The 72,089-nt window shown below is 33.3% G+C and overlaps 2 protein-coding genes across 3 annotated transcripts in view; one reads left to right on the forward strand and one right to left on the reverse strand.

Annotated features, from left to right (window-relative positions):
* LOC132274635 (probable alkaline/neutral invertase D) overlaps nt 1-1,511 on the forward strand; it is a 6,910-nt gene extending 5,399 nt beyond the window's left edge. Inside the window, exon 5 of the mRNA XM_059775958.1 lies at nt 688-1,511. Within this exon, the coding sequence (XP_059631941.1) occupies nt 688-983 (296 nt within the window). The 3' untranslated portion in view covers nt 984-1,511. The remainder of the gene's footprint in view (nt 1-687) is intronic.
* A 23,240-nt stretch (nt 1,512-24,751) lies between these two features.
* Nucleotides 24,752-30,585, reverse strand: LOC132274636 (uncharacterized). 2 transcript variants are annotated; one of them, XM_059775960.1, is made up of 6 exons: nt 30,176-30,584; nt 29,550-30,103; nt 28,468-28,935; nt 27,807-28,184; nt 27,662-27,729; nt 24,752-25,154 (listed from the first exon to the last, which is right to left on the reverse strand). In XM_059775960.1, exons 1-6 carry the CDS (start codon nt 30,225-30,227, stop codon nt 24,950-24,952), a joined length of 1,725 nt encoding a protein of 574 aa, XP_059631943.1. In that variant the 5' UTR covers nt 30,228-30,584; the 3' UTR covers nt 24,752-24,949. The 2 variants fall into 2 exon arrangements, with proteins under 2 accessions (XP_059631943.1, XP_059631942.1); XM_059775959.1 differs by having other exon boundaries at nt 29,550-30,585.
* Nucleotides 30,586-72,089: the final 41,504 nt, after the last annotated feature.

The following is a 72,089-nucleotide window of genomic DNA, read 5'->3' on the forward strand; positions in this document are numbered from 1 at the left end:
TCTTGGCTGTCAGATACCAATACTACAATTACCTTGTAAAAAAGGAAAGGAGATGCCAAGTATTAGAGGTGATTCTGATTCTCTGCCTCTGTGTGATCTATTTTCTCTGGTGTATCCTTATTATAGAAAATGATAATGCATGATCAACAAATTTTCCCCCCCTTTATATGATCAACAGTATTTACTTTGACAAGTTATAAATTCTAGTGCTGTATGATAACTGAAGCTACGCGAGCATGGAGCTATTGACCAGCTCACTTTCTGAAACCATTAGCTGCAATCAAACTTAAGCATGTAGACAGCCGGAAGCAAGCAGCAAGGAATGAGCTATCGAACTCACTCAAGGGACTCCCTGTCCGCGTATCTGACAATCCCAAAGCATTTTTTTGATTTCATATTCCATTTTCGTTTCCTGCTAATTCTAGAGGGTAGTAGACTAGTAAGATAAATGAAGCCAAGCTTTGATCACATTTTTGAAAATCATTACTTTATTAAACTCAGCTTGAAATGGACTTGATAAGCTAATGACCTTTTAAGACTATAAATAATTTGTCATTTGCTAATTTATCACTTTCTAACAGTGGCTAATTATATGAATGCATAGCACAAACTGTTGGTAAATCACATGAACTGACAACATGACAATCTATTTTCTCCGTTGCAATGATCTTCATATCTTGAATGCAGTGCTCTTGTGGATGCTAACGGGTGCCTGCATCAAAACGGGACGGCCACAAATAGCAAGACGAGCAATCGATCTTGCCGAGAGCCGTCTGCTCAAAGACGGGTGGCCGGAATATTATGACGGGAAACTCGGGAGATACATCGGAAAGCAAGCAAGGAAGTTTCAGACATGGTCAATCGCGGGTTATTTGGTGGCAAAGATGATGTTGGAGGATCCCTCACACTTGGGAATGATCTCCCTGGAGGAGGACAAGCAAATGAAGCATGTAATTAAGAGATCCTCATCCTGGACTTGTTGATCAAGAGCTCAAGCAAGCAAGAGAACATATAGCTGAGTAGATATCAACCAACGTTATTTCTTCGTTACAAAAGCACCATTCTTTGGCGATCTCCGTCCTCTCAGGTTTGATAAAAATTTTGGTTGTGTATAGCAACATCTGCCGAGACTAGTCTCTTTGCTTCTCAAATAAAAGACATTTTGATGATGATGATGCTAAAAGACATTTTGATGATGATGATGATAATGATATTTGTGCTTCAACTCTTCAAAGGTGGTAATTTGGAAATGGAATTCTCTAATTATTTGGGGGAGACACTATGGGTGATGTTTCAAAGTAATTTATATACACAAATGTGACACAGCCTCCTGAAGAAGTGGTTTCAAAGTTACCTCTGTTTCTGTAGCAAAAGGATGTCGGCCTGGTTGGCTAATACTTTTGCATCTTGTTTTTTGCTTTTGCTAGTGTAGAATGCAAAGCACAAAACATGTTTGGTAACGTATGTTGTCATTTGAATAGGATTGAAGCACTTCGAAATTGAGGTCAAAATTGGAAGCACAAAAATGATGCTTTTATTTGCTTCCTCACTATAGCAAAACAGTGTTTAAAAAATAATAATAAAAATTCTTTCTTAAATGAAATTTTTAACTGGGGTAAAGTGCAAAAAACTCCCTTAAACTATTGGCCATGTGCAATTAACCCCCATGAATTATAATTTGCCCCCTTGAACTATTAAATTTGATACAATTAACCCCCCACGTGACATCTCAGGCCAATTAGTTATAATGGAAATAGTAAACGACAATTTTACCCCTATATAAAACCACGTTGTTTCAGAAAATTTTAACCACCACCAATTTTTTGATATTATTTTATCCACAAAAAGTAGAACTAAAAAAAAAAATTCTGAACAAAAAAATTGAATCAAAATATCAAGGGCTGGGCAAACCCAAATCACAATCACTTTCACAGACGGGATTTCTGTCAATCTTTTACACCCCCAGTGATGGAGACGGAGGAACTGCACAGCGGCGGAGGTGGAATGGACTGGCAGTGAAGTGGCGGCAGCAACTGTGGGGAAGAAATGCAGCGGTGAGCTCGGCGGGCTGGGTCGGCGGTGGCTCAACCGTGGATGACTTAGCGGCGCTCAAATGAAGCGACGACTGCGGGGACAAGCTCGGATGGTGGAGAGGACCGGCGAGCAAGGTAGGCTGAACGGCGATGGGCTGGTTGTGGCTGAACGGCGATGGGCTGGTTGCGACTTCGGCTGTGAGATTGCGGATGAAGAGACGGCAGTGGGGACGAGCTTGGATGGTGGGTTTTATTTTTTTCTTGCAACCTAATTTGGAGGATCGTAATCGGAGGGACAGTACAGTGGCGTCTTCATCATCGACGAGTTGTCTGTCAGATCGTGAAATTTCTGATCTGTTTCTTCGTGTCGCGACCTCATTCTTTGTTATCGCCAAAGTTTCCTTGCTGTCGTCGCCCTGTGTTGTGTCCCTAGCTTCATCACCGGTCATCTTCTTGCTTCATACATCAGCGCAGGTGTTTCAGTGACAAAATGTATATATATCTATACATCCCGAAATCAATCAAGGAAGATGGGGATGGGGAAATTTAGGGAAGATAAACATAGAAGGGCATTATGGTCCTTAACTTTTCATAAGGGTTGTATGGTCATTTAATTATATTTGGACTGTCAGGTGACTTGCACGAGCTCAAAATTCACCGGTAGATCGCCGGACAGGGTAAATTGCTACCAAATCCCTAGTTCAAGGGGGTTAATTGTCAAATTATTAAATCAGGGGGGTTTTTTGCTGCATGATCAATACTTCAAGGGGTTTTTTTGCACTTTACCCTTTTTAACTGTCTATTCAAATTTTCAAATTTGTAACACTTTTTATCAAACAAGCTTTCATGTTTTTGCTTTAAAAAATCTTACAACAAAAATATGTTACCAAACAAGTTTCGAAATAATGTTAAACACACTCTAAAGCAGAAACATTTCTTCTACTTCAAGTCAAAGTAAAAACACGAAGCAAAAGAGATTATCAAACGGGCCCATAATGAGTTAGGCAGAAGGATAAGTTTTCTTTTGCTTGAAGATGATGATGGCATAAAAAAGAAATATTTACTTTGAGAAAACTTTGTTATTGTTACTATGGTCGTCGTTTGTTTTTTTCTCCATGCCTATTGAAATTGTTAAAAAAAAGTTACCTTCATTTACACTCCCCTGGGCTATGTCTAGTTTTTAAGGTGACCCCTATATTTGCAAAAATTCGGTCAGACAAAAACAAATAAATGAGTGAAATGACTAAATTGCCCTTTTGTCATTTTCCTATATACACCTAACCAAACAATGTGTTTTACAACTCCCACCAAGGTTAGCTTTATCTGTTGAACCAAACAGGAGAAAACGCCGGAGGTTGTTCGTAGAAATCAGCTTGGTTGTCAAAGTTTCAGTGATGAACTTCAGTTTCAGAAGATGCCAAGATCATTGAGGGTACAAACTGAAGTGAACGGAGCTGCAGCGGTCACCAACGAGTCTTCCCGAATTTTCTCTGAATTCGGACAGCTTGAACATATGGTTGAATTGATGGTTTCATTAAGATAATTTCAGTTCTAGATTGATGAGAATGATGGAATTTCAGCTTGGCCCAGGCCTGGAATACGCAGACCGGATTCTCGCCGTCGTCGACACACTTCTCGCCGCCGAGAGTCGGTTCAACAATCAGGCATCGGAGACGAGCTTGAAGGCTTCGTTTGCGAAGGCGAGCTTGTTCCGGTCTTGCTGCTGTTAATTTTCTTTTCATCTATTTAAAGTTTTACCCATTTTGATAAAATTGATGTTTAGGTCTGATATTTGCTTACAGTAACTAAATCTCTAGCTAAATTTGTTTTTATCGTCTATGTGTCGTCTGTTTGACTTTCATATGAAGTGGGTATGTACTATTTTGGTTGATTTTTCATTATTTATTCGTTGCAACTTGTACTCATACACAAGCAAGTGGTTAGCAATATCACATTGTTGAATTTATATAGAAAATATATTGTATTACCCATATCAAGTTCTACTTTTGAACTTGGCACTTTATTTATTGTTTGGAATAAAGGATTCAGCTTGGAAATTGGTGTATTGTGTAGGATTTTTTTTTATGAAAATGGCAGCGAAGGTATTGAACAACATTTGGATTAGGCGTCAGCATTGTCCATGCACTGTCTAACATTTGGATTAGGCAGTAAAATTAATCTTTGGATTGGATGACAAGCGTACCTGTTACAGCTAGCCTCTTCAGTTCTTCTCTTTGATCCCCCAAAAGCAGATGAATAGCGTCGTCGTCATTCGGTCCGCCGGTAAGTTCATTCCGGCCTCAGCTTGGAGTCACTGCTCGCCGCCGCGGTTCATGCTTAGGTTAAACCAGTAGAAAGAGAAAGTGTTTGTCTTCTCTCTCCTCTCTCTTCTCTCTTCTCATCGGATGCGACTCCAATACAAACACCACCGATGCCGTTCTGTTCTCTCCATTCCGAGCTCTCACCGGCGTTCATGGAGAAAACAAGGTCGGCACCGATGTAGAGTCCGTGACCGCCGATTCATCCCTATCGTTTTGGTCCGACCACCTCTTTCTCTCTAAAACTAGGTTTCTCTCTTTCCAACCACCAAACATTACCCTGGGCAATTTGGGCATTAAAATATTTTTTTTTTTTTTTTTTTTGTTGATGTCAGTGAAAAGTGTTTCCGACTAGTTTTGACCGTTGACATAAGGGGACTGATGTGTCAAAAAAAGTAAAAAATCTAACTGAATTTTCGCAAATGTAGGGAGTCTTCTTGAAGATTAGACAAATCACATGGGGTGTAACTGAAGTTAACCTTATAAAACATTACTTATAAATTTTTTATTTTTATTTATTTATTTATTATTTGTTAAAAATAATGAATCCACGAATGTCATGCATTAAGTCTATTGACTTCAAACAATCCAGAAGAAATTTATGGTGCTTAATATACATATCCGGGTTATTTATAGTAATGTAGTTTTAACATTCCAATTAACGACCAGATAGGATGCAATTCTAAAGCGATTATCTTTTTAATAAACTGAATGTTTGACCAAATATGTGTACTATGCAAATTACAAAATGCCTAACAAGAATTAGGACTCTCTAAAGTATATATGACTTGGCTAATTGATATATTTGGTATTTAATTTACATTTTTCATAGATTTTTCATTCAAATTTACATTAATCTTAGATTTTTCATTCAAATTTACACTATTCTTAGATTTTTCATTCAAATTTTTATTTAGCTAATTGATATATTTGGTATTTAATTTTTTTAGTAACTTCTTTCTTATATCTTCAAATTATATAAAGAAATAAACATATTTAGTATTGCAAAATTATGGACTTAATCAATTTCTTCATTACATTCATTCACAAAGTGTTGATATATTAAGCAATTTCGAGAAAATGTAACATTAATTTCTCATCAAAGTGTATAGCACGTTGATTTTACTAGTGTGTGTATATGTATATAAGACTCAACACGTAATAGTTACTCGAATATATGATGTGAATTTGCATATGTAACCTGAAAGATAATTAATAAGAATTAATTTAACTATGGTTCTCAGACATAAGTAACATTCCTAGGCAACAGGGAAGACTCAATATCCGAAGTAGAGAGAGAGAGAGTTGAGAAGAGCAAGATGGAGAGCATGTTGTTCTGAAGTCTTTTAGTGAGTGTAGAAAATTTTAGAGAGTTGAAAGATGGAAGAATGTAAGGAGTTTATAAATAGTTAGTGTAGAATTTCTTAAAATGGTAGACTATTATAGGGTTATAAAAAATTTAGACTGTTGGAACATTACCGAGTATGTCTATAAATAGGTGAGGAATTTATTTGTCACAACTAGAGGTGTATATCATTTTCCTGGGTCCGCAATGAGTGCAACCGTTGTTCCAGTTACATAGGATTATTAGAAAGCCCCCAAACTTTCTAATAGCACAAATCTGTGAAATGTTAAATGGGAATATACGTGAATAAATGAACCAGATGTTTTGGTCACGTAGATTGCAACATAATTGTTAATTGGTAGGTTCTGTCTATTTTTCAGATTCAATTGATAAAAAATTTAAACTAAAATAAAAAATAAAAATAAAAATACAAAATTCCATGAATAAAAGATTTTTCAAATTGCTTTAAAAGCAAGTTTGCTTGAGCATAATTATAGCATCATGGAATTGGATAAAAGTTAATTCAAATTTTGATTTTTTTAATTTCAATTTTAAATCAAAGACACTAAATTCCACGCTAAAAAAGCATCAATTTCATCTCTGTATTATTGCAGACAAGGGTGGCAGAAAGATTGGAAGTTAAAAGCAGTCTTTGTACAAAATAATAAGGGGTTAAGTGCAGAAAACCCCCCTCATATATAGACTTTGTGCAGAATAAGTCCCTACTTTTTTGTGACGGCCTAAAGTTTTTCAACCCTGTGCGTCAGTGATGAACCGGAAGATGACCCGATAACGGATCCGAATTTGCGGAAGCAAAAGATGAAACGACATCCCTAGGGACACAACATGTCTCTAGAACACCAAAGAGACCCTCAATGAGATCATGGAACCCAAAGAAAACAAATGCGGAAACAAGATCTCAAAAATGGACAAAAGAAACCCAAGGGTAAAATGATCATTTCCATCCTAAAAGTGAGTACTATCAAGCACACCGTTGGAAAGACAACGAAAAATAAATGAATTTAGACTCAAGAATCACTTGATTCGGAGTCCGGACGGCAAAGATATCAAGTTTTGAAGTTGAAGGAAGAAAAACCCTATCACGGTTTGAGCCAAAAACTGACACCCCTCCACTAAAACTTGAATAACTTGAGCTAACAAAGAAATCTGAAACTCTAATTGGTACCATTGGAAAGCTTACTTCGATGCGGTTAGTTTAGACTCAAGAACGGACCAATTTGGAGTTAAAACGAGGAAGATATGACAATTTGAAGTTGGAGGTGCAGTGCTGAACCAAGACACAAAAACACTCTGTGAACAGTACTTCGAGCGCTCGAACAGTACCTGCCCGAGGCCAAAACTTTCTGCCCAAACTTCGAGCGCTCGAACTCCCATTTAGAGCGCTCGAACTCCTGTAGCTGCACCTGAAATGCGACCTTGAAATGCCATTTTGAGGACTTTCTGGGACTTTTTTGGAAAAAAGTTGTGAAGTAACCCCCCTTAAAATCATGTTTTCTGGTCAACCATGTCAAGACCAACATTTAATTTTCAAGTAAAATACCAAAAATGCCCTTGAGGTCTCATTTAGCAAAAATATGTAAATGAATGCTACTCTAAGTATTCATTTCTTCAAGAATGGTGTTGTGTGCCAAAGTGAACATGCACACATATGTAAAATGAGTAATTTCATGTGTTCCAATAGCTTATGGTCACATAACATGTCATATACAAAATACAACCTGTCAAACTTTGAATTCTCATCATTTCATAAGACAACTATGGGATTAAACTAGCATACATGTGATATAAATGTATATGGCACTTGGCCTCATGTTATGCATACAAAATAGACATCTTCAAGTGTTCTTAGATATACATTACACATCAAGGAAGCCATTTTAGCTTTTACAATACCATACATCCATGGTATACAAAATTAACATCCAAAAAGGAAGGCATGCTAAACAAGTGCATGTCAATATACAAAAATGCTTCAAATAACTCAAAATCTTCTAAGGATGATGAGCATCCAAGAACATGGTCTCCTTACCTGAAAAACAACCCAAACCACTAGGGTGAGTAATCAAGTTACTCGTAGGAGAAGCATATGCGTATACCCCAAAGTTTCAATATCATTGCAAGATTAATATAGACGAATACAAGGGAGCATTCCACTTAACGTCTATGTTCAAGGTGTTCTAAGGGATCATCTTAAGCTAACTTAAATGTTTCTTAGCAACACAATATCAAAATGGATGTACTTAGCAACATCAAACCGCATATAACAAAATTTACAAGTTACAAATAGCATTGATTGTCAACTTGGAAATGAATGCGAAATCAAAAAAAGTAGAATCCTTGGACACCTAAGCTCGGAATTCTGCCGAGACCTCAATGGTTATTCCGGGCATTAACCCGCAGGGAAGACCACCCTAAGTACGCACTATCTCGATTGGGGAGAACTCATACCTCCCGCACTAGAGCCAAACTCTGGCCATGTTACTAGTAACCATGTCCCAAGAGAATCCAAAGTATATATATATCAAGTTCAAAACTTATATATAGATAACAAGGCATATAAACCACCTTCCATGCACAAGTACTTTGAAACCATACAAACTATGTCTTAGGGTTCCAAGTCTAGAATGACATGATAGATGACAAGTTCTTAACATGATATTATGCACAAAACAATATCATTAACTTATCAATTTAAGCATGCCTCAACAATAAACCATATATACTAAATATTTGCATTTTAGCAAATAGCTTCTAAAACAACCATGATTATCAATAGTAATACACTAGAATGTAGGATTTCCATCACAATAGCATAGTAACTCAAATCATTAAGAATTCTATACAACTTCAACAATCCTACTCAAGATATATACACAACATACATGCTTGATCAATGAAATTTTAAGTCAATCAATCATAAGGATTTCCTATAGTATGCAATACTACAATTCTAAAAGCATGTATACAATATATATTAAACCCCAAAGGATTTCAAAACACTTAGAAAATAAACATACTACCACCCCTACCTCAATAGAGAATTGTATCTCTATAATCCAAGCAACCAAGCACTAAATGGAAAACAAGCTTAGGGTTAATAAAGAGGAGAATGAGAGGAAACTTTTACTAGTTAAGGTTTTTAGTCTAAGATGAATGGAAGGGCACCAAAATTGAAGAAGAAAGCTATTAACCAAGCTTTTCTCCAATGGTGGCTAGGTTAGAACTTTGAAAAACTAAGGAAAATGAAGATGATAAGTGAAAAATGGTGAGTGGAAGGGCTAGAGATCCTCCACTCACTATGTGCTCTTACACTACCTCACACACACACACAATGCAAGACTAGATCATGGCCTTACACTTGTCACTAATCCAATGCCTCTTCCAAGACTTAATCCTAAGCTTACACTTGTTAACAATCTAATGCCTCTTCCAAGACTTAATCCTAAGCTTACACTTGTTAACAATCCAATGGTTACATGTGCACCAATCTAAGGCCAATACATGGATGAATCTCCACCCACCAAATGTCAAAAGATCATGGTGCCAAATCTCTTCACCTAAATGCCAACAAATGGCTCCATGAGAGTGTGACACTTGTCACACTTTCCAAAAATTGCAAAATGGTCCTTTTTCAAAATATCTTCTAAAATAAATTGCAAAAAGGTCCCCCAAACGAAAAATAATAATTTTGCATAATTACACTAAAATCCCAAAAGTTATGTATAATTACACTAAAGTAAGCATTCATGCCCTTTATGAAAAATAAAAGCAACTAACATGCTTTTCAACAAAAGTGAAAATACCAATGTCATGAAAATCAAGTATCATGAATGCATGCAAAACCGGAATCAAATCCGAACACCCGAAGTGAGGTTAAGCGAGGAAAAACGATAAACGAGTAAAAGACGAAAAAAAAGAAAATCACCAAAAATGAAAAATGAGGAAAAAGTCCGGGTCATTACATTTTTAAAAAAGTGCATGCAAGTTCTCAAAATTCAAAAAAGGTGCATAACAGGTCCCTCTGACAACTTTTTACGAAAAGTAAAACTTAAAACCCCATTTTACCCTTTTCTTTCCCATTTTGCCCCTCACAATTTGTGCATAAAAGACCCTCAGCATTTGTGCATAAAAGGCCCCCATCATACTGTGTTCAGTAGCCAAAATAAATGTATCATCAACATCAAAATAAATGTTTGATATAGAAAAAATATTAACAGAAAAAGAGAACATTAACAAAAATAAATAAATTAAATTTCACGTTATCATTGCTAGTAAAATATACCCTTTTCTTGTTTTTTTTTTTTTCTTTTGTTTTTTTATCAATAGGCAACTTTTATCTATTAATGAAAAAAAAAAATAAAAGACTATGGGTACGTTTGGTTATGGAATTAAATTACAATTCTAGTTCTATTATTTTTTAATTATATTAGAATTCTAATTCTGTTTGATTCAACTTTAGAATTTGTATGGAGTAATATTTATTTATTTTTTTTAACAAAAATATAATATTTATCTTATACTTATTAAATTATTATATATTATAACAAAACAATATTAGCACCAATTTTAATTAAAATGGAAAACATGCATATACACGAATTCTTGTTCCCAATTTTTATTGAACAAATTAAAAAGTCACATTAAACTCGTCAACTTATAAATTTTTTTTTTTTTTTTTCCCTAAATAACTTATAAAAAATTATAAGTATTTGTAGGGGTTATTTATCGTAATGCAATAAAAAACTAGAGATATCAAATTACAAATATGAGAGGCTCAGGGAAGAAATTTGGTTGAAGAGAAGAAAGTAGACATGGATCAAATACGTGTTCAGTGAATGTGAATCTCTGAGTAAGCATCCCTTGAATGCTTAATCTAATGCTACTTTTATAGCCGCACAACGGTGGTAAATACCCAAATAACCCAAGGGCATGCCATTTTAATACGTAACCTTTCTTTTATTTTTGTCCTTTAGTGCCTTGTCAGTTTCTTTGAAAAGTCAAAATGGCATGTACGCTACATATTACCCTCCCCTCTCAACCTAAAAGCCCGACCTTCTCTCTCCCTCGACCCAATATCAGAACCCAACGTCGCAATCGCTGGAAATTAAGTTGTCGCCGACGTCGCTGCATATTGCCCTCCTCCATAATGTCGCCGCCGCAACGACAGATCCTTATCTATGCTGCAGATCGATTCGCCGATGAGGACAATCTGCCTAACCAAATCCAATCATCCGACCTCGCCGTCACGAATTGCCGGCGCAATTGATCCCTTACTCCGCAAACACATGGCAAATTGATGCCAGAATCGATGGATGCCCAATCGCCTGAATTCATGGAGACCCATAGTCGCCGATGAGATAAGTGCGGCGACGGTGACTGCATATTGTCGCCGTTGTCGCTGCATATTGCCCTCCGGCCACCATAACATCGTTGCCGCAAATGGCCGCCACCACGGCAGATTGGTGCAGCTCGATTTGCCGATGAGGACAATCTGTCAAACCAAAGGGCATGTTTGGTTTTAGATTTAATTATATTCAGATTTAGGTTATCCCAATTTTATATCCTTCTGCCAAATAAACCTCATTTTATACAAATTTGGACAAAAGGGTCATTTTACATGACCTGTATTTATAATCATTAATTTATTAAACTGAAGGGAGGGTATTATCGTCATTTTACACCACCAGGCACCCAATCGCACCAAATTGATAGTATAGGGGGGTTTTTTACTACACAGGGATTGATATGCACTATATCGATAGTAGATGAGGGTTTTTTGCACTTAACCCAATAATAAGACTGCATGGAATTGGAACTATGTTATACTTTTAAGTTTAAATTAAACTTTTCACCAATTCTAATCCTAAAGTTCTAATTCTATAGGACCATACATCCCGATCATAATTTAAAGGTTGAACTGTTGTTAGCATTTCCCTCCCCACATCCCGTTTGAGTGGGATTAACACCATGAAATGGCCTTGTCAAAGAGTTTGCTTAATAAAGAAAATGAGTTTGTTTTTATTGGAACTCTCAACACGGACTAGGAGGATCCTCCAAGTTAAAACTTCTCTGTATTATCCTAAGTTGAATTGTTATGGTTTTAACATGTGTCATTTCATCTAAATCTAGGGCTGACAATACCCCACATAATTTAGTGACAAAAAAGACTTGAAACGACAATGTTTTGAGAAAAAAAAAAACTAATTTTTGGGAAACGACATTAAACAACTTTAGGTTTTCAACCACCCACCTCTCTATACCAATATTCTTGGTTTGATTTTTTTTTTTTTTTTGTCTGTTTCATCTCATGCAACTAGATTCTCCTATCTCTTCACCTTTTATTGTCTTTCCTCTATTCTAATTCTTTTTTTATATTTAAACCTGAACTCTGCTCCTCCTAATTTCCTCCCACCTTTTAATTTCCTCCCACTTAATATAAGGCTAGGTCATTCAATCTTTCTTATTTTTTTTTTCTTTATTATCTAAATCAATGAGATAATTGTGTTCTTTTGAATATATGATTTGTTGATTAGAGTAAGTTGGTAACTACATTTGATTCCGGCTAAGTGCAAGTTATTCAATCTAAACTAAAAATTGGGGCTTAAACTCACCGATGATCACCACAAATTTGCAATCTTCACCACCAATTCTGTACCATTCCCAATTTACTTCAATTCTTCCAAAATTTTGAGATTATATACACATACATATATAATAAACACACTGGGAGACAGTTTGTAACAATGAAGAACCCACTAGTTTCAGGCATAAGAGACCAAAAAAAATGGAGAGTTGAATTTTTAGCATTCGTTAAGGTCATTTTTCATTGGTTAAACAACTTTAATTTTTATTTTTATTTTTCAATTTGCTGATGTGGTGCATTTTGAGTCATAGATCTATGATAAAGGCCACATGTCAAAGTTTCTAAAATTCAACTTAGAATAATGCAGTAGAGTTTTAACTTAGAGCATCCTACTCCCTCTCTACACTGCTGACCTTTGAACTTTTGACTAAGCAGGTGAAAAGAGTGTTAAATTGTTAATGCTACTTAAGTCCATTACTGTAAATATTCTTATATATACCAATTCCTTGAATTACCAAAAAATATAATAATAATAATAATAAAAACATCCGACCCCACAATTAAGTAGGATTACCAAAAATTAGTACCCAATCATAATTCACTATTTTCTACAATTAAAAGATTGATAGAATTTTCATTGATCTAAATATTACATAACCAGCATCCTTGTATCAAATATTTTTTCTTTCTCTACTGTATGAAGTCACAAATTATTATTATTATTTTTTTCGGTAAATTCACCAAAAGGTTCCAATGCTTTGAATGTATTAGATTTGATTCATTTGAATGTATTAGACTAGAACTAGAAATTAAAAAAGAGAGTAATAAAGAAGTGAAATAGGCCTGGGTCATACTTGGGTGATGATGAATACATTGACATAAGCCTAACACAGTTTATTAATAATGCCTTGACGATCTTTCCTTTCCTTTGAATTGAGTGTTCGAATCGGTAAAGGCCGCTAGTCCTTTCTTAAACTTTAACTCGAATAAAAAAAATAAAAAATAAAAAATAAAAAAAAAATCCTAAACTACTTATTCAGCCCAATACTAATAACACACAAAAATTCTGTATACATCTACTATATACTAACATATTCTATATCATATTCAGAAACCATAAGTGTCGAACTTTGTGGGTTCCATTCAGCAAAAGCACGAGAATTTTCTGGAGAGAGACAATTAACAGCCACAAAATAGATCTATAGAATTTAAAATGCATTCCATGTTTTTGTTTTTGTATACGGAGAAATTTTTATGTGCTTATGAGACTAATCACAACTCAACCTATAAATAAATGTGTCAATTTTATTTTAATTTTTATTTACATGACAAATTGTGATGGATCATATTATAAAATCCTCTGTCATTTAATAATTCTTAATGATTAGAGTTGAAGGTTCGTTGGGTTTCTTTAAAGTACTTGTGTTGTACTGCTACAATGTGATGTATGAAGTGCCATTGAAATTTTAAATGGCTATTCTTTTTCTTTATTTTTTAAACTAACATTTTGTTTTTCAATTTTACAATATTTTTTTACGACACTTGTTTTCATATTTTTCCTTCAAAAAATTATATAATAAATTTTACATTACCAAACATTCTTTCAATCACTACTGAATGCACACACTCTATAACAAAAATGTTATTTCTGTTTTGGGTAAAAACAAAAATGAAAAAAAAAAAAAACTTGGAGATTTTGTATTTTATTTGATCTAAACCTTTTTAACTTATTAACCAGTCACGATGATTTTCAAAATTTTAGTAATCATCAAATCATTTTATATATATATAAGACCCCATCTGGGGCTGTTGTTGGAATAAAAAATATTACTTTTATCGATAGAACTGTCAAAAAAATTATGGTTAGTAAAAATTATGGTGTTTCATAATTAAATTAATTTTAATTTATTTTGTAACAATTTTTTTCTAAATAATTTTATTACTAACTTTACAATAATATCATTTAAAAAGGATATTATCATATTTGATAATAGTAACTTGATTAAGGAATAAATGATTTTTATAAATAATAAAAAAAATCATAATTAGAATAATAAAAAAGAGTTATTTAAACTATTCAAGCTCTAATCATAATACAATTTTAAAAGTTTCAAATTCTAATTTAATTCAAATGCTGAGCTATATTGAGTAATCATTAAAAGCGTTTTTAACACATTTAAATGTAATTTTTTAAAATAAAAATACTGAAGTAACACTTGTACACGTATAGTTGTAAAAGTTCGGAATTTTTAATAATAAATTGTAGAATAGGACGTGGCAATCGTATTGACCGTGCTGCTGTCTACAAGAAAGCATAATAATGTCACGCCACAACCTGAATGATATACGTGAGGAGTTATGTTGGAGAGGTATGGAATATTGTGGAAAGAGTTCCAAATATATTAAAATGTTTAGAAGTTCTGTGAATGTTAGAGAGTAAAATATTATAAAAAATGGTAAAAGATATCGTGAAGTATGTAGAATGTGGGAAAAGTCTTAGGGCGTAGTGATTATGCCTATTTATAGGGGAGGATTTTATTGGTAACCCAACAAGCTCAAACCCAATGCGGAGGCAATCCTCTTCTCCGCATCAACGTTAATATTTTTGAAATTTGTTTTTAAGTGTTTTGTATATGTTAAAAAAAGACAAAACATAAATTACGGTTTTAGACTGTGCTATTTCTTATTTAATTTGAAATGTTGATTTGAAATATACTTTTTCATTTCATTTGAAATGTATACTTTTTTTTTTTTAATTAAACAATGATATATAAATAAAGGTTGGCTTATTAATAAAATACTTTGTTTTGATAATTAATTATATAGAGTACTTCTTCCAAGTGTGAAGATATATATATATATATATAGGTATCTTTAATAATATGTGTATAAGGAAAAGGGTATGTATTTATATAAAAGGGTATGTATTTATATATTGGAGGCCACACCCTTAAACTTGTACATTCTTTATCCTCTTCGATCGATCGAAATCTTTCTTCGATTGATCGAAATTTGCATCTCATTAATTTAATTTCCTTTGATTTTTCAAAATTCAAAATTCAAATTCAAAAAAAAAAAAAAAAAAATTTAGAGTGGAGACCTAGGTTCGATCGATCGAACTTTGCATATCGTATTTTTAAAATAAAACCGAGTTGGATCGATACACTTGGATCGATCCAACCTCGAAACAAACCCTAACCCTAAGTCTCCCTTTCTCTCAATCTCAAGCTCAATCTGGCCAACCTCCATCCCAATCATCTTCCCCATCTCCGGCGAGCCAATTCCGCCAAGGATAAGCTCCATTTTCATCGCGACTTTGCCCCTTCTCTCTCATCTCATCTCTCTCGGTTTAGAGGTAAACCGAATGCAATTTTCTTGATTCCAAGCTTAAATTGATGCATGTTAGTGATTGTTTATGTTAAATCCTGTTCAATATGTATGAATCATTCATTGTTGAAGCTTCAATTTCATGATTACATACTATACATACACATATGCATTCGGCCAAACCAAAATTGGGGGTTTTTGATTTAATTTGAAGTTGGGGAGTGTTTGGGTGTTGTTGATTGTATGAATGGTGTGTAGATGGGCCCACAAACACGTGTGTGTGGGCCCCGTACTCTAGATCTCACAGATCTGTGACTTTTCAAATTCGGCATTCGCACAGCTCGATCGATCGAACTTGTGCTTCGATCGATCGAAGTAGTGAACTTCATTTCACTACCTTCGATCGATCCAATCTTGTGTCGTCTTCATGCTATCTTTATATGCACAATGCCTATAATATTCCACATTGGATGCATTTCATACCTATATTGCTTAGCGTGACTCACATTTCATCATTATCATAGATTCATGTCATCCATATTTTATCTATCTTATTTGACATACATGTTTCTATTATGCATTTAAATTCTTATATATCTGGCACTGACTTATATATTGAAATTTTCTTGTCTTTTTACAGATCATGCCTCCGCGGTTCAAGACAGTAGTTAGGCGATCTTCGGGGCCACAGCGACCCCGCAGACATATACGGCCCAGGATAGAGATGGTTGCAGAGCCATCTCATGCTCAGGAGGAGCCCGCACAGGCTACTCCCCCTCAGTCCCCATCCCACGAGGCTGAGGAGGGAGCTGACCACGTGCCATCTACATCCCAGACTCCTCCAGCCTTCACACCATCACCTTCTCCTGCGCGCCATCAGGCAGATGCAGCCGCCATGCCATCACCGCAGCCACCTCTACCGGCTCAGCGCCGTGACCAGTTGCTGCCGAGATATGCAGCCATGACCGTGGCTCAGGAGTCGTACTTCGATACTGAGTACTTCTCCGAGTCTATCCTGACCCGGTCTGGCTATCAGGATATCATACAGAGGGGCCTCTCAGCCATCCTTGCCCCAGTCACCGGCCTTATATACCCGCGACTGGTGCGGCTATTCTTTCAGCATCTCCGGTCCTCGCCACGATCTACCGCGGAGATGATCACTACAGTGGACGGCCACGAGATTGTCATCACAGTTGACACTCTGGCCCGTGCTTGCTTGTGCCCACACCAGTGTCCACCTGAGCTTGCAGAGACATACCCGAGGCTGCATAGGCCTTCATTTTCTGACATGGCTGTCTCCTTGACAGGCCATCATGCCGGTGGTCAGACATTCGCCACCAGGACCTTCTTGCCTGACGACCTCTGGTTCATCGACACAGTTCTCTTCCAGAACATTTACATGGCGGGCCACAAAATCCAGAGGCGTCATGACTACTTGACAGCTCTTTACGCTTTTTACACGGGCTGCTGGGTATCTATCCCAGTCCTCATCTGGAGCATGATGAGGTTGCTGCATGATTCTTTCATTTCCAGGGAGGACCCTAAGCGGTCCAAGAGTGCCCCCAGATGAGGAGCCCCTTGCACGGTCCAGCTTCTATGGGAGGAGCGACTGGAAGAAGAGCTACAATGCTCTTATTCGGAGTCTTCAGGAGCCAGCTGTAGAGGCAGCAGCTGAACTAGAGGAGGAGGAGGCAGCCCAGGCACAGCCGGCACCTCCAGCAGCAGCAGATATCGTAGCGGACGACGCACCAGTCGGTCCGGCTGCCGATCGCATGGACATTAACCTGGAGCGACCTGCGGAGGAGTATGCTGATGCTGCAGATGATGCTGATGCCAATGATACCAGTGATCGAGCCGCTGCTCAGGAGCGAGTTCGGGAGTCTTCTTCAGAGGCATCTCTGCCTGAGTCTCCAGTTCCCACTCCCGGATTCGGAGCACGCTTGCAGACACTGGAGGAGGACGTAGCAGCCATGCGAGCCGACATCACTGCCCACCGAGTTGAGTTCACCTCTTTCAGGGCGGATGTCATGGCTTGTTTTGCCGATCTCTCCAGCCGACTCCTTGCACCTGCACCCGCACCTGCACCTCCAGCCACTGCAGATCTTCACGATCAGGCCTCCTGAGACTCCACTTCCAGTTGTTCTATGCTTTCATTTCTTTTATTCTGAATCTGTATTATACTGTCACTGTTACTGTATTATACTTTGCGGCCGGTCTGTCGGCTTTATTATTTTATTGATGTACCTGCACTTTATATTCTCTATATATTGCTTTTTGATTATGGATGTCTCTTAGTATCTCATATTTGTATGTTTGACTCCATCAGGTACACCACAGTGACTTCAGTGAGAGAATGCTGCCTAATTTTTTAGGACCACTCTTACACCTCTCTCTCTATTCTCTATTTATCCCATTTTACACTTGCATGTCCACTGTGCACTGATTATCCTATCCTGTTATCTAATGAGTTTATCCGAGTGCAAACTTTTCAGGACCACAGTTTATCCCAAGTTTGGGGGGGCCATGCCACCCACTTTGGATATTTCTATCCTGATCATTCATGTCTAAAGCACTGGTATACTCTTTCCTTTGTTCTCTTCACACATTGAGGACAATGTGCAGTTTAAGTTTGAGGGTATTGGTGTATGTTTCAGTGTTACTTTAAAATTCAAATTTTGAGCATGTCTTGTGTATTTGAGGGATATTTCTATACTTGGTCCATTTCTAGCTATGATTTTGATCTTTTGAGGACTATATTGCTTAAAATTTAAAATTGCTTGACTTGAGAGTCCAATACTCCTTGTATGCCTTTTGAATGCCATTTAGAAGTAAATTTTTCAAAAAAAAAAAAAAAAAAAAAAAAAAAAATTAATATCATGCTTGCACTTGTGGTCTACATCATCTTGATTCTGTGATTGTTTTGAGATTCATTCTAGGATTCTACACTAGCACCGGTGCACGCTAGCATTCAATTGTGGGGTACATACTTTGTTGATTATTGAATTGGTTATATCCCAATTGGGCTAGTAGTGCATTGAAAGCTTTCATTCTTGATAAAGGTGGATAACAACCCCTTTTCTTTGAGTAGCCGGGATTCTTGCCTCATTAAGCAGTGAACTTCTTGCGCCGAAAGGTGGAGGGCCCAAACTCTAGGTTAATAATTGATTTAAAAAAAAAAAAAAAAAAAGAAGAAGAAGAAGTTGCAAAAAGCAATAAAAGTGAGGATTTATCCCAAAAGGTGAGAAGTAGGAAATGATTAGATGGTTGTTGTCTTGATTTGTAGCCTAGTTGATTTGAGTTTGTAAGTCCATTGGGGTGTCTTAACACCTAATGCCTTAAAGCCATCTGGTTTGGGAGTCATTGACCTAAAGCTCGCTACATGAATCTTCTAGAAAGCTTAAGAGATCAACACATTATACAATATTTCCATCTTTGATCCTCAATAAAATAAAAAATAAAAAAAGAAGAAGAAAATGAGTGAAAAGAATAAGCGCACCTAGAACAATAAAGCTTTAATAAAAGGTCCACTCTCTTATCTTGATGATCGGTACTAGATTTCTGTGCTAGTTTAAGTGTAAGGATGTGATTACTTCTCTAGTTGGCTAAGATAGCAACACACTTGATGCCGGACCTCTCACATGGATTCTAGACTTGTTTCGATTTTCATGATCATTTTCTTGATATGTAGAGGACCATACTTGCTTGCTTGATATTGAAATTTTGGGAGATTGCTTAGAAACGGTTGAAAAATTGCATACTTAAGGTAGTTTTCTCCCAATACTTGTTTGCAATATTGGTGCCTCTTTTGAAAGAATGAGCTTAATGTTTGTGGGTACCATTTCTGGAAACCCTCACGAGACTTTACTCGTCCACTAGGGGTAACCTAGGGGTTTAAAAGGCTTGTTACATATGCTAAATGCAATCGTGTTCCCTACGAAAATGGTGTTATCATTTTACTTGCTTTCCAGTTTATACTTGTATAGTTGTTTATTTCATTCCTTTACTTCTTAGTTCATTGCTAGGGACTAGCAATATTTAAATTTGGGGGTGTGATGAGCACTGAAAAGTGCGCATTTAAACCCGTTAAGCTTAAGCATTCTAGTACCTTTATCTATCTTACTTTGCCGTTTTAGACTTATTACGCGTTATTTATATTTTCAGGCACTAATCCCAAAATTGAGCTAACTCAGCCAAATAAGAGCTTAATTGAAGCAATCTTGAGATAAACCAAAGGAGGGAGCAAAGTGGAGAAAGAAAGGAGCAAAAAGGAATCAAGTTGTGCAGCTGAAAAGTTCGATCGATCCAACTTAGAGTTCGATCGATCGAACATCTATGATCGATCACAGTACTTCTCGATAGATCCAACCTTGGCCTTTACTGAAATTCCAAGTTCGATCGATCGAACATCACCTTCGATCGATCGAACCCTATTTTGTCCTATTCAAATGATTGATCTTATCCACAACTGTACGCCTACCAACCACTTTTGTCTTTTTCCCCATAAATATCTTGAAAATATCCCAGCCTTGTCATTATCCGGAGGAGTCAGACCACTTCGATCGATCCAAGATGCAGTTCGATCGATCGAACCCATTTTCGATCGATCCAAGTTAAGGTTCGATCGATCGAACTTCCTCCAGCGAGAAAAAGTTAAAGTCCAGCTCATTTATTCCGTCCTTCATCCAATGATTGGAGAATATGCCTTGCACGACCATAGCTCATCATGGGGTGTATTTGACCTACCTATATAAGGAATATGATACACTTTTTGGGAGAGTCTCTTGTCACACATTGAAAATTGATCTTAGGAGGCTATTCTTGGAGATGAGGAAGGAGGGAAGCTAGAGCACCATTAGAGGAGATCTTCACCAACAAGGAGCAGCCATGGAGTTAGCCCTTGAGGGTTGGATCATCACTACCATGAGTGGCTAGACATCCTCTTGGGGCTAGAGTTAGCCCCAAGCATGCTTTCTATACTCTAATCTTGTGTATTATTGAGGGATTAGTATTGTATGATACATCTTGATATTCATGTATATATAAATCTTGATTATTTCATGGTTTATATGGTTTAATGCTTCCAATTGACTATTCTATTATATCCATATGTCTATGTATGCTAGAGTAATATATTCATGTGCCTATCCCTAGATTTAGTGTTTTTGATGCATGTCTATGTGTATTGATGCTATAAATCTAGAGATTATCAAGATAATATGCTTAATGAATGCTATTTTGGTTCATTTGATGGTTTATGCCTATTCTTGATGGTTTGTGCCTCTCCCATAGTCTAGATAGCTTTATTTTCATGCTAGTAGTGTAGATTTAGTGTAGTGGTAGTGTAATGTTAGATGGGAGGACAATCTACTCTTGATGTTTGATGTTCCATGCTTGTGAGTCCAAATGGCATATTTCTCTAATATTGTGTTGTATGTGGATTGTAAGCTTAATGAAGGATTAATGACTTGTTTTGATCTATTGTGCTATCCCCATGTTGTCTAGACAATATATGCTCTATTGTTTAGATATATTGTGCTCTTCACATGATGTTTAGACAATACTTGTTTGATTTGTCATCCTTGCCAATTGAATCAACCTAATGCACACACACCCTTATCATATTGCAACACATCCATTACCCTCAATTGATCACTTGTTAGTAGTATAGAAAAGTATTGCTTGGTGGTGATCTCTACACCCCAAGACCTCTCTCTCTCTTGTTTACTTCATATTATTTTATTTAGTTGAATTCAATTTAGCTTAATCAACCAACCAATCAATTGTGTGATCACTCGACCTACTAACCCTAATTACCATAGTTTCACAATTCGATACACCATCAAATCCCTTGGGACGATCCCTACTCGCCCTATCTATATTTTATAAAGAGAAAGGTAGTAGTGGCTTTCTATAAATGTAAAACATGGCCACCTCTTAAATTCACAACTCTTCAAGCTTGACTTGGTGTCGCGACCCTTGTAAAGGACCGGTCAGTTTTTGGCTTTTTTCTATTGTAACGGGTGTGCACTTACCCAAAATCCATTCATTTATCCCCAATCATTTTTTTCATCCGGATTCGATATGGGACAAATGACCCTTGTTACATTCTCTCTCACCCAAACTTGCAACACTCTCATTGCAGTTTAGGCCACCCTACCTACTCGTGGTGGCTTACCCGGATGCCTTTAGAGCCGGGCGCTTGGCGTGGCATCGAATCAAAGACTGAGTCTGACTCTGATATCAACTGTAACGGGTGAGCGCTTGCCCATTTACCCAAAAACTCAAGTTGTTAGGTAGTACTGCATATCCACCCATTTATAACCAATCATTTTTCCATCCTAATCCGATGTGGGACAAATGACCCTTGTTACACCTACCATGTACTCCCCCGTCCGGCAAGAAATTGTCCATCTTTAAGTTATCCCAAAATAATTATTCTAATTCAAAATCTAATGTATTCTATTTTTAAAATATTTCTAATTTACCCTCTCTACTTTGAAGTTATAAAAACATGAATACTTTGAAATTCATTTTCTACTACTATGATAATTTGTCATAATTATAGAGTCTCCCACTAACCATATGACATCAGCCAAAAAAATTATATTTTCAAGTCGAAACCTTTCTTTTTTTTTGAACCGAGGGAATAATAATTTTCCATGCTTAGGGTTGAAGGTCAACAACTAAGAAGCACAGATACTTTTTGAGCCGGTGAGCCGGACCAAGTTGTTGGGTTGGAAGTAAATGGGAATACTTGCAACTATGGCAATAGAGAGAGTTATGATGATACTTAGACCCAGCATCCGGTCTAACTATTGGGCCAGGAACTTCCATTGTCTTCCAAAACTATTGGCTCGTCTTCTTTAATTCTCTTCTTCATGTTCCATCTCTTGTTTCATTAGCCCATTTTTATCATATTCCTTTATTTTCTCTCCACTAAGTACTTAAATGAGGGATGAGCAAAAATAGAAGAAATGGAACAGAGAAGTGAGTGACAAAAGACGGAGAGTGAAATAGTGTTTGGACATCCAACTCCTCTTTCCTCCAAATTAAGAGTCATGCAACATATTGTATCTACTTAAGGGGGTCCTTAAATTGCGTTCATCAAACTCATTAAAGTTATTAAAAAGAAAAATTTATTATATGATTTAGAATTAAATAGTCTCAACCAATCACACGAAGTTACATAAGATATAAAATATGTGAAAAAACTGATACAATTAAGTACATGGCTGCATGTGATTGATCGTAAGAACGGAGCGAGCTTGGGCCCCCGAGGGGGTACGCGTCCCCAGCCCAAGCTAGCCCATCAAATTTATTATATGTATAGGTATAATATTTGCAAAATTTTACTTTGTGCCCCCTAAAATTTATTTTCTTTCAAAAACAGTCTTAAAAATGATTTTTTTTTTTATTTTTTTATTTTATTTTACATATAAGTGTATCATTTATGAAGTATTACTTTGTGCCCTCGACCCTGAATCGGTGAATCTTGACTCCATCCTAATTGATCAGAACCATGTACCCCACGACCATGTCAAAATTCCTCATTAAAAACGAGGGCAGGCCAAGTACTTGAGGAGGCAAATAGAACCAATGTACACATGCTAATTAATGAAGTTATCTTATATTCTTCCCCATAGAAAAGAAAAATCCAGATAAAGTCGTCTTCTTCTTTGTGCACATAATGACATAATCTAAATAGTATTTAATGAATCACGTGTTGGACATTTTTTATTTTTATTTTTTGTTTTGTTTTGGCAATTAAGCTCCACATTCGGTAAACACTAGAACCCCCTACTTTTTATATTTAAAGGAGTGAAAATACAAATGGACAAATGAGCCACAAGTCTTGGTGGTCGAATGTTGAACTTACAAGGTTCTAGGTTATTGTCGATGTAAAACTTTAGTGTACTAAACTATTATTGGTGCTATGTACAAAAGAAATTAAATTATGTATATTTGTATAAAACTATTACTACAACACACATGCCAAATTTTCAAAAAGCTTAGATTTAGAGAATCAAAGTTGGAGTTTGCACATTCATTCTTCTTAGCACACTTCTCTCTGATAATCACATTGTTTGTTGGGTGTGGATAACACTTCACTTGTCTTTTATACACCTTTGCAGGAATATATATATATATATATATACACATGTATATAGTTAGAAAGAAGGGGGGAAAAAGTTTGAAATTTTGAAAATTGTTAGTGGGGCCCACAAGTATATTAAATTTGTGCAAATGGATATGTAAATTGTAAGCGTGTAACTTGTATTAGTAATGGTGACACCAAAATGACATCCATGAAGGAATCAAGTCTAATTGGTGTAGTGATACAATGAGTAATGAACGCCGAAACAAAAGGCGACATGAGTACAAATTGTAATTATACACTACTTTAATCGGTTGGATGTCTATTTATATGTATGTGTGTCCTTTGATAATAGTATAGAAAAGAAAAAAAAACATAACTATGCATCACGCGAGACTTTCACCTCCCACTTTCACCCCTCTATTAAGCACATCATCTTGAAATTAAATAATACCTTATTTTATGTCACTTCTATTTTGTTTCTTTGAGCCATGAATAAGATTAATTGCCATTAGAGACTTAGAGTACACTATCATTAATAAATTTTGTTGTTAAAAAAATTTAAAACTATATTTAAAAAACCTCACCCATTAAAGAATAGTATATCTGATCCTTGGCCTTTGATCTTCTGCCAAGTCATTAAGCATATGAGCTTCCGGTGCACCACATTGTAGCAGATTCTGGTTATACATACAACCCTTGAATCATTTCGATGACTTCAAAACCCTGCATTTCTTCTTCTGGGTAACATTTAGCAAAAACACTAGAATCTTCTGGAGACCAAAAAATAGATCTATATAATTTAAAATGCATTCCATGATTATAGACAAACACTCAATAAAAAATAAAAATAAAAACAGAAATAAATGTGCCAGTCTCATTTAAATTTTTGCTTGTGTGACGGGTTATGATTGGTCAGAACTATATAATAATTTCAAGTAAATAGTGGTACTAGAGGCAGCCCCATATTCTATCAACTCCATTCACAATGAGACAATAATCCCCAAATTCTGATCACATAAACAGCAATAAACCAAAGCCTTTTTCACCTTCAAATAAAACAACTGTTCGGCCCACTAACAGCACACTACCAGTATCCCATTAACAATACAACCTGCTCTACAATTCCGAAAGTCAAAGGGAAGGGCTAAAACATTTTTTACATGCAGAGAAGCTAAACACATTGCCAAGGGTTTCCAGCGTAAGAGCGTATCTCCTGACATGACGCTAGCCGGACACGTATGACATGGTTCGTCTGAAATCTAAAGGAGAATCGGGGAAATGCTTCCCTTTAGGTACCCACAACCCAGCTTCATGAGGCAGCAATAACTGTGGTTGAGGACTTCTTGCTGCTTCTTCAGTGTCTTTTGAAGAAGGAACTTCCTTCTTTTTCTTCACGAATTCAAAGAACTCTGCAACTTGGCGAGCATACCTTCACATTGCGGAAATGGCAAAAAGTAAGTCAATAACGTAAAGAAAACATTTTACCGCACAAAGAAAAAGAATGTTCGACCCAGTCAGTAACGTTATAAGATAAAAGAAATTAGAAAGAAAAATTAAAAAAAAGTGACAGAACTTTGTGACTTAAATGTCCAAGTTGGTGGTCCACATCATCTAAAAACCTAAAACACGTTCGAACTTTTGACAATTCAACATCTTCTCCACTAGGCAGCTTGGGGGATAAATAGATGGGAGATAATATTAAACCCACATTGAATATATTTCGCCATGACAACTCAACGAAGTACTACCTCTAGACTAGTAATCAGAAACAAGGATCCCTTTTCAGTGCAGCTCTATTAGAGCCAATCTCCCATCAAAGATAAGGGCAACAATAGCATTTTGACTGGCCGCCTTCTCGCCTATGTTGCATTTTCATCTTGAATTAACTGATCGTTACTGATTCATCCAATACCTTGCCTCACATAAATCAATCTTGCCCTTGATAGCATGATTAGCTTCTCATGAATACATCATTTCTTGCTTTATTTTGCCTTGTATTGCTACACATCCAATCTCAAAATTTTAACTTCTAAACTCATTTATATTATTTTTTACTAGTTGCTAGCATTATGACATTGAGCATAACTGGCCTCACGGGGGTCCTATAAATTTATCCCTTTTATTTTTTTTATCAGTATTCATAAAATCAGTCAAAAAGACAAACATTTGCCACCTAACCCATCCTGCCGTAGTTCGATGGCAACATTTATCTCAAGAAAAATAAGTTGCCATTCTTGGATAACTATTTCCCTTCAATCCAGTATGGCAATGTCCACTAGGATCTCCCTTCTCAAAAATTTCCAATAAATAAAAAGCTTCCACCCTTATCTCTAGTCGATTGACTCGTGGATACATTCTAACGCTTGACCAACTTTATGAATGAAAAGATAGGGAAAAAACATCGAAGTATTTTATCCAGGTGATATTTTCCACGAGGAAAATAAAGAAAAATGACTAAGCTAACTATTTAGTATGCTAACAATGCAGAACCTATTAAGTTGATAAAGAAGTCAACCCAAACCAAGTTATGACCTAAATTCAATAGATATTAAAAACAAGAAAACTATAAATACTAGTATATTATCAACCTCTAACAATTGAGTAGGACTCAATGATAAACTTGTTCAATATGCAGAAGAAAATATAATAAACATCAAAACATTGAAGTTACAATTACTTATTACATATTTAAAGAAATAACAATTAACCCGGTTGATTTTACAGTGATTGAATGATATGATTCTGAATTAAACCCCAAACATAGTAATATATTATCAAATTTGAAAAACTCATTACTATAATAAACAATTATATGTATTTGGAATTAAACCCCAAGGAAGAAAAAAAAAATTTCCAGAAAATATTCTTTTGGAATTTCTTTTCCATTTGTGAAAATGGATGATAGATGTTTATTGAAAATATACTTTGGGATTTTTATTTTTCGATTTGCTGAAAATATTATTTACTGAAAATGTAGTTTTGGAATTTCTTTTCCATTTCCATTGAAAAATTCGCACAAATAAGGTTTTTTTTTTTTTTTTTTTTTCCATTTCCACTGAATTTGGTATATATGTTTTTTTTTTTTTTTTCCTCTTACCTCTACAATTTCACAAAGGTAAACCACGATGCCCTCATCTTAATTTGGATAGACTTGTACAAGAATCATCACCAATAAAAATTGTTTCTCAGAAGTCTATGAATAAAAGATGTGATTAAAAGATATTCATATAACAGCAAGAATTGTATACTGAACTTCTACTCTAAATGAGGGCTATTGGGCCTGCTAAATCCACCCCAACCAAAGAAAACAAACACACACACACACACAGGTCTTCCTAAAATTATATCAGTATTTTGTTTAAAAATTAGAAGGTAAAATCAATCCATCATGAGGGTCTTCCATGACAACAATATGCTATAAAAAAACTGGTTACTGATGATAAAGCTAAAATATTGAAGTGTTTTTTCAAAGAAAAAGAATATAGTTACTCTACACATATACATGATTTAGTATATGCACAAAGAAAAGATTGGTGAAGTTCATAAGTCACTGTTCAAAATGAGATGCAGAACACACATCACTGGAAAACAAAATGCCAGAGATACAACCCAATCAACACCCACATTACATTTAAAGAATGAAATGAAATAATTTTACCGGTAGGCTTGTTATAACCTGTTGTAGACCAATTAGCAAACACAATGACGGATAATAACTGCATGTACAACATCCATGTAATCCATGTAATGCTTATATTTCATAAAGGATATTGTAAAGACATAATACTTTAGGACTGCAGATTACCAAGCCAATACTTTACCAAAACAGAACAAGGATTAATATGAACATAAAAAATAGACCAACCAAATTAATCAAGAGAATTTAAAATTTATAAACTTAATTTACTAGGAATTAAGAAGGGACATTTAACTTACTGCCGCTTTGCTTCAATATCTTTGCTAAAGTCAATGTTGGGTTCACAGTCAAGAACCAAAGCAGGAACCTGTTCAACACCAAACAGAGCTAAGTAAAAGTTTTATGTCAGACCATAATCCAAGAAGAAAATATAACGATCAATACCCTTTGGATGCTTGCATGCATATGATCGCCATCCAAATAAAACACGCGGTCCCTTATATCGGGGTGTAAAGGGCAGTCCATATCAAATGGTAGCTTATTGACAGACAATACTCCATGGTTTCCACTTTCGAATGGGAAAAGCCAGCTCTCATGCTTCTCATGTAAGTCACGCAAATAATCTAGGCTCACTCCGCCTTCCTCAGCTCTCTTTCGTAGCATCATCCGCCTATGGCAAGTATCAGGACTTGCTCTAAGATATATAAATCCATCAGGAATAAGTCCAGGTAAAGACGACACTACTGGATCAAACCATGAGTCGTAAATGCTTATTTCCATCTCATTCATCCATTTTGCTTCATGAACGGCTCGCACAAAGACCTTTTCAAGAAAGAAAAAGATAAAGTGAATCAGTCTCAATATTATCATTACAAGCATTGTCCTCTCAAATGGGATCAACAACAGGGGAAGAGGAGACAACTACCACATTTCAAGTCAATCAGTTCCAGTCATGGTCAAAATTGGAACACATTTACCAAATCCAAAATCTATATGAAACTACTTTCAATTAAATTTTGCATCAAAAGGTTAATTTCCATGCTTTATGATTAAAGATGAAATTCATAATTAAATTAAAGAAACTAACAAATAGCGGGATGCATACCATCCTATCACTGAAAACACTCCTCTCCATCAATCTGAGGGGCTTGATTCCACCAGCTGACTCTTTCTCCTGCATAAGTCTAGTAACGAACACATAGTTTTGGAAGGTATAGGCATACCTTTGTGGCTCAGCATAAAAAGCATCTAATATATTGAAATGATCTGGTCCAACATCCTGCCACTTGGCAATAGGTTCAGGAACAATTTCAACAAGATCTTGCAACTCAATCGTTTCATTAGCGATTCTCTGCAGGAAAGTTGTCTTTCCAACACTGATATTTCCTTCAACACAAAAAGTTAGGCGTTTCTTTTGGGTTTGTCTCACGTCAGAGTTGGAAACATCCTCCTTTAACTCATCATCAACCCTCTCTTTGATGAAAGTGGTTATACTCTCAGCATGGTTTTTATGAATTATTCCAACTGAGCCCTGTAAATACTCGACCATAGTCTGACTGGACTTCCCAAAAAACTACAGCAAAGCCAAAAAAACATTATCACTGGAATGAAATAATCACAAGTTTCTTTCAGTTCTCAACACAATAGAGTCTGCAATTGGTCTTCAAGTAAAGTACTCGAATCCATGGCTCCAGAATTCATGACTAGCAACCACTAGTTGGCTGAACTTGGATTAGATTACAGTATAAGTTGGTAGGATTAACCCTACTTATCAAAAAAAAAAATTGGTAGGATTAACCCTACTTATCAAAAAAAAAAATTTGGTAGGATTAACCCTAGAAAAGCTTGATTAAAAAAAAAAATTAACGAAGTGAAAAACAATTAAATTTTGGGAAACCAAAAAAAAAAGGGTCAACTGCCAACCATAACTACACAAAAAGTTGGATCTAGGCTGAAAATTGCTCGTAAATATATCATATACCTGTTGTGGTAAACACAAAGAGTTTAGCAAACTTAACTACATTTCAGCTTTCCTCATTTTCCAATACTAGGTAAGAAATAATTAAAACAGCATAGTACTTTGACATATATTCGCCTCAATAACAAAACCAAAACTCATCTAAAGTCTATTTCAAGCCAAAATTAGCAAAATGCATCAGTACCAAAAGAGAATGAGAGGATGAATACCTTATCCTTATAGAGTTGTTTGAGCTCTGCCACACCAGAGATACCCTTCTCCACCAGCTTCCTCAAATTCCTCGGCCCCACACCCGGAATCGTCAACAAATCAGGATTCCCCGGTAAAGCAGCCGCCGCCGCCGCACCACCACCACAAGAAGAGCCCCTTTGCCTCCTATTTACCCTCATCGGCTTCTCCTCCGAACCCGTCGACAACCCATTTTCGTTCTTTCCATCATTTTCAACACCGCCCTCCAAATTCTCCGAATCCTCCGCCACCGCAGCCGCCGGCGCAGACAAACCCTTATCCGCAGCCGTAATTGTCCACGTCGACCGAATCCCTGTCCGACTCTCCTTCAGCACGGCCCAGGCTCTAGGAGGGACAGTGTTGTCGATAGAGCACCGACAGATACGGCAACTATTACTGGTAGAAAAATGAGATACGGCGGTGGTTTTTCTGGCGAGAGCGGCGCCGGTAGCCGGCCGGAGATGGAAAGTGGTGGCGGCAGTCATCGTGGGTTGCGAGGGTAAGTAAGGAGAGAGGAATCTCTTGTTCTTGAACCCTAGAGAGAGAAAGTTGTGGTTCTTATTCTTGTGATAAAACCCTAGAGAGAGAGACGGAGTTGGAGAGTTACCCGAAGTACAGAGAATGGGGGTTGAAGGGCTTCGACGCAACAGCTTCTGCATCGCTTCCAAGCATTTCACGGTCCCACTTGTCTTGTCTTTATGTCTGTGACCATTGCCCACAGAAACATAGAGAGAGAAAGTAGTGTAGAGAGAGACGGAGCGCGGGAAGTTCAGGGGTCTTGCTCTGTTCTGGTATTTTTCCTTTGGTGGGGTTTGAAATGCGAAAAAGGGTTTTTAGGGTTAGGGATAGAGAGAACAAAGGAGTATGTATATAATGCTATTTTATTTACTAATACAATCAAAACAGAGTAAATACTATACTATATGTGTGTATTTGTCTGTCGAATTGTAAGCGAGGATTTAGGGTTTTTGGTCGGTCTGTCACAGTCCATCACGGATTTACACAAGAGTGGTCACTAGCGAACCATTTATGAGTTTTTGCCCTTTCCCCTTCTCTTTTACATATGCACTCCTTTTTAAAAAAATAGGCCCAACCCTCAAGTGAAATTACTCCGTAGTTTTTTTTTTTTTTGGGAAGAACTATTTAAAAAAAAAAAGAAATTATAAGTAATAAAAATATATATATTTGATGCGATATTACAATTAAAATATTTTTTAGTTTATTTAGTATCAATATTTAATTTTATAATAATCTCTTTCAATAGAATGAAAAATGATAAATCTAGTATTATTTTTTAATTCAAAAGTTCTACAAAAGCTCAAATAAGTAACTACCATTAACCAAACATTTATAAACATAATTTTTTTTTAAATGAAAACGTTTTGAAACAGATGAAAAGTAATTTCAATTAGTTCATTTTAAGAAGGAAACAAAAAGTGAAGTACCATTATTAAAAATTGGAGTGCCTATATCCCTTCTTTGTTTATATGTGTATGCTTATTTTTAATAACAAAATAGGAATATAATATGTTGGAAACGGAGGCAATAAAAACATAAACTTTGGATGAGATTTGAAATAGATTCCGCTAATAATTTTTTACGGATTTCTAGACAAGCGCGTTTCTCTCCGCAAGGAGATGAACGTGGTATATTTACTTTCTGAAATCCGTTTCCGGATGAATGAGAAATTAGCTCCAAAGTGTGGTATTTTGATAAGCCTAAATGGGTATGCAAAATATGGGAAGTGTTTGTCCCACATGGAAAAAATGTTAAAACAAATTGAAATTTAAATAAGTTGAGTTTAGGATTTGGGCTTGGGCTTAAGCCTAATTATAAAGTCCAGATTTTTCTTTCTTGGAATTTTGGATTGGGCCTAATTTTGGGCTGGGCTTATTTAAATGAGTTTCACAAATGAGTGAGTTTTTTGGGTGGTTGGTTTTTTGAATTAAAAAAACTACTTTTTAGTTTTTCTAAAAGGTTACACCTTTTAAATTAAAAAACCATATTTTAGTTTTTCTAAAGAGTTACACCTTTTAAATTAAAAAACCACTTTTTAGTTTTTTCAAAGGGTTACACCTTTTTCCGAACCATCATGACCAATGGTTGCACCCACTCGAAAAGGCACATTGCAATCTATTGGAATGGATGTGTCTAATGGTGAACAGACACCATGTGAACCATTGCAACCTATTGGAATAGATGTGTCTAGTGGTGAACAGACACCATGTGAACCATTGCAACCTATTGCAATGGTTGTATCCAATAATGAAGAGATACACCCTATCCGAAAAGACATTTATGTTTCTATAAATACCCCCCTTTGGATCATTTGCAAATTGTTCATTTTCATTTTCTTCTATCTCCCTCTCTAGACTTGAACCCAACCCAAGTGGGTTCAAACCATAGGTTAAGTAGTCCGAACCACTTAGACCCTAATCCAATTTCATCGAGCCATATTAAGATTGGTTCGAACTATTTGATTCGAATTGCACCCAATTCAGCATTTATATAGCATAGATGCATTTTTGAGTCAGAGAGAGTATTACACGGAGAAGGTTCGCCGTATCCACGAGTTTGTAGTGCTGCTATCGGTGGATGTAGACCGTTGTATTCTGGGAGATAGAAGCCACTGAGTCCGTTAGCACCACAGCGGGGCGAATCTGTCTTAAGGACATAGTATCCAATACTAGCCTTGGTCCAGGTTCATTCCTTGCATATTATTATTATTTTATTGCTTTATTTTGCATATTTAATTAAATATAGAGTTGCATATTTAATTAATGATTTATTAGCATATTGTTAATTATCTCATGATATATTAGTATAAGGGTTATTATATCTTAAAAGTCACATTAAACATATATTTTTCCAACAATCTTAAGACAGATTCCTTCCTTGCGTAGATTTTATTATATGTTTCTATTTAAGATATAAACAAGTAGATATTATACTAATAGTTGAGATATGATAAAATAATGTTATATACATTTTTATATGATAATATGTTAAATATTAATGCATTCAATATTATGTGAAATTGAAGCATGTTATATAAGTAGATTATTGAATTATTCAATATTGGTTGAATTATTTAATTTTGTAATATGATATTATGAAGTATATGACATTACCTTAAACATGTACCAACTAAAGGTGGAAAAAAGTACTTCGTTACTTTTATCATTGGTTGCACAAGATACCGTTATGTGTATTTGCCACGAAGCAAAGATGAAACCTTAGAAATGTGACATCATATGAATTATGGAAAGGTTGAAAATCTTTTTATAAATTCTTAAAAGTGTGGGGGTGTCTATTTAAGGTTGCAGATCCTACTCTTATGAAAGGTTAAAGTGGTCCTAAAATGTGACAACCTTGTAGGTGAGTCTGTCGTGAACGGGTGCAAGAGGCACTAACAGGCTACCACACTAGGCGAGCTACAAGTGCACAGTCCCCACACATAAAACCTTTGATAGATTATGCTCATAACAGTATTGCATATCATTTCCTTGTGCATAAATCATACGATGAAAATAAAGATGAGCTTAGAGGTAGTAAGAAGGTTAGAACGTCTAAATCTTTTATTCCTGATTTTCTAGCATGTTTATTGGAGAATAAGCCACAAAGCTTTAAGGAAGCAAATTCTTCTCTTGATTATTATTATTTCTTATATTAATTATGTGATATAATTAATCATGTGATATAATATGAAACTATATTGTTGTGCAAGTTTAATATTATTTTTATAAATGTTTACTTTCATTTGATACTATAATATTGAACTATGTAGTTGAATTACTTAACGTGTATTGTAATTCAAATTTACAACATAATTTATTTAATATGTGATATTATTGAATTTTGTATGAATGGACTAGTCCAACTATGTCAACTCTTCTGATAGTCAAAGGAAAACGATCTATACTAGTGTTTAAGACACGTATAGCTGTAAATGGGCTGAATCAGATAAAATTTTCCAATAACTCGAAAGAATTTAATGGAAAATGTTATGGATACACTAAACAAGTACACCAAGACAAGCTAAATCAAGCTAGTTAACTCTAATATACAATTTAGCTAAAAACTAAAATGTTATTGAGTTACAAACTAGTTAGCTTAAATATAAGCTAAAATGATTAATGAGGTGCACAAAACCTAAGAGGAAGATGAAAAACTGTCAGTTGGTTCTAGCTCTTAACTTGATAGTAAAAAAACATGAGGGTGATGAGTAGCCATTTTAGCCATAAGCTATTTGAGCTATACATCATATCTGCTCATGTAGGAGGGAATAATACTACTTGTAAAGTAGTAGCTTTTGAAGAATATTCTTCAAAACAAATTACTCTACTACCAAGATAGACCACTTAGATAAGTGTGTACTAAAGTTATGAGTTACTAGAATTGTTAGCTAAACAAACTTAACTTCAAGCTAACGGTAATAACTGAAAAGTGGGTGCTCATCATAACTTAGTAGTGAGATATGAGAAGAGTGTGTAATAATACTTGAGAAGTGAGTGCTCACTCTGTGGTGATTGTATCCAAAACTTAAATAATAAGATAATTATTTGCTTAAATGATTGAGTTATGTGATGTGTGACACATGAAAGGTTATGACATGTTAATATGACTAACTTAACATGAATAACTCAATTCATAAATACAAGAGATGTGGAAGCAAATATTAATTAAAGCCCATATCTCTAGCATTAATTCACAGTCACGTCAGTAACATATTATAAAAACAAGTTAGAAATAAAGTGAATACATATGCACTAGAGACTGTTAGACATGCTTGTTGAAAAACGAATATAGAACCTTGGAAAGGTAGATGGGGTGAAATATTTAATATATGGTATTTCAAGAGTTAGAAAACCATAAGAAATATATCATATATAAAATTTCAGGATTATCTCAAAGTTGTGGAGGGATATTGTCCATAGATAAAATTTGCTATGAGTTACCTCACCAAATAAGAAATACTTATAAATGTAGGGTTCTTAATCCTAAGAAATTTTGGATAGAACCAAAAATCATTTATAGTATTATAACAATAGTGCATGTTGTTTCTTATGAGGAAAATATTATGGAACAACTAGAAAAGTTCTTTTTCCAACGGAAGAGCTGAGTTATTTGTTCTAGTTGAAGAGTAAAGTGTGCAAGCTTATAAGTCCTTGAGTGAATTAAAGCTAGTACCAAGACAATGACATAAATGTGATGTATAAGTCATTGTATGCCTTAAAAAAAAATTAATGATATACTAATTAGTATATTTGATATGAAAGATTTAACATCTAATAACATAGTATATTCTCAATAGAGTGAGATTGAGATAATACTAGTTATGATAACAAAAGGCTAGCTAACTTTTGTAGATGTAAATCTCAAATATAAATACTAGCCAAAGTATATCATTAGTTGAGATTGCAAGACATCTTAATAACTGTGTTTAATTGCACATTTTCAATCCAGGATCGGATCACTGAAAAAACAATAAATTGGATAGTTGAGATACACCCTAAATCCAATATTGCATAGATCGAGGTATATAACTAAATTGGAGGTGTAACAGTGATGCAATCTGGATATGGGATATTAAAGACTTCAAATCCAATAGTGGATATGTCTTTTATATTAAAGGTGTAGTTCTATGTTCTTAATATAACTCAAAGTTAGAAACTTTGAATAAATCAAATAGGGAAGTCAATAGACTTCACCTAGAGGAAAATTCAAAGTAAGTCTACACCTGTGCCACTAAAGAAAATGATATTGCTAACAATAAGTAATTTTAGGACACAAAGTATACAGTTGCTCTCACCTGGAGAAATATCTGCAGAGTGTAATATTTCTAAACACAACATTGTGGCCACATATAAAATTGAAGGTTGTACTAGAGAGCAATTGTACAGTTCATCGAGGGGAATAGGGTTTAAAGCCGAAAGCTAACGAGTCACCTTAATGGAAACCCAACCTAGCTGACTGGAGATCCCAAGATCTAGGTTCAAAGGGACAACAGAAATTCTGAGTGACTCACCAGAAGCACTGGGAAGATATAAATCTTCTACCCATTTTTATGATGAGACAGTGCTACCTACAGCGATGATCAGGTTAAGCTACGCTTTTAATGACTCTTATACCTTGAAAATTCAAGTGGGGTTTGGTAGGATATTCTTAATAAGAAGTCACCTATATGAGTGTGAAGTGGGGCCGTTTCTATGAGAACTATAAAGGCTAAGTTTTCTAGAGCACTCATTGAATACCAGGACTTGTTCAGGGCCAAAATGAACACAACAATGAGAACCAACTTTGTGAGGAAAGCTACTGTGTGTTTGTTATTGTCTTGGTTTACACAAATGGTTGAACAGTTCAAGACATCGCGTTCACTGGTTAGCCAGTAAATCCGATAGCAATACACTAGGGAAGGTTCAAAGCCAAAAGCCACCTATCCTGATGCAGTAACTTTTCGACTATACTCTCTCTAGTGTCTGCATGATCATCTTTTGCATTTTACGCAAATTTCCATTCATGTGGGAGATTGTTGGAAACGGGGGCATTAAAAACATAAACTTTGGATGAGATTTGAAATAGATTCCGCTAATAATTTTTTACGGATTTCTAAACAAGCGCGTTTCTCTTCGCAAGGAGATGAACGTGGTATATTTACTTTCTGAAATCCGTTTCCGGATGAATGAGAAATTAGCTCCAAAGTGTGGTGTTTTGATAAGCCTAAATGGGTATGCAAAATGTGGGAAGTGTTTGTCCCACATGGAAAAAAATGTTGAAACAAATTAAAATTTAAATAAGCTGAGTTTAGGATTTGGGCTTGGGCTTAAGCCTAATTGTAAAGTCCAGATTATTCTTTTTTGGAATTTTGGATTGGGCCTAATTTTGGGCTGGGCTTATTTAAATGGGTTTCACAAATGAGTGAGTTTTTTGAATTAAAAAAACTACTTTTTAGTTTTTCTAAAAGATTACACCTTTTAAATTAGAAAACTATATTTTAGTTTTTCTAAAGGGTTACACATTTTAAATTAAAAAACCACTTTTTAGTTTTTTCAAAGGGTTACACCTTTTTCTGAACCATCATGACCCATGGTTGCACCCACTCGAAAAGGCACATTGTAACCTATTGGAATGGATGTGTCTATTGGTGAACAGACACCATGTGAACCATTGCAACCTATTGGAATAGATGTGTCTAGTGGTGAACAGACACCATGTGAACCATTGCAACCTATTGCAATGGTTGTGTCCAATAATGAAGAGATACACCCTATCCGAAAAGACATTTATGTTTCTATAAATACCCCCCTTTGGATCATTTGCAAATTGTTCATTTTCATTTTCTTTTATCTCCCTCTCTAGACTTGAACCCAACCCAAGTGGGTTCAAACCATAAGTTAAGTGGTCCGAACCACTTAGACCCTAATCCAATTTCATCGAGCCATATTAAGATTGGTCTGAACCATTTGATTCGAATTGCACCCAATTCAGCATTTATATAGCATAGATGCATTTTTGAGTCAGAGAGAGTATTACACGGAGAAGGTTCGCCGTATCCACGAGTTTGTAGTGCTGCTACTGGTGGATGTAAACCGTTGTATCCTGGGAGATAGACGCCACTGAGTCCGTTAGCACCATAGCGGGACGAATCTGTCTTAAGGACATAGTATCCAATACTAGCCTCGGTCCAGGTTCATTCCTTGCGTATTATTATTATTTTATTGCTTTATTTTGCATATTTAATTAAATATAGAGTTGCATATTTAATTAATGATTTATTAGCATATTGTTAATTATCTCATGACATATTAGTATAAGGGTTATTATATCTTAAAAGTCACATTAAACATATATTTTTCTAACATAATATTCACCGGAAAAAAGAAGAAGACAATATATAATTTATTCACATTTTGAAAAAATAATAAATTAAATTATAATAGATTTGTTTGGTAATATGACTTGATGATCTTACTATATTTTCTAAAGTTTGTTTTCTTCCTAATATTTCCATTGCTTTAAAATCTTATACAACAAAGTAACTAAAGATGTTACTTTTATTCCCCTAAAAAAAAAAAAATTAATATACTATTTTTTAAAAAACAGATAAAAGAATTACTTTAAGGCTTGTTTGTTTGCATTTAAAATATTTTTTATTTTCTAGTGTTTGATTGTTGTAAAATATTTATGAAGGAAATATATATTAAAATTTTACAAAAATAATGTATCCATCAATTTTTGGTAAGTAATTTTATACGTTCGGTCCAAAAAATTCAACCTAGACCTTTGCCAAATACCTAAAAATAAAAATAAAAAAAAATATTTTACTTAAAAAATAAAAAAATATTTTACTTCGAAACAAACGGGGCCTAATTTTAGTATTTTCTTCAATTAGAAAAGAGATACATAGAATTAGAATGTCTATACGTGGAGTTGTGAGAATGAAAAAGTCAAATACGGAGTAATAGAATATTAACTAGAGTTTAAGTTAGGGAAAAAAAAAAAAAAAAATTGCTTCTTCCTTTTATTCATTTTGTTTTTCATTCTTTTTGTTTTTCTGATAAGGGCAAAAAGACAATAATTGAATCTTTCTCATGTTTTTTCAAGAATATCCAAAAAGCATGTATTATTTATCTGCACGTGTTCCATATTAGTTCCAATAAGATCGGATTCGGCACCAGTCCACGTCAACCAGCCCACCAAGCCAAACTTGGACGTATAGTTTTGGGTTTGGGCCCAATGCTTTCTTACGTTACTTTTCTATTTTTTTTTTTTTAATCAAATCTTTGTTGGCTCAAGTCCCATTCGAGTCACGATTTACGGCGTGAACAAATAAAATGAGAGGGAGGTAACAATTGGTTTTCGGAAACCACAAACCCTAAACTGCCACAGCGAACAAACCACAGTCAAAGGTCCAACCAATGGCATTAAATTTTTTTTATTTTTTTATATGAATATATAGATATATGTATAAAAAAATTATATGGACACGTAATATATGTATAAGACAAATTTAAATCAAGATTGTACTAATATACCGAGTATAAAATTACACAAAACGCTAAATCATTTAAAAATAGAATATTATAATAAAAAAATTGTGAGAAAAAGATAAGGAATAATAGAAAAGTGCCGCTCAAAATCTTAAATCTCTAATTGGGAAGTGAATTTATTCTCAACTTACAATGTAGTCAGGTAAATTTTATATTAAACAACATTTATTTATATTTTGTATATATATATTAATGCATTGATACTACTACAATGAGATAACCGTTTAAAACTGGGGCATTAAAAACATAAACTTTTGATGACATTTGGAATAGATTTCGCTAATAATTTTTTGCGGATCTCTAAACGAGCGCATTTCTCTTCATAAGAAGATGAACGTGGTATATTTACTTTCTCAAATCCGTTTCCGGGTGAATGAGAAATTAGCTTCAAAGTGTGGTGTTTTGATAAGCTTAAATTGGTATGCAAAATGTGGGAAGTGTTTATCCCACATGAAAAAAAATGTTGAAACAAATTGAAATTTAAATAAGCTGAATTTAGGATTTGGGCTTGGGCTTGGGCCTAATTGTAAAATCCAGATTATTCTTTTTTGGAATTTTGGATTGTGCCTAATTTTAGAATGGGGTTATTTAAATGGGTTTCACAAATGGGTGGGTTTTTTGGGTGGTTGGTTTTTTGAATTAAAAAAACTACTTTTTAGTTTTTCTAAAAGGTTACACCTTTTAAATTAAAAAAACCATATTTTAGTTTTTCTAAAGGATTACACCTTTTAAATTAAAAAAATCACTTTTTAGTTTTTTCAAAAGGTTACACCTTTTTCTGAACCATCATAACCCATGGTTGCACCCACTCGAAAAGGCACATTGCAACTTATTGGAATGGATGTGTCTATTGGTGAACAAACATCATGTGAACCATTGCAACCTATTGGAATAGATGTGTCTAGTGGTGAACAAACACCATGTGAACCATTGCAACCTATTGCAATGGTTGTGTCCAATAATGAAGAAATACACCCAATCCGAAAAGGCATTTCTGTTTCTATAAATATCCCCCTTTGGATCATTTGCAAGTTGTTCATTTTCATTTTCTTCTATCTCTCTCTCTAAACTTGAACCCAACCCAAGTGGGTTCAAACCATAAGTTAAGTGGTCCGAACCACTTAGACCCTAATCCAATTTCATCGAGTCATATTAAGATTGGTCCGAAACATTTGATTCGAATTACGCCCAATTCAGCATTTATATAGCATAGATGCATTTTTGAGTCAGAGAGAGTATTACACGGAGAAGGTTTGCCGTATCCACGAGTTTGTAGTGCTGCTACTGGTGGATGTAGACCGTTGTATCCTGGGAGATAGACGCCACTGAGTCCATTAGCACCATAGCGGGGCGAATCTGTCTTAAGGATATAGTATCCAATACTAGCCTCGGTTCAGGTTCTTTATTTATAATTATTATTTCATTACTTTATTTTGCATATTTAATTAAATATAAAGTTGCATATTTAATTAATGATTTCTTAACATATTGTTAATTATCTCATGACATATTAGTATAAGGTTTGTTATATCTTAAATGTCACATGAAACATATATTTTCATTAACGGTAACTTAATAAGCAGTCCCCTGTACCCCATGTCCACCCATAATATGTGAATTTTATTTATTTTTAATAGTAATTCCACTTTGTATCACTCATAGCTTTTATATCACATATTATTTTTTTGACATTTTTCATATTTTTATATATGTAGCCAAAAGGAAAATGCATGGAATTTTTAGATATATTTATCAAAGAAATGAAATCAAATAAACAAATATCCAAAACTATTCAAAACATTCATATTTTGGATAATCAGTCACTTTTGGTCTTACTATTTGACTTTTTTCAAAAAAATTATTTTCTTTTGTTCGACAAAATAGTTAAAATTAAAATTTGATGATCACCTTTGTCCAATTCTATCATATCACTTTTATATGATAAGTTTTATTCGATTAATAAGATTGAATGGTCACACTCGGAAATATGCTTTTGGAATTATCATCGCCTGAATAGTACATAGTATGAATATATATATATATATATATATATATATTGTGCATATGTATATATATTGTATATTGGCTCCCAAATATTAAGTAATTTTTTTTTTCTTTTTTTGTAGAAATTAACTAATTAAGTAACTTAATTGGTGAATGAATGATGGGAGCATTTTTTTTCCTTTTCTATTATTTAGAGTGAAAAAAAATGTTACTCTATAAAATGTTTTTCAAATTTAAAGTACATTTTCTGGAGTGTTTGAAAAAAATGCTACCCTATTAAATATTTTTTAAAATTAACATTATCTATTATTGAGTGTGAGAAAAATCAAATCAAATGCTCCCAAAAACATTTGCTATTTTATTCAGCATAAAAAAATAAATAAATAAATAAAAACGAGGTAAAAAAATTCAGCCAGAAAAAAATGAAAAGAAAAAAAAAGCCTGAAGAGGACCACACCCACATTACCTTTCTCTCAGTACAGTTATGCAGTATTCATCTCTATTCTTACCATTTTTTTATGTCAAATAAACCTATATATATACATATATATTTGTACACCAACGAAACACTATTAAATGTTATAGTCGAATTTTTCATTTGCCAGATTAAAATATCACAAGAGTATTGGGGTAAAGTGAGCATGGGAGACAGAAAGGTGTTTGTTGGGTTCGTTTTGGTATTAAAAATCTTTCGTATGATTCAAATTACTGATTTGAGATATTTGGAAATATAAAGTAATTTCAACCCCAAATTAATTTGTAATATCCAGTCCCAGTTACATTGTCAATTTTTTGAAGACATATTATTTATTTGTTTATTTATTAATTATTATTATAATTATTATTTTCTCTGTTATTTTTAGACTTTTAGTAAAACAAACATTCAAATAAGTTAACAATTATGGGAAGAATTGTATTATTGTGTATTTTGGAGTTGTAGAGTATTTTGGAAGAATTGTGCGTCCATTATTGTAGAGAGAGAGTTGGAAGGTTCTGTTAGAATGTTGGAGAGTTTTTTTAGATAGATAGAGGGTAGAATGTTGTAGAATTACATAGAAATTTGTGGGGTTGTAACTAGAAAGGATGTCTATAAATAGAGAATGAAGGTGATTTGTTAAAAAAACAAGATGCAAGTAAGAATATTTTGTGCAACACTGTTATTTATTGTTGAGTGCTAACAAAAATACATCCAAAATATTAAAAAAAATATGTGATGAAGAAAAACATTGAAAATATTTACAGATTAATATATTGAAAGCGTATGAAATGTAAAGGAAATAGATTTACAAATTATGACATCGAGTTTAAGATTACTCCGAACGTACAAGATCAAGGAGGATAAAAATGTCACCTTTAGTCTGTAAAAAAAAAAAAAAAAAAAATTACTTTTAATTTACTATTTTCTTTAAACAGATAGGAATTACCTTAATTTTAGTATATATATATTTTTTTTCTGAAAAGGGCAAAAAGATAATAATTGAAATTTTTTTTTTTTTCTGAAAAGGGCAAAAAGATAATAATTGAATCTTTCTCATGTTTTTCTAAAAATATTCAACAAGCCTGTATTATTTGCACGTGTCCAGATTAGTTACCTATTTAATCTGACCCACTGCGGTCAGTCCCCCAACCCAAACTTGGACACGGAGTTTTGGGTTTGGCTCAATGCTTTCTTACGTTTATAATACCACTTTCTTTTACTTTTCTTTATTTTTCCTAATCTTTGTTAGCCCAAATCCCTCACTGATCGAAATCAGTTCTGTCACAGCATACCAACCACAGTCAAAAGCAAACCAACCACAGTCTATGGTCCAAACAATGGCATTAATTAGCAGGACTATAAATGTACCTGAGAAGACTGTAAGTTGCACCATTAAAATGCTTCACCAAATATATATTTTTTTAAGGAAGTGTTACATATAAATGACACAGATCATTTTTTATTATTATTTAATGGAGTCAAAATCTTATAATTTCGATAAAATGAATTTGATCAAAATATTGATGTGAACGTGAAAAAACATTATTTACTTTTATTGAGGTACCACTTTTAGGCACATAGATACCACTTTTTGTGCACGGAGGTACCATTTTTTTTTGCATCAAGTAACACTTTTGTTTTGGTTATATAGAAACCACTTTTTGTGCACATAAGTACAATTTTTTTGTACAAAATAAAAAGCAGTATCTAATGACAAAAAATGGTATTTGGATGCACAAAAATTGGTACCTATGTGTATAAAAATGGTACATCAATGAAGATAAACAGTGTTTTTTCATATCTTTATTTTTTCGAAATTATAAGAATTCGACTCTATTAAATAATAAATATAAGTCATTAACACCATTTATATGTAATAATTTTTATTTTTTATGTGATATAATATATTAGTAATTGATTAATGGCACGGGATCATGTTGTATGACCGATGCAGGAAGCATTTTTCCTTCACCAGCCCAAGAAAATGCATTTAATGTCCAATAATTTGTTTCTTATATCAAATTGATGAAAAATGCAAAAAGACATTTGATCCCTGTGAAAGGGTTCTGTTTGGATTGGCAGAGGTTTCACCTTTTGGAATTCTCATGAATTCAATTAAAATGAATATAAAGATTACATTAAAATGAATTTAAAGATTACTTGTGCTTTCATTGTGGTCATGAAATGATTTTTATGCACCTCTTAAAAAAAAGTTATTAGTGTCATCAACTAATTATATTTTGTTACTTTAGTATGTTCAATCACTGCGTTTAAGTATTTAATCATTTGATAATAGTATGTCATTAATTTGACAAATGCTTACACGGTATATAGTCCCAAGGTTTACCGTAGCCGTGTTTACTTACTCACTTACTATACGTAAATATCTAGCTTGCTTATTACTCACAGAGTTATCCTAACTTGCACAATACTCACCCAACACTCTTAAGCTGAAAAATGTCTTTGCACAAGGATATAATAAGATTGCACACATTTGGTCCTCTTGGACCAGTAATACCAAAAGCTTCTACATCACACTAACCCTTTTAATTTTCAATAAAAAAGTAAGGCTTTCTATGCTGATTATTCTCTTGCCTTCCTATGCTTCTGTCCTATTTGTTGTCATATATCTGCTTGATTGTTCCATTGCAATGCCTTAATTTATTTATTTTTTGTCATATAGACCCACCAAACTCCATCATTCAAACGCATGCTATTGTAGTTTTTAGCCAAACCTGAAAATGACCCACACGTGTTACCTTACACAATTGATTTTAGTTGAATTTTGACAAAAATGAGATTTTGAATATTTCATTCGTTTTCTTTTTATCTAATTTCAGAGTATCATTTATATATATATATATATATGAAGGTCGATAGCAAATTGGTTCTGGCCCCAAGTACAATAATTATTTTTGCTCTTATAAGACATAATTATATTCAGTAAGTTAGTCTGGCTTTAATTTTTTCTTGTGTTTTTTTTTTTTCTTCATAGTTTGGCTTTAGTTACATAAATTCCATTTGGACTAGGTTATTATTTGAATAAAGTACTGGTACAAGTATTATGGGTTTATTGGTTAAGATCTCTATTTTGTAACCAAACCAAATTAAAAATTAATCTAGTTCTGGTCTGACTAGTATTTGCTGGATCATGTGAATTCTAATAACTGGAAATATATATATACATATATAAGTATATATTTGAAAATAAACAGCATATTTAATTAGAGAAAAACATGCAAGCCATTACAGCGTTTACTCACTAAAAGGACTGTTGTACTTTGTAACAAAATTACTGGTGATTTATACCAGTATACAAATTAACAACCCCTTCACTTTCATATTAAAAAAAAAATCACTATTAGGATGAAATTAACCAGTAATTCTCCTGTATTTCTATATATATATATATATATAAGTAAAGATCAGAACATATAAAACCTAGGGCTCCATCCACAGCCACAGCAGCACCATCATTTACTCCCTCCTCTTCTTTTCCAAGGTAGTGTTGGTGCGCGTGTCTGCTGCTGCTGCACACGGTAAGAGACAATTCTATGCACCTTCTCCTCCTTCTTTTTGCCGGTAGCGGTGTCGTATCCTGCCCTCAGTATGTCATACACTGCAGCAACAAGCAAAGTGAACTTCCCCATTTCAATTCAGTTCAAAAGAAAATGTGCTTAAGCAGATGCACAAATGAACTCTCCATCACTACTCGTATAGATATATAGTCATATAGATGAGATCGATGGACGGTGGAGATAGGCCACAGCATGGAAGAAGAAGAAGATAATTAATGATGATGGCTACGATAATGGTAATGGTGAAGCCTTTAGTAGTCGTACCAGTCTGATTCTTCAGTATATAAACAAGGAAATATGAAATAAATGTATTGAGTGATAGATTACTACTCTTATTTAACCATAAATTATTACATGATATTGGACAATTGATCTTGACCAAAAAACTGGTAACAGGTACTTAATGCCGCAACAACAGCTTGCACTGCCCAATGGGTGCTTCTTGAGCTCGGAGTCCGATCAACCCCACCCCCATTGGCAACAGACCCAGGCTGGCCTGGCTATATATATCATGTGTGCCATTAATTCTTAGCTTAGCTAGCTAGCTAGCTATTATATAGGTTAACTAGTTGAATACCCCTTCCACACTCTTATCTCTTCTTTGGTCATAAATTCTAACATATATAAATATGAATGGATAGTTAGAGTATGAACTACTAGACTTCACATATTAACAGTTCAAAAAAAAAAAAAAAAAAAAAATTCAAACAAAAATAAGAAGAGTTCTCAATTATAATTAGGACTTACTATTTAGGGATTATTATAATTTAAATGGAGTTGATCAAAATAGTACCGTGGATATGAAAAAATACTATTTATTAGTTCAAACTATACTTATTATTTCCGGCTACTACTTTTATGTATATAAGTACTACTGTTATGCACATTAGTATCACTTTTTGTGTACAAATGTATATATTTTTTTTATGCAATTTATTTTGATACACAGTGTGCAAAAAAAAATGGTATTTGTGCACAAGAATCGTACCTTTGTGCATAAAAGTTGTAACCTTACATAGAAAAGTGGCACTTGAAAAGAGTAGGTAGTTTCGGAATTTGGATAGTGTTTTTCCATGCCTATGTTTGGTTAACTTCATTTTTTCGAAATATCATGAATTTGACTCAATGAAATGGTAAATAAAGATCTAAAACTCTATATACACGTAATAATCCTTATAATTTAAGTATTCAAAATTTATATATTTTTAAAATTGTTATTTAATTTGCAATTTTATCCAACAACATAAATTTTTTTAAAAAAAAAATCCTTTTCTAATTATTTTTTGACAAGTAAGTGAAGTAGAATACTGAAGCATAAGAGTGTTTAGGTGTAGATGTCTAGTACAAATAAAGGTACACAAATGATGAAGCTATTTTTTTTTTTTTTTTTTTTTAATTTAATCTCAATACTTCTACAAGGATCCTCTAAGTCTTCAGTAACCAAGAGGACCTTGTATGATATATTTCTCATCACATGAGAATACAAATCTTGTTTCAACACAAGTTTACTGTCCAGCATTTTTATACTACCTAAATCAGTTATCAATGACCTAAACTCCATTTATAGATCATTCCTATGGTCTGGTCCTGAAATGAAATCCACTGGAGCCAAAGTAGCATGGAGTAAGGTACGTTTGCCTAAAGAAGCTGGAGGTCTTGGCATCCCTAACCTAGAGCTTGCTAATAAAGCAGGGATTCTAAAAAGAATTTGGGAGCTACAAACAGCAGATTCAGAGAGAACATGGATCAGGTGGTGTAATACTCACTTGATTAAGTCAAGGAACCTACGGACTATCGACATTCCACACCGGAGCTGGAGGACATTTTTGCAACAAAGGCACCCAGCCAGACTTTTTATCAAACACATGATTGGGGATGGCAAAGATACTTCCTTCTGGTGGGATAATTGGTCCTTGTGGGGCCCTCTTTGTTCTAGATTTCAAAACTCAGTGCTGCTTGGTTTGGGTTTAAATGTTGACATCAAAGTACAGCTCTTCATTGTGAACTCCCAGTGGTCCTTTCCACCCCAGTTATTATCTTCAATTCCAGAACTATCATCCTTGCAGCCTCCTTGTCCATCAAGAAGTGATAAAAAACGTATGGACTGCCTCACCTTCGGAACAAGGAGGCTGCAAGGATGATGAAAAAGTATGGAATCCCATGATCACTTGTTCTTCGACCGCTCCTTCATTTCTCCAATTTGGAGCTTCGTCAAAGATAAAGGCAATTTCTGCAACTCCATTTCAAATTGGGGAACCTTAATTTTATGGTGCAGCAACAGATGGAAAGTGAATTCAGCATCCAACCAGCCTCGCAAGGTCTGCCTATCCTCAATGGTTTTTCATACTTGGGAGGAAAGAAATGAGAGAATTTTCAAAGGAAAGAAATCCTCACAGAGGGCAGTTCTTACTCCCGCGTATTTGCAACACAATCACCTCAATTCTGAAATTAGGGTTCCTTCGTGATTGCGCGACTGCTAGAAGAATCCTCAAGGATTGGAATCTTTCCCCCTCCTCTTCCCATCCACCTCCGACACCTCCAGACTGATCTTCGTCGCCGGGATTGTCCCGCCCATGTCTCACTTCTCACCGGAATTGGGTGAAATTAATTAACACAATCTTTCTGTTAATTCAGTTTCTATTTTCCTTGTTGTTGTTGGGCTGAGCCCTTGTCGCCCTTGGGCCTGTTATGTGTCCCCTTTTGGGCTGTTTGAACAATGGCCCTCCTTTGTAATTTTTCTCAATACATACAGTTGCTTAAAATTCAAAAAAAAAAAAAAAAAAAAAAAAAAAGATAATACAAATCTTCATTCTTGATAAAATAAATGCAGTATGAGAGATACAGTAACTAGTATAATTTTAGTGGTTAATAATTTTATTTAGATCATTAGCTGGATCACTAAAATTATTTAGGTTAACTAGCTGAGTACCCCTCCCATTTCTCTCTTCCTTGGTCGTAAGTTCTACAATATATGCATGGGGGTGGGAAGCCGACGGATTGGGTTGGGTCGGATTTGAGCATTATTAAATATGGGTGGGTTGAATCTAGATTGGTAAAAATAATTATTATTTTGAATAATCTCATTTGTTATATACAGTACATATTAATTTAACATGAACAAAAATATCGAAACAAAGAACTTTGAGAGAGAAGATATGATGTAGAGAGATAAAATTTTCTTTATTTTTTTTTACTTTTTCTATATATCTCGGGTACACACCAATACCCTTATATATATATATATATATATAACTATAAGCTAAGCTTGTAAAAGTAAGTTAAGGAAACAACTTGCTCATATGTATTTAATGTGTTCACACCTACAACATTATATATATAATGGAGCTTTACACATAATTCAAACATGCGTACTAAAAGTGGGCCACGCTACTGATTCCATTTCTTTCAAATTTTCATAAATAGTGGACCCCCGACCATATATATATACTATATAACATTATTATAGTTTTTTTATTTTTTATTTTAAATGGATAAAAGCTTGTAAAAATATATATGGATAATTGTAAATCTTCTAATTTATTTTGAAAATTCTTTAAATTTATATTATTTTATTTTGTGACTAGACATACATGAAGGTAAAATATTATATATATATATATATATATATATATATATATATTATATGAAATCATCTGTTAAGTTTTTTATAGAATAAATAATTAAATAAATAAATTAGGTCGTCCTACTTTGAAATACAGATGTAAATATAGGTTTCTTTCGAACTGTAGTAGTATATACACGATGAGTTCATGATGCAGAGAGAATCTTAGAGAGAGAGAATTGAGAGAGAGATAGTGGGCGAGAGAGAATTTGGAATTGTGTGTTAAAATTATTAAAAAAGAAGAGGTGAATTTGAATCAAATAGAGGTTGTGAAACTGTGTTTCTTATATAATGAATTAAATATGGATTAAAATGGGTGATCGATATTCAATTCATTTAACTCTTTATAAAAATGGTTGAATATGGATTACCCATTTTGACTCATATTTTAAAATAGTTTACTCATATCCATTTTAAAGTGAACGGATATGGGTGAGTTGGTGAGTCATAACCCATTTTGTCACTCCTACATATACATAGTTTATAATAAATACGAGTATGTAGTCAAAATATGTACTACTATACTTCACTTATTAACAGTAAAAAAAAAGGAAGGAAAAGAAAATTAAAAAAAAAATGAGGAGAGTTCTCAATTATACTTAGGATTTATAATTTAGAATTATTATGTACAAATGCAACTTTGGACCTTTATTTACCATTTCATGAAGGCAAAGTTAAATACTTTCAAAAAAATAAAGTTAATCAAAATGGTGATGTAAATATGAAATAACACCATTCCTTAGTCCAAATTACATTTATTATTTTCAACTATAAGTGTACGCATGCTCTGCATAAAAGTTGGTACATGCGCTCATAAGAATCGCACCTCTGTATATAAAAGTAGTACTGGTCTAAGTCACACAAAACGGAAGCGACAGCGAGAACAAATTTGAGAGCGAGAGCATGAGAGCGACAAAATTAAATAATAAATAATCAGAATTTGAGGCAGAGCGTGCGCGGAGCGTAAGAGCGGGAACGCGTTTGGAGTATGAGAGCGACACCCATTGAGAAAGATTGTGTGACTTAGGTATTGATATGCACAAAAGTGGTATCTAAAAATAGTAAAGATAGTTTCAAAAAATATATCCACTTCAGCATTTTGGCCAGTTGTATTTTTTTGAATCATCTTGAATTTGACTCCATAAAATAATAAATAAAGGTTTAAATTGTAATATCCCTATAATTTAAGTATTTAAAATTTAATTTAATTTATTTTTTAAGAAATATCCTTATTTAATTTGCAATTTTATCCAACAACATAAAAAAAAAAATCCTTTTTCTAATTATTTTTTGGTAAGCAAGTGAAGTAGAATAGTGTTTAGGTTGGACCAAAAAAACTAAAAAGATAAAAGAAGTAAGAGTTCATTTGGGATTATTTTTTACTTTTTAAAAATAATTTTATTTAAAAAAATTAGGTTTATACATGCTTAGTAACCATTAATAACACTTTTAATATTTACTAAATTTAGATTAGTAGAGATTTCAAAACTGCTTTGACGCGGTGTGAGTAGAAGTTAAATATTTCGAAAGTGCAGTATGAATAAACATGAGAACTTTGGAATTAAGTTGCTTAACCTAAATTTGTATTAAGATGAGTGACCCTCGGAAGTATTTAGTCGGAGGAAACCAAAAAGGGACCAATATGTGTTTGGTAAGATGAAAGTTGTTACACCCATTATTTGGGAACTGAAATTACATATAAGAAATTAATGATAATAAAGTGTAGTAAATATTTGAGTTGATTCGGAGAAGGCTAAACCAAAATTATATTTGAATTGATCCATTCTCCACAATACAAAAGTTTTTGGATTCAACTATCAAATTTAGCCAAACTGTGACATCAATGTATCTGATTAGATTCGAAGACTGTAAATTCAAGCTAAAAAAGTATCAAAATTGTACAGAACTTTTGTGTTGCAATGGAATTGAAGAGGTATAGCAGTTTTGAACAAGTTTGAACTCTTTTTGAAGTCATTGCATGAGAGAATAGAAATTCATTGTCAAGGCACTCGTATATACGCATATATTATATATACACAAATACTGCGCAGTGTGTTGATTTATGCCAATATTACTTAGTTTCTGCTTTGGAATTTTTTATTTATAGAAATACTCAGTTAAATAGAAATTAATTACACATTAATACATTATTAGCAGGGATGGGCCCAGACCATTAAGTGAGGGGGCAATAACGATATATTTTAGTCGTAATTTTGGAGGGGAGAAAAAGGAATAGTAATATTTGATGGGTATACAATTCAAAAATAATTTTGTAGAGAATATTAACCAAAAAAAAAATATATTTTTATCATTATTATTTGAATAAAACAAATTATGCCTTTTTTACTAGGAAAAATTACATATAAATGGAGTCAAAGTTCCATATTTACTTAGAGACTTAGTCAAAATTTCATATTTCTCTAAAATGGATTGCTGAGGTGGCACATGGTTTTTTACTGTTTAGAAAATTGTGGTGCCTAAAATGCCCTTCCCTAATAAAAAAAGTAGTACCTTCAGTTCAAAAAAGTAGTGCCTTCAGTTCAAAAAAGTAGTACATTCGGAGAAAAAGTAGTACCTTCGCGGGTGTTTAAAAAACATGGTACCTGGACGCCAAAAAGTAGTACCTTCAGTTCAAAAAAGTAGTACCTTCGAAGAAAAAGTAGTACCTTCGCGGAAGGGTATTTTAGGCACCACAATTTCTAAACAGTAAAAAACTATGTGCCACCTCAGCAATCCATTTTAGAGAAATATGGAACTTTGACTCAGCCTCTAAGTAAATATGGAACTTTGACTCCATTTATATGTAATTTTCCCTTTTTACTACCCGTTCCAATTAGAGGTTGGTTACCTATGTTACTCTGACCCGTTGCTTTCAACCCACCAACCCAAACTTGTATCTGTGACACAGAGTTTTGGGTTTGGGCCCAATGCTATCTTATGATTATAGTAGTAATAGCGGTCCAGAAACATCACACATGTTCGCGCAGTCCAGCCAATACATGTTATCAGCAGATGATGACATTTTTGGATGCATGTTACTTAACCCCCGTCACGCGTTGTCAATCCTGAAAACCAACCGTGAAATGACCCCTTTTTGTTTTTTTTTTTGAGAGGGTGAATACTTTTGAACCATTCATTAACGCGCATTAATATTAATTGCGGTGTAATAGATTTTGACAAAATTAATAAAATTTAATTGATACAAATTACGTATTGAATTTAAAAAAAAATCACAAATAATACGGCGAACTATCAAATGTATATAAAAATATATAAAATATAAGAAAATCTTAATATATAAGACTATTCACGTGATGCTCTGTATTTAAATTTATATAATTGGAGAATAGTAAAGATATTCAGATTAAAATAAGTAAATAAATGCAAATGTGCTTCATAGCACTCTTTATTAGTTGAATTTTGTGCTCCACTTAAAAGTGAAAAATTATTATATGGTTTCGAGCCAATCACGTGTTGTCATATCAGCATATGCGTCTGCTTTATTTTATGTCAGTTTTATCTCACTTTTTTACAATTTGATATCACTGTTTTTACTTACGCGTCAACGTGTGATTGCAACAGATTGGTTGGATAATGTAATATTTTTCTCTCTAACAATTATTCCTCTTCACCAGCGTATCTAAGAATATAGTTAGAGACACACTCACACACCTGAAATCGAACCTTCGACCTTCTACTTTAGAAAGTGAGAAAAATTGCCTTTAATTTAAGTACAATACTTAACTACTCATTGGTGAGTAGGATGAAACTACTCACCCCTATGTGGTCCAATAACAAAATAACACATTACCTTTAATAATAAAATAATCCACCCCTATGTGGATTATTTTATTATTAAATGTGATGTGCTATTTTGTTATTGGACCACATAGGGGTGAGTAGCTCCACACTACTCACCAGTGAGTAACTAAGTATTATCCTTAATTTAATTTAAAAATAATTTGAAAATGATTCTTTGATACTGTTAGATAAAATTGCCAAGGGCTAAAATCATAAAACCCACCTCTTGTTTCCAAAAACATCATATAACTTCCCTCAATTATCAAACAGCCCCATGAACTAGCAAAAACTATCACGTTCCCCCCTTTCTATGATGAAACTGTTAAGATGTTGTGAAATGACAATAATACCCTTGATAGTATATTAATATTTTATTAAACTGAAATTATAGTATGAGAATGGCAATTTTGTCATTACAAATTACAAGGTTATTTTGGTCAGAAAAGTGATGCAACTGTTGCACGTGATACGATCCCTTTAGTTTTAGACGGGAAACTAACGGGGAGAAGGTGATATGATAGACTTTTTAAAACATTAAGGAGTAATATGATAATTTCTTTAGTTAAGCGGGTTAGTTGATAATTTTTGAAAATAAGAGGGGAGTTTTATGATTTTAATCCAATTGCAAATTACATAATGAGTTTTTTTTTATAAAAAAAAAATAATAATAATAAAACTAATTTTTGAGTACTTAAATTATAAGTCCTATAGTTAAGAACTCTTTTCACTTTTGTTTGAATTTTTTAAATTTTTTTTATATTTTTTTTAGCGTTAATAATTGAAGTCCAATAAAGTAAGGCCATATGCACCAGCCTCTTTGGATTTTGGCTCTCCAAAAATGCCACATCAGCAATTCCAAGAGCCACGTCAGCAGCTTTTGCTCTCTAGAAACATGTATTCCACCAGGCTCTCCAAATTCTCGTTCTCAAAAAAAAAAAAAAAAAAAAAATTTAAGATTAAATATAATAAATTGGAATAAGAAAATAAGGTTTACAAAATCTTATGGGAATAAGAAAATAAGGATTACAAATCCTATGGGAATACGAAAATGAAAATTTAATTTTAATTATTTTTTAAAAAAAAAAGTTTTACAAAATTGAATTTAAAATTTTTTTTTTATAAAAAATTATAACCGTTAAGGCACTGTTTGTGTCAACCAAACAGTGCCTTAATGGCCAAATGCATTGTTTATGGCAGCAATTTAAAATTTAATGCAAAAAAATAAAAAAAATCAAAATTTAAAGGAAAAAAAAAAAAGTCTTTTTAATTTATTTTTCCCGCAAATAATTTTTTTTTTGGACAAACAGTGCCTAAACAATATATTTTTTATTTACTGAATTTTATTTTATTTTATTTTTTAAAAAAATGAGCTCAAAATAACCTATTTTTGGGTTTTTTTTTTTTTTTTTTTAAAAAAAATTTGGTTGCTAAGGGAAAAAAAAGCGCTTCAAGCAAAACGTCGTCGTTTTGCTAAGGGAAAAAGAAAAAAAAAATATTCCACGATCAGCCACGGGCTCGCAATATTCCTCGAGCCGGCCCAAGAGCTGTTGTGGGCCCCGCCCAATTCCGGGAGGCTGCTGGAGTGGCTTTAGTCCGTTGGCTCACGAAAAAGGCCTTCCGCGATCCCACTACGGATGCTCTAATAGTACATTTTTTTTTTTACTAAGAATGACACGCATGACACAACCAGCACAGCCCAGAGGGTCTGGTGGTGCCATTGGTGGAATAAAATCGTCTCCGGCGCCACAGGGAATATGTCCCAGCCAGTGAGTGATATCTGTACAGAATTTTACCACGTCAGTTAGTAATAAAAGACAAAAAAAAGAGTAAATCTGTTTTTACTAAATACGTATTAGTAGTGTATACAGACAAAGTGTCTTATATAGTAGTATAACGTAATTCGTTATTCTCGTATTCCACTATTTGTAGTTCTTCTCCTCTTTCACTTCTATAGCGATACTGAGTGGATGAAAATTCCGATTTTGAAGCGACTGAAGGTGGATGAACTGAAGAAGCCTTCGATCCTAAGGAATTTGTTTTCAATCTTGAAGCTGTATCAAACCCACAAGGTATGATTTGTATCAAAATTTGTCTTGTGAGTGGTGTTGGGGTTTCGTTTACAGAGAGAAAATATCAATCTATTTTATTTTGTTCCCAATCTTGAAGGAATCTTTCTCGAATCAGTTCTCCAATCCCCAATCAGAAACCCTAATTTGAATAGATTTTTCTATCAAACCCAAAATCCAATGTAGATACGGGAAAAATTAGGGAATGATAGGTTACGGGCATACACGTCGATATATAGATACATATATAGTTTTTTTTTTCTTTAGAGAGAGAGAGAATACCTGTTAGAAGAAAGAAGAGGCAAATGTTAATTGTTGATAGTGCTCTTTTATAATGTAGCATAATATCGATTTTTCTCTCTAAAATCTATTTTACGTAGGAGTGTGTGTAGATTGTAATGGAATAATTAAATTGGTTGATGCTACCTAGATTGGATAATTTTTGTATATGCTACAAAGGGTTTTGTCAGGCAAGAATGTCTTAGATCAAGTTTAAGTAATTTGACCTATGTGCCTCGTAAGAGTAATACAATCTTTCACACTTTGAACTTGTGATGATCTTTATTCTTGAACCATCCAAAACTCATCCAAAGTTTTGAGATTCGTTTCTAGTCATTCTAAGACTTGGAAAAATATTTCTAGGCCTATAGGGTCTTGTTATTGGAAAAAAAAAAAAAAAAAGATACATAGAAAAGATTAAAGGTTCTTAGCTTTTCTATGATACACATACGCATTATTAGGGTGTTATTGAAGATCTTTCTGAGAATTTCTGAATTTTTATATAGTTTGAAGTTATTGAGGGACTTAGAACTGTATGTGTGCATTTATATTGTTCTTGGAGCATTTGTTGATCATCTTTGAAAAGTAACTATAGGGTTTACTTAACTGGCCTATTGACAGATTTGGTGAACAACAATAAAGCTTGAGGGTACGTGTTTGGCTAAAGTTTAGTTCAAAGGTAAAATCAACCGGCCGGTGTTTCTGATGTAGGAGACCAGCATGGTAAGTTTGTACTCTTTTGGCTTTTTAGTGAGTTGTGAGAGTACATTTCTAGCTCACTCTTACTTTTGCTTTCAATTTCGATGTAGGAGACCAGCGTGACAATGTTCACATTTTATGCACACACTCATATCTTTAATTGTATTTATGAATTCCTGCAATAATCACACACTCATTAAGTTTTAAATTATCTTTAAAAAATTATAAAAATATAGGATAGTTCTACTGTAATATTTTCATACATTGCAATCTATTTTTGCTGTTTAACTTATTTCTTCTTTGCTATCTTTTGTGTTTCAGGATTGGAGTAATTGATAAATGTTTTAGCCAGGACACTGTTGAGTAATTGTAATCTAAAAAAAAAAAATTATATTAACTTTATCTCTTATTACAAATTGAAAAACCATATCTTTTAGGGTTGTAATGGGCAGGGGCGGAGCCAGGATTTTAGTTCAGAGGGGGCACAATGCACTTGTTGAAAATAATAATAATAATAATAAATATGACAAATAGGAAGTATAATTTTTTTAAATAAAAAAGGCAAATAAGAAAAAAATAGTTATAAAATAATATATTAAATAAATACTGTAAAAAAAATATAGTTACAAATATAAGAATCAAAATATTAATTAATAATATTTTAATTAAATACAATTACAAATGTCATCGATAAAAAGAAATAAGTAAAAAAAAATTAGAAAATGAAACAAAAATTCGAAAAGGAAAAATATATTGTATACTTGAAGAAGGGATATATATAACTTTTTTTTTTTTTTTTTTTCAAAAGGAAATTAGAAGAATTTGAAATTTTGAGGGGGACACTATTTAAAATTACCATAAAAGTATATGTATATACCAAAACTATGTACCTATGTATAGTAGGTTGGAGTAAAGTGAGGGGGGGGGGGGGGCACGTGCCCCCTTTGGGCCTTAATTGGCTCTGCCCTTGGTAATGGGTAAGAAAACGGGAAAGAAAAAAATTCAAAAAAGGAAGGTAATGTTTTAAATGAGATGTGATTTTGTTTGAAGACATATAATGCCTGATTCTTAATAAGAATTTATTTTTTTTATTTAGAATGAAGAGTCATAAATGCTCTTTGTCAAAGTTCATTGAATTAGTATCCAATCTGAACGAGAAAAAGAGGGAAAACGTTGAGGATATTGGTTTTGGCAATATGCTGAACTTGACGTGTTCATTTTTGTCAACTAAACTCTTCAATTATTTGGTGAATAATTTTGAAGGGCAAAAATGTTAGATTAGACTTCAAGAGGAGAATATGTATCTGCCCATTAATGCATTTGATGTCCAGTCCATTCTTCGCATACCCGCTGGCATTATCCCAGTGCCTATTTGTATATTTTTTTATTTTGATTGGGTAGACGAAGATGGGTATCGCAATAATAAAGAAATGCATGTGGACCAACTGATGGATAGGGTGAAGAATTTGGAGGTTGGCAAAGATTCAAGAGAACCTTTGTACTATTTGCTTGTGCAGCTTTACTCTCTCCGAATGGACGATATCATGCACACGTAGGCTTGTGGAAAGCTGTTGACGACGTGAATGCAATTACATCTTACAATTGGTACACCTATGTGCGTAATTTTTTGGTGAAATCGTTAAAAACCCCAGAAGATGGGGATGGGAAGCAAATGTACATTAGATGCGTGATTTTCTTGCAGGTATAAATTAATAGATATATTTACACTAGGTACTTCATTTTATGACTGACGTTATTTGCTAATATTAATTATGTCTCATATGTTTTGTTAAATGAAAATCAGTTTCTTTATTTAATGAGATGTAAAGTGCAATACCCATGTTATGACACTATAGATACCTAAAGCCTTGGATTTTGGGACACGAAGCTTGTATGTGAACGATTAAGATGGGAGCATGAGATAGGAGGTTTTGGACATGGTCAGGTATTAATAAAATTTATTTATTTATATTGTACCTACAATTTGCATTATGTATATTTAATTGTACAATATGTAGTTCAACACATTCAAAATAAACCCTAAACCCCAAATTTTAATATTCCAAAACAGTGTGATATTTTCAAACTCAAATTTTGTTCTAACAACATGTATGGGCCATTAAATGCATTTAAATTTAATCAAACCTAACAACCAATTTATAAGTATAGTAGGAAAACACATATAAAAGATATATTTTATTCTTATTTTATCATATTATTGGTTGTTTCCAATTTCTCCAACTACTGGAAAATACATTTACTTACACAGGTTTATTAAAATCATTAATCAACTATACCACATGCTTCATGTATTTCCCCATACAATTATTATGTGTACATAAATGCTTCAACCATAATCACAGTAAAGGATAGGTTCGAATAATAAACATTTCTTCATATACTGAATGAGGGTTGCCATTCCATTCTTCACTTCATTATATCAATTAGGCATTACAGGTATTTTCAATAAATGAAAAGGAGTAGAGATCATAATTCAATTTACCTGCATCAAAGCCTCGCCATTGCTGCATCTTGATCAGTCAGAATTGTTTTTGGTGTTTTTTTGGACATCGTTTTCAAAAAAGTATCAAATAACTACATAAAAGAACCTGTCGTCTCATCATACATAAGGGTTGCCCCGAATACAGCCGTCTCCCGGTGTTGATTGACACCCAAAAACAATTCAAATGGACAGTTGACATGTACAAGTTTGTACATAGTGTCAAAAGTTATAACATCTCCAAAATGACCATAATCAGTTATCATTTTAGGATCTGCCCAGAATATATTGGTTATCATCTGTTCAACATCCAACTGTAAGGAATAGAAAAATGAAGGATCATCACAAGCATGATTGACAAAATAATTGGTGAGCCATGCCTCACCATATTAAAGCTCATTTTGTCTTCGGGTCCTTATATAATTTGTTGGTCGAGCTTAATGTATCTAACTGATTCTTTACAACCAACTTGCCTTGCCATTAACTCATTAATTACGAGCTGCAATTCCTGAATTTGAAGCCAACTCCACATCAATGGCCTGGAAGCTAGAAATACATCTCTGCGACGGCATCATGTGGGTGTATTCATCAATTATCAAGGGATGGTTGTGACTATTTACAAAATTATCAACTAAATACTTTCCCTTTGCTTCATCATATTTAATATGCATTCGTGCACCGCAACCAGTTCTTGTTTCAGCTCGCGGAGTATTTGTATATTTGTCCTTTATATCCTTCTTCCCAGCACCCTCCTTCCAATAAGTAAACAACCTCGTTAAAAGTTTTCCAGTTTTACGGCTATTATTAAAATACTCCTTCCGGATGCTAAATCTAACTCTACCCCCATATGCATTATAAAAATCGTATGCCTCTTGTTCCGTATTAAACTCCATCTTAAATCTTGGTTTCCATTGATTCACTTGCAGTTCTATAACTGGAGCATTTGTTGTATCTTCAATATTTATCATTTCATCTTCCATCGAAAGGAGTAAAATTTTGACCCTACAACATAATTCAAGTAACATAATGTGTCACCCATGAAATTCAAATCAAATCCAATCTCTTTTCTAACTTGTTGCAGGTATATAATGGAAAATAGAAAAAATAATGGAAGAACTTAAATTTAAAATATAAGAACACCAATGATCACTTAAGAGTTGCACATCCCAACTTAGTTTGGTCATATATCAACAATGAACTGCATAAAATATATCTTCCAAAAATATAAGATTTATAATTATACAATACAAAAAAGGGAAGAACTGATTTGAATTGAATAATCCCCATAAGTATATGAAAAGCACGTACCAATAGGTTAATGTGAATAATCCCCATGTCTAAGACAACAAAATCCCAACTATGTTCTAACATGCCTCACTAATGAAATATATGCAAAATCACTTTTTTTTTTTTTTAAACTTCATTTCAACATATGAATTGGTACACATATCTCTTAAAAAAAAATTTAACATTTATAATTATACAACGCAAAAAAGGGAAGAATTAATTTAAATTGAATAATCCCAAAAAGTGTACGAAGTGGACGTCCCAACATGTCAGTCTGGATAATCCCCATCTCTAAGACTACCGAATCCCAACTCAGTTCTAACATGCCTAAGCAATGAAATATAAACAAATCCCCCCTCCCTTTTTTTTTTTTACTTCATTTCAACATATGAATTGATACATGTATCTCTTCAAAAAAAAAAAATCTAACATGTATAATTATACAGTGCAAAAAAAGAAAAAATTAATTTGAATTGAATAATCCCAAAAAGTGCATGAAGTGTATGTCCTAACATATTATGTGAATAATCTCCATCTTTAAGATTATCACATCCCAACTCTATCCTAACATGCCTGAGCAATGAAATATATACAAAATCATATATATATATATATATATATATATATATATATAATTCATATCAACATATGAATTGATACACGTATCACTTTAAAAAAATTCTAGCATATTTAATTATATAATGCAAAAAAAGAAATAATTGATTTGAATTGAATATTCCCAAAATGTGTTTGAAGTGGACGTCCCAACGTGTCAGTGTGAATAATCCCAATCTCTAAGACTATAACATTCCAACTCTGTTCTAACATGACCGAGCAATTAAATTTATATTTCAATATACAAATTGATACATGTATCTCATCAAAAAAATCTAACATTTATAACTATACAAAGTAAAAAAGGAAGAACTAATTTGAATTGAATAATCCAAAAAAGTATATTGAGTGCACATCCCAATGTGTTAATGTAATTAATCCCCATTTCCAAGACTACCATATCCCAACTCCGTTCTAACATGCATACCCAATGATATATATACAAAATTCCATATTTTACTTTATTTCACTATATGAATTCAAACAAGTATTTTGAATCAATAGTCGATCGTAAATATTATATCCAACTTTTATTAAGGAAGAATAACATATAAAACATTTAATAGACTCTAAAAATTAAAGCTAAAAAACATACGCAATATCAGTCAATTGTAGAGAATGTGTTGCTTGAAAATCTTTACAAAATTCCTCAACTTTGCCTTCACTTCCAAAGAAGAGAATCAACTAGTTAAGGATGGCAACGGGGCGGGGTGGGGCGGGGATTCCATTCCCCATCCCTATCCCCGATGCATTTTTCATTCCCCATTCCCACCCCCATCCCCGCTTAAAATTTTGCAAGAATCCCCATACCCGCCCCCTCCCCCGACACCTTATCCCCATCCCGCCCCCGCCCCCGGCCTCATAATTTTTTTTTATTAAAAAAAAACACATTTTTTATTATTTTCATATATATAATAAATCTAATTTAGTAATAAATTATTATATGTAAGGGTATATTAGTAACTTCACACTTAATCGGGGCGGGTTTACCCCATCCCCGCCCCTGGCGGGGATTCATAATTTGCCTCTATCCCCATCCCCGCTATAAACGGGGCGGGGCCCCAATGGGGATGGGGAATTTGCCATCCCTACAACCAATCCATAAGTTTAGCTTGTAGTTTGTGAAGAGAAAAAAATGGGTCATCTTTACAAAATTCCTCAACTTTGCCTTCAGATCCAAATAAGAAAATCAACCAATTCACAAGTTTAGCTTGTAGTTTGTGATGAGAAAAAAATGGGTCACAATATTATAACTCTGTCACTCTTCTCTTGGGATTGTGGAAAGAGAGAGAGAGAGAGAGAGAGTAGAAAGCAAAACTGAACATTTAAAGTGAACAAGATGAAAAATGAAAAAAATCGCGGGCTTTTGAAAATTGAAATACAACTGAATTGTTGCCTTTTAAATTGTTGTTTAGTGAACCCATACGTATAGTATAAGAGGCAATATCCAAATATAGTATACGCTTTTTACCTTCTGTATTTTTACTTTGTATTTTACTCATTTTACTACCTTACCGGCTGGGACATATCACTGTAGCGCTAGAGAAGATTTTGATCCGCCATTGGTGGGGGTGGGGGTGGGGGTGGGGGTGGGGGTGGGGGTGGGGGTGGGCACCAATTGGATAGTGCAAGCCAGCAGTTGCCAGTTATATATGGGTATTAATTAGTAACTGTACTCACCATCACTCATACAATTATTTAATTTCCTTGTTTATATATTGATGTTTTAGACATATATTCACTGACACAAGTACTAAAAGGCTCATTTGCAAGTCAATACCTACTTATAGTACACAGTCTACACTTACTTGTTATCTTCATGGTCATTATCACCATTATCCTTATCATCATTATCTTCTTTGATCTTCTTCTTGTGGCCTATCTCCATCGTCCATTTGATCATAATTATTATGATATAGAGTTAAAGTAGTACCATCGTTGGAGGAGAAATTATAGTATGGTACTAGTTCAGTTTTGGAATAATTACAAAAACATGGACTTTTGGAGTCTTTTGTACATGGAGTTTAAGTCAACATTTTTTTTACCCTTATGAATTTTGCTGAAAGTCATAGAAAAACACCATTCATTTGTCCAAACTACTCTACACTGTGTTCTAATGCGTGGAATTGAAAAAAAAATTGATTTAATTTTGTTAGGTGTTTTTCTCCAATTCTACAAATTCCAATTCCAAAACTCCAATTCTATGTAAACGAACACAGCCTTAGTATATTTTCAGGAACCACTTCTATATATGTAAGTAGTACTCTTGTGTACACTTGTGATCAGTACCACTTTTATGTAAGTAAATACCACTTTTGTGAACAGAGATACCACATTTGTGCATATACCACTCTTGTGCACAAAAGTGCAACTTTTTGTGCGGACCATTTTGATTACTTAGATTGCGCGCACTAAAATATGAGTACTACTCTTGTGCACACTTGTGATTAGAGGTACCACTTTTATGTAAGTAAGTACCATTCTTGTGAATAGAGATACCACGATGTTCATATAGCTACCACTCTTATGCACAAAGGTACCTTTTTTGTGCGGACCATTTTGATTACTCAGTTTGCACCAAAATATAGTACCTAAGTGCATAAAAGTGATACTTACATACACAAAAGAGGTACATAAGGAATTGCTTGGTTTGTAACTCTAAGAATAGTTTTATATTTCTAGAAAACTGAAAACAAAAAATTGTACAAAAAACTCTGCTTGGTTCGATCAATTTTCTGAAAACTGTTTTCTAAAACTCAATTATAAAATGGTCTATTTTCAGAGAACTATCTTTTATTGTTCTTTAAAAACTGTTTTCTACTCCCTCTGTCCTAATTTAGATGTCGTTTTTAGGGAATAGAAATTTTTAAGGGGACATGTGGGACATGTCTTGTCTCCCTGGAAAGTTACTAATTTGCCCTTCTAAGTTTTGAATATTTAGGTTTAAAATTTTAAACTCCAAGGGCATATATGGAAAGATGTAAAATATATTGTTTGAAAAAGGAAAGTGACAATTATTTTGGGACAGACCAAAAAGGAAAACATGACATTTTTTTTGGGACATATGAAGTATTATCTGAATTTTTTTTGGGACAAAGGGAGTATTACTAAAAAGGAAAGGTAGTCTGGGCAAATGAATAATGTTTTTTCATATTCACGTCACATTTTGAGCAAAATTCATGAATGTGAAAAATGTTCACTTTTACTCCATAACTTTGTAAAAAGGTTTCCAAAAATTCATATTTCTGTAATTATCTTTCAAAATTTTACTTAGAGCAACTCCAATGGTATGCTACATGGGCTACCATTTTCAAAATATAACAGGTGGGCTTAAATAGGCTCTTTAATAGGCTGTCAATTGGGTTGCCAATTTTTAACTTTGCCAAATCTAGTGCCAAATATAGCACAAAAAATAACAATTGCCATTTCTCTAGGGCGACAGAAATAGAAGGGAACGGCTGCTATTTCTCTAGGGCAACAGAGAGAGAAGAGAACGGCAGCAACAAAATGAGAAGAGAACAGCGACAGAAAGAAAGAGAAGAGAACGGCGACTGGCCACAGAAAGAGAAGAAAATGGGCGTCCTGTATTTTCTCTTCTCATATCTGTACTTTCTCTTCCCCTATATATGTGTGTGTAGAGAGATCGAGATGTGGAGCTGAGTCTGTGTGTTAAATAATGAGCTTTCAGAGATCGGCGGATGAGGAATGGAAGTGATTTTTGTGTCTTGTAGTGAATACCTGGGAAATATATTTGTAGATTTTGCCTATATATAACTTTTGCATTCTCTTTCTACTATTTCTTACACAACAATCAAAACAGTGCAGTCTCTTGCATTATCCTCCCAAGTCACACCAAACTCGCTCTCTTTCAGGTACTCTTTCTTTTTTGTGTATGAGTGATTCTGTGTTACTCAGTTACGCAATTAATGCTTACATATATGGAAAAATTGATTCATTAATCTGATTTTTCATAAAGGGTTTTATTTATATATTTACTATTATTATTATTTTAAATGATCGCAATATACGTGAGGGAAGATTTGGGTGAATTGGATCTTTGAATTTACTTGATATACAACAAAAAAATTTAATTAAATTGTTGATGAGAATATAAATTTAGGATATTCAATTGTTATTACAGACTCATATGCTATATATCAATATCATCACATAGTAAAATAGTAGGAAGATGTTAAGGTTGTTCATAGTTTATTGTTGAGTATATATTGATTTAAATAATCGCTATGTAACTCTGTCTTGTTAGAAGGGTTCCTTGTTACTATATATATATATATATATCTGTGTGTGTGTGTGTGTGTCTGTATCAAGCAATATTAAGTGGTGCAGACTAAAGTGTCTCGATTAGCTCTTTTTGAATTGATTATTCTACTCATAGCATGATTAGTGTGAGTGTTTTGTTTTTGCCTTCCCTTGAGTTATTATTATTATTGTCTATAGCTTTTATGTTGGGACTATCTATGTATCCACGGATATAATAGAAATAGCATCGCATACAATTGGCATATAGTTAAAAATGGTAATTGGAAATGGTAGTTGAAAAAAAATGATGATTATGTCAAAAAATAACATTTTAGATAAAATACATCATTGAAGCAGAATTACTAAAATATAACATTTTGACACTATAGCACATATCAAAATATAATTTCGGCTTGCAAAAATAACTTTTTGCATTGGAAATGGTCTTTTTAAGTGTCAAATGGCAATTCAACAACATCAAAGCAATAATTTCTGTTGTTGAAGACCTACAATCATTACAGGGTACACGAGAGAGTGAGTGAGTGAGAGTGGTCCAAGCTGCGATTCAGCCACCATTTAACATAGGAGATCATACTGACACATGCATTAATGATGATAAAAGCTATCTCATATTACATGCATTAATGAATTTCTGCTTATATTCTTTTTGGTGATGTATATAGTTGATCATAAGTCTACTACTACTCATCTAATTCTTGTACGCACTAATAGGTTATATTATTTGTTTATTCTTAGTTACTACATATTAATTTGATGCTGTTAAATTATACTCTACTATACATACATATAGAAGCAGCAGGGAACAAATATGTCACCCCTCTTTCAAAACCTAGAGAACGAAATGAGAAGGTTCAAAATGCTCGTTGCAGTCTATGACATGCTAAAGGCAGGATATGACAGACCAACCCGCAAAAATAAGAAGATGGTGAAGGTGAAGATCGAGCACAAAGACATCTTTGAACAAGAAGACGATGGAGCTGTGAATGAGGGTGCTGCTGGTGCGCCTGTGGATGGAGAGGACGATTAACAATATGTTCATCCATCTCATCTATATATCCCTCTTCTCAATGGAGGTTTCTTAGTTTCTCTGTTATATATTTATATATATATAGAAATACGACGAGTGTTATTGGTTTCGTATTTTTCTTTAGAGTAATAATACTTAGGCCTATTTCTCTGTCCGATATGCATAGTCTAAAGAGTTTTTATCTATTAATTTGATAAAACTCAAATGTGGATCTCATTAACTAATATCAAAGAATAAAAACCCTTAAAGCTAGAAAAATCGGCCTGATATATAAATAGGCCTAAGAATCATTTTCCTTTTCATTGTTATTATAGAAATGAAGGGTTGTTTGTATACTATACTGGTTTATGTCACCAGTAATTTTGTTACCAAATACAACAATCCTTTTAGTAACTAATTGCTGTAATGGCCTGCTTTATAAATCTCTATCAGCTGTCTCTCCCTAACCACGAGCGTGTTTACTGAACTGATCATGATGGGTACACCATTTTTGAGAGGACAAAAGTCTATGGAATAGAACACATTATGGGTATTACATATATATATAAATGTATATGTGTGTGTGTGTGTGTGTGTGTGTATATATATATATGTCTTACCCAGTGTTTGTGGACAAAAGTCTAATCAAAATTCTTGTGTGTGTATATATAGTTTACATTCTTTTGCTAGTATTTCCCATTCTTCCAAGCTGATATACCTTATATCTATATCTATATATATATATATATCTCATTTATTAACCAAGTCGAGAAGTTTAAGATCAGTATTGATAGGCTCATGTTTTCTAAGAATACTCAAGAAACCCTCAATTTTCAGTTTCTTCCACATTATTCATTATATTATTATTTGCAAGTGTCCATATATTTATCAGACAAAAGAAAAAAGGGAAGAAAGGAAAAATAGTGCTTTAGAAAACTCATTAAAGATTGGTGCCAAATGCCAATCAGGTTAGTCTGACCCATTGCAATGACCCCACCAACCCAAATTTGGAAATGTCCCAAAGAGTGTTGGGTTTGGGCCCAATTTTCTTTTCAATCCTAGTTGGCCCAAATTGGACTGGGAAGAAAATTGTAGGGAGTATAATTAAAAGACCAATCTGAGCATAGACATAATCCAAAATCTGGAGTTTGAAATTCAACATACACCAATCTGAAATTTAAATTTTGAATTTAAAACCTAAACGAACTTAGCATAATGCTGGCATATTCCAAATAAATATATATATTTTATTTTATTATGTTACAAGATATAGTTGATTGATAACACCAGCATAATCTAAAACCTATTTTAATTTATGAATTATTACATGTAAATAGTGCTAATGATTCATATCTCTAATTTAATAAAGTCAAAGTCTTGTACTTTTGAAAAAAATGAATACATGAAAAAATAGTGTTTACCCTCACTGGGGTACCACTTTTAAACACATATGTATTACTTTTTGTACATGCATTTTTTGTCATTAGGTATCACTTTTTATTTTGCACAAAAAAGTGGTACTTATGTGCACAAAAAATGGTACTTATATGAATAAAAGTGGTATCTCCGTGCAAAAAAAAAAAAAATAGTACATATGTACCTAAAAGTGGTATATTCGTGCACAAAAAATGGTACCTATGTATCTAAAAGTGGTACTTCAATAAGAATAAATTATATTTTTTTATGTCCACATTAATATTTTGATTAAATTTATTTTTTTTTAAATTATAAAACTTTAATTTAGTTCGAAGCATTAGCACTATTTATATTTAATAATCTCTTTAATCGAACATCACAAATTTTTTTTTTTCACACTGCACTTCACTATTTGCCGGCCAGCCACAGTCAACGGTCCAAACAATGGCATTAATTAACAGAGCTAGAAATGTACTTGGGCTCAGTAAATGCAAGTCTTTACCAGCCAAAGAAAATGCATTTAATCTTCATAAATGGGTTGTTTTTTTATATCAAAATGATGAAGAATGCTTGAAATAGGCCTTTGATTCCTGTAGAAGAATTCTTCCTTTATTATAAATAAACAAAATTTAGGAGCCAACCAACAAGGTTGTTGGAGCCAACCAACTAATAATTATGGAGGCCAAAGAATCAGGGTGACAAAGTTTAACAAGATTCAGATAGGACACGAGTTTAGTGAATTTATGCTAATTTTAAATAGGTTTGGATCATAAACATGTTTACACGATTAACCTGTTTAGTTAATTGTGTCGCATTTAGATTGAAGGGTTCAACCTGTATAATCCGTTTATACCCGATTAACTATAAGTGTTATAAATAAATTTCAATTTAAGTTTCAAAATAACTATCTAAACTTGTATGTAATAATTTATTCTCTTATAAATTAGAGATTTTTAGTAATTTATGTAGATTGAAACTTATATTTTATTTTAGTATTTATTGTTTGATCGAGTATTATTAATAATTTAAATAATATAATGTTTCTTTTTATTAAATAGATCATTAAACGGGTTACACGTGTAACTCGTTTAATAAACATGTTGAGTTAGTATTGAAGGTTTTTGACACGATTATTAAAGGGGTAATGTTCGGGTTGAACTGGTTAGTAGAATATCCTTAGGTTGACACGACACGACCTGTGAACACGAATTGCTACTTCAACAATAAATAAATGTTTTGAAGAACACACACATATATATATATTTGGAATTCTATTCAAAACTACTATAATTTATATTATCAGTTATTCTCTTTGGAGAAATATTCAAAGGAAGTGTACTACCCAAAACATTCTCTTATGGTCATTAGAAGTCAGTCTTGTTTTAAATTGCTTTCTAGGTAGACATTTGAAGAGAATTCCATACTCACCTTGGACTTTGGATTCCAAATGCATTGCCTTTATTTTCAAATTTCATGTCTGCTTAGCAACATAAAATTCTTTCTTTTTTTATTTATTTATATTTTTCTCTGCGTTGCTTTTAGTAGAACAAACATTCAGGTCAATAATGATACAACAGAAATAAAGAAAGATTAAACATATATTCAGGTCCTTTTTCTTTCAAATTCATGCTACTGTAACAAATTTACCGAATCTGAAAACGACACAGATATGTTATCTTCTAAAACAATTGATTGTAGTCTAATTTTGTCAAAAATGAGATTTTGAAAATTCATTTGCTTGCCCCCCATGCTTCCGAATTGACCTAATTTTTCCTCGTGTTCTTGCCAAACATTGGGCTAAAACAATGTATAATTCACTTGGAATTCATATAGCAGTCAATTTCCCGAATTATTCAGTGACGCAATGGTTAAAGAATTTTATGGTATGTTTGGTTGTATGGAATTGGTTTCTTAGAATTGGAATTGAAGAAAAAATTCAAGACACAATTTCATGCAACTGAATATAACATTAAAAAAATTATTTTTCAAAATATTCGCTATGGTTTTGAATGATCTAAAATAATATCAATTCAGCCAATGAGTTCATTTTCATAGTATGTGATCATGATTTGTAGTATTTGTATCAGTTGCGGTCGCGATGTAATGGACTTGAACAAAATTAGTATAAATTAATCGACACATATCGAATATCAAACTTGAAAATGAGTCGCATATCATTTATCCGAATCCTGAACTCTTGGTCAGAAAGGAACTTAAACAGAAAGGGTGTAAAAAAGTGAAAGTTTAGGGAATTTGCACATCAATTCAGATTATAGTGTGCAATAAGTGTTTTTGTGCTTTGTCATGGTTTTGCAAAATCAATTATCATTAATTTATCTTCATTTTTATATATATGTGTGTGTCCAACAATAATTGTACTCCTCTATTATTTCAGTTTATTTTGTCTTTTATGGGGCCGTAATGTCCAATAATAATTGTACTCTTTCCACCTTCAAAGTGATAGGCAAAACATATGTTTATGATTTTAACTCCTAATAATAAACCATAAAGTAAAATTGGAAAACGATTATTATTTTTGTTACCATTGTCGCCGATAATACAGTATTAGCATTAGGTCTCTTTTAGTTTAGGTCCAAAAAAATATATATATATATATTTTATATGAAAAAGAAACGGCCAAATAAATGGAGCCTTTAGGCGCTTACATACCCTAACCCAAGTCCTTCATTTTACTCGCCATCACAAGTGCCAAAAGAAAATCTTGCATCTGGCTATCTATTGAGACATAATGGATGCGCAGAAATGACATTGCATGAGCATCCGTAAGGATATCACCAGAATGCTTTGTTTTAATTAAACAATCAGATTCCCTTTGTCGTACCAATTCTAAGTTGACAATTCAAAACGCGCTATCTGACGAACTTCCCCGTCTCTTAGTATCGATTAACCCATATATTGATGATTTCACCTCATAAATTTTACCATTTTGAGTTTTAACAATTTAAATAGTAAATTTTATTATATTTATGAACTTTAACCTCATAAACTTCACTAATTTTAGAAATTTTAAATAATAAAATTATTTATTTTTATAGATAAGTAAAAATAGGCGAAATTTTAATAGTGAAATTTATCGTTAAGATGTTTGAAATTTATGGTCCGTTTGGCATGCGCTTTGTTTTAGGAGTTTTATTTTTGACTAAAACAGAAACAGTGTTTTTGTTGTAGGAGTGTTTTGGAAAAATAACGAAAGCACGTTTGGAAACAATATTTTGCTATGAAAATGTCGGAAACAGAAAAATACAAAATATAATTTTGAATGTTCACAAAATATTTTAGTACTGTGTAAAATAAAATAAGACCGTACCAAATATATTTTTATTACTACAATCGATGCTATAATAATTTAAAAATAAAAACAGCATAAATAAAATGTTTGCCAAACGGGACTTGAGAAGGATTTTGATTCTCCATTTGCGTGACTTTTAAACCAAGTGGGTTCACTGAGATGGAATGTGAACCCCAAATGTTAGCATCTTTTGATCTTGAAAAACACCAAAGTAAGGTGACAAAGCATTTATCTAGAAGGTTGACACTATTATATAGTTTTTTACAATCTTGTGGATCGAAGCAAGAAGCCAACGGAGTTAGGTATGAGTAACGTGGGCTTTCTAGAAGATAGGTCCATATCACTTCTCTTTTATTTTTCTCAATATATACATATAATATGCATATATATATATATATCCACTACATTTATATATGAGTGGAAACTAAAGATCATATATAGTTTACACATAACACCAGTACTAAAATAAATAAAAAGTGGACCCCAGGAATTGATATGAAGGGACAGAGGTAGTTGCAATTTCTGAGTCCTAACATCACCTATCAACCAACAACCACCACCCGCCCTCCATCTCTTCATGGCATGTCTCCTCCCTCACACTGTGTACATTTGTCTTTATTTTATGCACTTATACATTCATTACACACACACACACACACAGATAGCTTTCTTTCTTTGAAAGGTGATTTTTGGTACATGACTCTACAAAATAAATATTGAATATCTACAATTACTTACAATTCATGCAGATTTCATCTATAAATTAAGATAAACTTGTGTATTATTTTTGTATTGAGAGTTTAACACAAGGCACTCGAGTTTAAAAAGAAAGCCCTTATTCACGGGGCTACAAAGTGCAATATTATATAAAAATATGCGCAAGAAATACCTATATTTTTATGGTATATTCATATAAATCCTTCTAATTTGAAAATTTATAACAAATTGTTCCCTAGCGGTTAATATAGACAGAGTCAAGATTTCAATTGAGGAATGAAAGTTTAACTTATTCTTTTAAAGAAATTTAAAGAATTTGAAGAATAAAAGAGAAAATAAAGAGATAATTTTAAAAATCACAAAATTTAAGAGGTCAATGTATAAATTTTTTCATATATATAAAAAAATATAAAAAATTACTACATAATATATTATAGAGGGTGGGGCTAGGCCAGGGAGGGCACGTGCCCGTGGGTCTTCATTGGCTACATCATTCGTTAATTTTGATCAATTTTTTCTTTTAATTAAAAAATCTAAAATATCTTATAAGAGTTTTATTTTTTCTTATTATTTTGCTTTAAGAGTATTTTAAGTATTTTAGTTTTAAAATGAGAAAATGTCTTTATTTGTTTTTCACTTTAATCCTATAATTTAATATACATACATATATATACATTGCTTGTTTTCACTGTTAAAATAGGTTTAAATGGGCATTACCAACTCATAAATCTTGTAAAAAAAAAAAAAACCTCATAAGTCAAGGGTCGTATAAAATTTTGGGAGACTAGCTCAACAAAAGACACTTGGGGAAAAAAAAAATACAAATCATTTCATGTATGTTTTGAGTACGTACGTAACTCATATAGTTTCATAAAAATATCAACGGAAGCATTAATTACCTAGGAAAGCAAGTCTACCATGGTTGGATGGGTGGGCCTCTAACAAAATGATGATTCAATTGACAAAGACCACATTGTTAAACCATGACTATTGCCTTTATTTAGATTAAATGACCTTTCAAAGTAGATAATAATTGTGACACATGAGATGCTATCTACTTCTCTTTTATTTTATTTTATTTCCATTTTTGGTGGAAGTCGTATATATATATATATATTTCTTTTCTTTTTAATAAATATTTCTGTAGTTCTTCTTTAGTTAGGTTTAGTTTTTTCTTCTCAAAAGAAGGGATATATTCATTGCTTGACAAATGTTGAATTTGTAATTAACACGTGTCAATTTGTAATTAACACGTGTCAATTTGATTGACTAGTACTATCATTTGTGTTATCCAATATTAAAAATTTAAGGTCATTTTTGGAGAAATTTATGTGTTTGAAAGAGATTAGTTATCCAAATCCAATTCAACTGATTTTTATATTCTCTTATCTAACTGTTTTCACACAATAAAACTAGTAACATTGTCTTGTTTGGTTTACGAGAACTGCAAAAAGAAAAAATTATACAAAAAAAAAACTTATTTAATTAAGAATTATTTTTTAAAAATTCAATTAAAAATAATCAAAAACTATTTTTTAACTCTCTAAAACAATTTTTAATTTTAAACCCCAACAAACCATTGCATTTATGGTCAAAACGAATCATTTACATCATTAAAAAAACAAGAGATAAAAAAGGTGTTAGATACACAAAATTAGATATGTTGCAAAGTGGCAGAGCTTTTATATTCAACAGTTTTACCTACCCAACTAAACTAATACAGAAGATTAGCTGGTGCATTCCTAGTGAATTAAACTATAGCTTGTGCGTATGTTAAAACACTCCCTAACCAATAACTACCTGTACTAATGT

This window comes from Cornus florida, unplaced genomic scaffold, assembly GCF_030987335.1.
Source record: "Cornus florida cultivar Cherokee Brave unplaced genomic scaffold, ASM3098733v1 CherokeeBrave_3.0.0_Hap2_Chr09, whole genome shotgun sequence".
NCBI lineage: Eukaryota > Viridiplantae > Streptophyta > Magnoliopsida > Cornales > Cornaceae > Cornus > Cornus florida.

Excerpts from the sequence above, each read along its gene's own strand:
- LOC132274636 (XM_059775959.1), bottom strand. The coding sequence starts at position 30,227 with ATGCAGAAGCTGTTGCGTCGAAGCCCTTCAACCCCCATTCTCTGTACT. Across the intron at positions 28,936-29,549 it reads AACAACTCTATAAGGATAAG|TTTTTTGGGAAGTCCAGTCA; the intron begins GTATTCATCCTC and ends GCTTTGCTGTAG. Across the intron at positions 27,730-27,806 it reads TGCATGCAAGCATCCAAAGG|GTTCCTGCTTTGGTTCTTGA; the intron begins GTATTGATCGTT and ends GGTGTTGAACAG.